This window comes from Capra hircus, chromosome 1 (genome assembly GCF_001704415.2).
Source record: "Capra hircus breed San Clemente chromosome 1, ASM170441v1, whole genome shotgun sequence".
Lineage (NCBI taxonomy): Eukaryota > Metazoa > Chordata > Mammalia > Artiodactyla > Bovidae > Capra > Capra hircus.
The window spans coordinates 45,914,874-45,986,962 of NC_030808.1; the positions used below are offsets into that span (position 1 = coordinate 45,914,874).

The window sequence follows — 72,089 nt, forward strand, 5'->3', positions numbered from 1 at the left end:
GCTTATATATACACAGTGGGTTAAAATACTGATTTATATTTTGGAACAACAGTGTTAACTTCATTTAGTGGGTGTTCTTATATTCTAGAACTCAAATGATTGACTCCATGCTACTTGTGAAAGGGAGGCTCCATAAGCCTTTCTATGCAAATTATCGGAGAAGACAATGGCACCCCACTCCAGTACTCTTGCCTGGAAAATCCCATGGACAGAGGAGCCTGGAAGACTGCAGTCCATGGGGTTGCTGAGGGTCGGACATGTCTGAGCGACTTCACTTTCACTTTTTACTTTCATGCATTGGAGAAGAAAATGGCAACCCACTCCAGTGTTCTTGCCTGGAGAATCCCAGGGACGGGGGAGCCTGGTGGGCTGCTGTCTGTGGGGTCGCACAGAGTCAGACATGACTGAATCGACTTAGCAGCAGCAGCAGCAACATGCAAATTATATCCTATGGAAGTTAAGAGTAACTTTTCACCAAGCAGATATGTTTGATGTTCCAATATGATCCATTTTTTTACCAGTCTGAACAACCATCATTTTATTAAATACCAATTGACTGATACTTCCCAGCTTCAGGTATTAAGTGATACATCAGGGTGCTTGACAAGCATGTAGAAGGTAAGCCTTTATATCTGTGTGTTACATGCCAGAGGTGAGTCTGTTTCCTGGCTATATTAAAGGAAATAGCAGTTACCCAGAAAGTATTTGGAAATAAATACCCAAGGGAAACAACAGAAATAAGACCTGCCCCTTCTGAGCCTGAGGTCCTCCCTGCCCCCTAAAAAGCTGTTCAGCATTAGCATTATCTTCGTAGATCTAGCTTGTTGCTCATGCCATAAATCTACTTTTAAGTGTATTCTTTCTCTTGTGTTAAGCAGTATTCTCTCCAGGGTTTATGCCTACAGTGGAGTGCATTTGTCTGACTGCTCAGTGTGCAATAAATAAATAAATAAGATATGGAAGGTGCTTTTTTTCTTCTTTGAAAGTGAAACTACAGTCCCAGAGTGCAAGGGGTGTGTAGGAACCCTGGGGGAGGTAGGGGGTGGTAGGAAACAAGAGGGTGGTCCAGGGCAGCGGTTTGAGGGATCAGCAGGTACAAGGGAACAAAATACACTTCAATTTCACTTTGTCTCAAAAGTGCACTTACCGTTTAACTTTTTAAAGTGTGAACTTAAAGTGTGTTATATTTTGCTTTTTCTTCCCAGTGGTAAAGAATCCCCCTGCTGATGCAGGAGACAGTTTGATCCTTGAGTGGGAAAGATCGCCTGGAGGAGGAAATGGCAACCCACACCGGTATTCTTGCCTGGGAAATCCCATGGACAGAGGAGCCTGGAGAGCTGAAGTCCATGGGGTTACAAAAGAGTCTGACACGGCTGAGCAACTGACTGCGCTCGTGTCCACACACACACACTCACACATTCTTCCTGAGATGAGAGGAAGTCAGGCTTCTTTCAAGCTCTGCTGTCTTAAAGTTTTGAGGACCTTCTGGAGTTTAGGTCTAGATGCCCATTCCTGTTGGAGAACCAGACATTTCCTGTCTGATTCTAAGGCTGGATTGTAACACTGCAGAGGCGGGGGGGTAGGGGTGGGGCTGGCAATACAGAGATGACAGTAGAAAGTATCCCTAAAGAAAAAAAGGTACAGTGAAACCAAAGGTCCTAGAAGAAATCCTTTCAGAGTTGTCTAATAGTTCATTCTCTGTTTAAATTCATTCCACATGAAAATTTTCGTGTTAGAGGAACTCTGTTTTACTTACATCTCAGATTCCTTGTCCTTTAGTTTGTCAGTGAAGGCACACAATAAGGACACTGCTTTCTGATTCCTGTGTTTGAAGAGCTCGGTTGTAGAAAGCACCCCCGTTCCCCCCACCCCTGGCCCATTTAGGGGGCTGTTCAGAAAAAGCCAAAGAAAAAGAGAAGGTGGATTTAAGGAGGTAACTCTAATGTCTGGCTGTAACTTCACTGAGATGTTTTCAAAAGGCATCCCCAAGAGAAACGTTTTATTCATAGATATGTTTCTGATTCCTCTGCGTAGTTCCAGTCCAGGTCTTGGAGCCTGCCCTTGAGGGGAATGTCCGTGACTTGGGTCAGTACCTTTCTGGCCTGGGAATTTCCAGGGTGCAGAGAAAAAAGTCCACGAACTGAGTCCTTGCTGCTCCCTTCCTGCCTCCTCTGCCCCTCCTCTGTGCCCACGCAGCCCCTTTCGAGTGAGAGTTTGACCGTGTTCTGTATTTTAGAAAACTGCTCCTTAGCTTCCCCCGCCCCCATGCCTTTCTAGAGCAGTGAGTAGCAAGCCAACGCTATAAAGGGGGCCGGTAGAGGGGCTGGCTTCCTCCAGCCAAGAGGTCAGACACCGAGTTCTTAGAGAAAAAGGCTGTTTAACTGCTGCTGCTGCTGCTTATCATGTAACCTCAAAAGGAAACTGATCATCTTTCTCATGCCCTCACGTACTTGGGTTATTATCGCTGATTACAGCTGGAAACAGTTGATTTGCCTTTACGTATTTGTATGACTTGACTCTTCAAACACAAAGGTATATTTTTATTATTTGATATTTAGTATGAAAAAGTCTCTTAAATGATGATTTTTTTTTCTTTTTCTCATATCCAGATTCTTTACTTTGGAGTCACTTTCTGATACTTTTGGGGGGCAAAATATTAGGGGGCAGGTATTTTGGGGAAGGACAATCTGGGATGTCTTTTTAGTTTGGTGATGACTATGAATTGTGTCTGTTCTTCCTGAAGCCAGGAAAGACTAAGATGCTGATGGAGGAGGTGGATAGAATGGGTGATGAAAGTATCATAAAACTAACGTACAAACAGCCAGTGAAGTACAACTATGATACTATGATACTCCTGGGTAGCAGTCTTCCAGGAGGTTTGAGTGTGGGTTTAGTGGTGTATTTCTCACCAAGGGTAGGCATAGAGCTATATCTTTATGGAAAAATTTTTCTGAATAGGTCAAAATGTTGTATAGTGTGTAATTCTTAAGTTACCTTTGTAAAATAAAAGACATGCATTACCCATTTTATGAATGAAGGAAACCTTGAAATTTGATAACTTGGCGGTTCCTTCAGATCTATTACACTCTGGGATTTTGTATGAAAAAAATGAATTTCTAGGTAGGATGCACTGAGAATCTCTCCATGAGGATTAGTGAACTGGCTGGCCATCATGGGATGGGGATGTCTCAGAGGATGACATTTATTACATAAATTTTAAGCACTTGGTAATATATATTCTCTTACTTTAAATCTGGCGTCTAAAAAAATACATTATTGATCAGGCTGGATAAATTTTTGTTTTGGGTGGTTTTTTTTTGCCTCTCTTGTCAGTAAGTTGTTTAGACAGTAGAAGGAGAGAAAAATTGCCGAGGCTTATTTACCACCCTCCACAATCCTTGATAGAGGAGATCAGCCACACAGATCATCTAAACGTTCAGATAACCCTAAAGTCTTTTTATTTGGCTTCAGAGCACAGTGTCTGGTCCACTCCCCCCACCCCATTATAGTATCATTTTGCTTTGGCTAAAGACACAGTTGGTTAGGGTACAGATGCTGTGGAAGAGACAGTCTGGGAAGAGTTAGCACAAGAAGTGGCCCACAGGGGTTCCCTGGTGGCCTAGTGGTTAGGATTCCAGGCTTTTAATGCCAGGGGGTTGGGGGGGGAGCCTCAATTTGATTCCTGGTGGAGGAACTGAGATCCCTTAAGGTGCACAACACAGTGGAAAAAGGGGAAAAAAAAGAAGTGGGCACACAGCAAAACATCATGGTCAGCAATCAGCACTAATCTGTCCTGGCAGGGAGGTGATGACGGTGCTCGGCACAAGTTAGTGGTCCAACTTCCTGACCTTTCCTCATTGAGGCAAACCTCTATCATTCTGTTTTGTCCTGAAAGGAGTCCAGAAACAAAAAAAAGTCTTCTCAGATGTTAAAGACCTGTGGAGAGCCCTGCTGAGAGGGAAGATTTTCGAATGATTCTGGGATCCAGGGTGAACTGCTCCTGAGAAAGCCATTTCCCTTTGGCTCTAAGCTGACACTGATCTGGTGGCCTCTTGATTTTCTCCCCAGGTTAACAGGAGGATCAGGAAGCTGGCTTCACCTTTTGGCTTTCTTGGCCTGATGCTGAACTCCTGATGGTGAGAAAGGTGGATATTCCTCATTCCAGATGCTACCTGGGTCTTGACTGATGTAGTCAAAGTGGGCAGTGGGATGTTTTCTAAAGTTTCTGTGATTCTTGGATTTTTGAACTTGCCTCAAAGTTATTATGAACTTTTTAGGCGTTTTACTGTGATTTCTTGTGAACTAAGATTCTTTTTTTTTTTTTTGGTGGTTCAGCATCTTTTTAACCAATTTGAATTTCCACTATTTTCCATGAAAGGAGGACGCATGCATATATCTAAGAGGGGAATTCAGCTCTCTGATGACTGGCAGTTTCGGGGTTATGTAATCTCACAGACTCAGAGAGTACCATGCTCCATACAGTTTTGGTGAAGCCCGTCATTAGAGCTAGCATACGTGGTTTCTGATTAAAGCATTTCCTGTTCCTTTAATTTGGGACGGACTGTGAGGTAAAACACTTTCCTTCCAAACTAAGTGAATGAAAGTATTTTACCGCTTCTTGGGGTGGTTCGTGGATAGGGAACTAACATTTATTAAACACTCATTTAGGGAGATGACCAACAAGGTCTCATTCAGCTGTCACAATGGCATCTGAGGTAGCATCAGTACCCTTATTTTATAGATGAGGAAAGCGAGGCTCAGAGGGATGGCTCATGGGTTCAGGGTCACCCGGATCCTAAATGGCAGAGCTTGAGCTAAATCTGAGGGGCCTTGTCCCACAGCCAAGGCACCAGGCCACTGGGATATTAGCGGAGGAGCAATGGAAAGACATCAACCTCTTTTCAGAGTCCTGACTTCCAAGGGTCCTTCCTTTTCCTTCATTCATACCTGGCTGCCGTCCACTCCCTGTTCAGATCTAACTGCTCATTAGTTATGGTAGTTGATAACCGCCATGGCCCTTTATGTTTTAAGAAGACCACAGGAAAATCTTTCAGACCTCAAAGAGCAAAGCAATAGGGTAGAACTGATGAAAGTGGTTGGACTACAGTTTGGAGAGAGGCAGCATCTTGCTTATTGAGCCGTTTTTGGACACAGCAGCTGGAACTATAAGGGAAGTGGAATCCAGCTGCTTGTTCACGTTGCTCCTCTCAGGATGTTCCGTGCCCTGCTTGGAAAGCTAAGGCTTGGAGGAGCATTCCTAGTCATACCTCTGGTGAAGGGCCCTCTGCTGCTGTTGCTTCTGAAGACAGAAGCTGCAGGTACCCGGCAAATCGATTCACCTGCTCTCTACCATCCCTGCTATCACAGAGTGAGTTAACTACCTGAACTGACTTTTTTGTATGTGGGGGTAGCCCCCAGGATGGAAAATTCCATGCTTTGTATCTGTTTTTTCTTTTTTAATTTTTTTGCATGATTCTTTTCTAGTTTGCCTTTTCTATAGGCTCCATAGTATAGGATATTTGGTTGCATGCTAAGTTGCTTCAGTTGTGTCCTATTCTTTGCAACCCTTTGGACTGTAGCCCACCAGGCTCCACTGTCCATGAGATTCCCCAGGCAAGAATACTGTTGTGGGTTGCCATGCCCTCCTTCAAGGGATCTTCCCGAACCAGGGATCAAACCTGCATCTCTTATGTCTCCTGCATTGGCAGGCAGGTTCTTTACCACTAGTGCTACCTGGGAAGCTATAAGTATAGGATGAGTGGAGTAAAAAATAAATCTACTTGGGTGGTTAAAAAATAAAATGCTGTGATTAATGGAGGAAGAATTTCAATACCTGTCTTTTAAGGCAGTGTTTCTCAAACTTTAATGGTGTGTAAGAATTACCGTGCGGTCTCACTGAACTATAGATTCTGTTTCAGGAGGTCTGGGGTGGAGCTTGTAATTCTGCATTTTTTAAAAGTGTGGAGTACAGTTGTTTTACAATGTGTGTTAGTTTCTATTGTACAAAAAAGTGAATCAGTCACATGTACATATGTATCGCCTCTTCCTTTATTTCCTTCCCATTTAGGTCATCACAGAGAACTGAGCAGAGTTCCCTGTGCTATACAGTAGGTTCTCATTAGTTATCTATTGTAGACATGGTAGTGTATATAAATTAATCCCAATCTCCCAATCCGCACCCCCTCCCCCCTTGGTATCCATATGTTTGTTCTCCATGTATGTGCCTAATTCTGCATTTTAATAAACTTCCATGTGATGCTGAGGTTGCAGGTTCCACACTCTGAGTTGCAAAATTATAAGACTCCTTAAATTACAGGTAATAGAAAAATTATGGAGTTTTTCTATAAAATCTACATATGTCATTTTACCATGTATAAAAATAAATTATTTCATGGTTATGCTAAACAACAATGGTAATGCGACATTCTCTGTGCATGATACGAAATATCTGAATTAAACTTCCCAAAATCCTGTTAATCAATTAGATGTTATATCATCTATACAATGGCAATTTCCAGATATTCGGAGACATTGAAAATGAATTTCTCACTTTTTGCTTAGACGTTTAGTAGCACTCGTATGTTGCATTCCCAGCCCTCTGACTATTTCAGTCAAATTTGCTGTTTGTTATGGCACCCATTTTTTAGAGTGGCTAACACTGCAATTATGCCTCTTCAAACAGGGTGATGTTGTATACAAGAGGGTAAAATAGATTTTTGTGGGGAATATTTCAGGTATCAAAATGGTTTGTGACCATTGTTCATAAACAGATAGAGAGTTTACTTGTGGTTTTAAACTTTCATCAAGAGACAATTAGGGCAAAAATATCTACAAGGTTCCATAGTGGGTGTGATAAGGAAAGAAAGGTTGAGACACAGAGCTGTTAATGCTCTTACACATACTTATTCAATTGAGGTAAACGAAGATTTTCCCCCTGCCCTCTTGTCTCTTTGTGTCTGCATCAGTGCCACAGAGTTTTAAGGCACCAGCTTCCAGAAAAGAGATGATTCCTTTTTTTTCATATTTATTTATTTCAAGAGCATTTTCTTTTATTATATCATTAAATGTTTTAAATATTTTAAGAAATCATGATAAACTATATGTAACAAAGTTTATAATCTTATCCATTTTTAAGTGTACAATTCAATGGCATTAAGTACACTTACATTGTTATACAATCATCTCTGCTATTCATCTTTAGAAATTTTTCATCTTCTCAAACTGAAACTTCATATGCATCGAACAATGACTCCCCATTTGCCGTCCCTCCCCCAGCCCTTGGCAACCTCTATTCTACTTTCTGTCTCTATAAAATTAACAACTTTAGATACTTAATATAAGTGGGATCATACAATATTTGTCCTTTTGTGACTTGCTAATTTCACTTCCTAATATCCTTAAGGTTCATCCAAATTGCAGCCAGAAATGCCTTTTTTTTTAATTAAAATTTTTATTTTTACTTTATTTTACTTTACAATACTGTATTGATTTTGCCATACATTGACATGAAGCCGCCACGGGTGTACATGAGTTCCCAAACACGACCCCCCCTCTCACCTCCCACCCCATATCCTTGTAAGGCTGAATGATGTTCCATTTTATGTACATAGGCTATTTAGTGTATCCATTCTTCCCTGATGGACACTTGGGTTACTTCCACATTTTGGTTACTGTGAATAATGCTGCAGTGAACATAGGCATATAAATAATCTGTTTTTAGTCTCTGCTTTCAATTATTTTGGGTGCATACCCAGAAGTGGAATTACTGGATCATATGCTAATTCTGTTTAATATGACCATTTTCTATAGCAGCAGGACCAGGATGCTTTTTAACTCATGTTGTGCAATGTTTGGCCAAGTGCAGTGAATATGACAGAAAGGGATATGAAGTTCAGAGTAAATAATCTTCAGAATAATTTGGCATCATGACAAATTACATCAACCTCTCCAACACACTCACCCTTGCATGTTCACATATTACAGTGTGTGTGCTTACAAACAAGTGCATGGCCGGGGATTTAATACACATGGATCAGATCTTTTTGCAAATGTAGACCACTTAAGTGGAATCCTATGTTTAAAAGAAACCTCGGAAGGCTTGTGGGAGATTTAAAAGGATCAGAGCTACAAAGACAATCTACAGATGTGAATGGAGACTAACCCAACTGAGAGCAGGAATTACAGGAATTTGGATTTTCATTCTCCTTTCCTTTCTTCCATCTCCTTCTCTTACCTCTGCAGCATATGTGTGCAGTCACTCCATGAATTTTGGTTGAACAAATAAACCAGAATGGAAAGAAAAATGAAGAAATTATTTGTTTTCTAACCTGTAAAAAACTATTTTGAAGGCTGTAAGAACTTGCTATTTTATACCTCTGTCCAGGGTAAAGGAGGTGGGTTTAATTAGGGGTGGAAGACAAGGGTTGGAGATATGGAAAATGAGCCCTAGGCAAGGCTGCTGAATTTACCCTTGGCATCTCTAGTGGCAGGACAGAGGAACTAGAACTATCTGAAGGATGGCAGATGCTGATGTATCTAATGTCAAAATCTAGGGATGGCTCCAGATTGCAGTGAAAATGTTTGTAGCAGAAGGAGGTAGAATGCGTGATGACAATATTTGCTAAAGAATACACGGTCTTCATCCTGTTCCTCACTTATATGTTTGTCAATTGTCTGGGTTTCATGTCATTCATCTTGTGGGAGAGCTTTCTTAAAATGAAGATAGCCTTTTTAAGAAAGGTTATTGTTTATATCTTAGTGTAGATTAATTTTGAAATCCCTTTTTGAAATTTTACTGGAAGAGGAGGGCCCCGAGACTGCCCTGATCAGATTGCAGATACGGGGTGAGATGCAGCTGCAGGAGAACATTCACTCCGATGTTCTCAGGTGGCATCCTGTCCTCTAGGATAGGGCTCCAAGTTTGACTCCATGAGTCTCCTCCTCCATATTCTCTTCAAGTTGTGCTGGTGGTACAAACAGGCCACCAGCCTATCACTGATTGAATGATAACCAATCAATGGAGCTTTGGAGCTTTGAAAAATGGGTATCAACTACAACTATCACAATTGAATGTATGCTGTGTGCCAAGAGTTGTGCTAGGCATGTCATGTATACTACCTCATTTAACCTACATGCTGACTGAATTCAGTGATGTACCCACTTTATGGATGAGAAAACAGAGTCATAGAGAAGTTAATTAAAGCTTCGTGGCTATTAGGTAAATGAAGCTGGGATTTGAACCCAGGTTTGTTTGACTTGTGCTTTTAAGCAAGGGGTGAAAAATATCACAGGCAAGATTTCTAGCTTGGATAAAAGTCTGGGATGAATTAGTGTGCTGTTTTCCAGCATCATTTGTAAGGACTGCATGTTGAGTAGTAGATATATGAACAGATAGTGCACATTAGTCTGCTTGGGCTGCCGTAACAATACTACATCCTGGGCAGCTTAAATAACAGAAATTTATTTGCTCACAGTTCTGGAGGCTAGAAGTCCAAGATCAACGTGCCAGCGGGTTTCTCCTGAAGCCTCTCTCCTTGGCTGGCAGATGGCTGCCTTCTCATGTGTGTGGGTATGGCCTTTCCTCTGCACACATGTCCCTGGTGTCTCTTTTCTCTTTTAACAAGGACTTCGGTCAAATTTGGATTAAGGCACATCCTAATGGCTTCATTTTAACTTAATTATCCCTTTAAAGGCCCTTATCTCCAAATATAATCACACTCTGAGGTCCTGGGGTGGGAGCTTCAGCATAAGAATTTGGGAAGTACATAATTCAGCCCATAACAGATCTGATACAGCTGGACTGGGAAGGGGATGAAAACCAGGCCTAGGGATTTGGTTTTGATGTGGGAGGTCATGGGGTCCAGTTGTGGTTGAGCAGGGCTTTCCCAGACAAATTTCCAGCTGCTCTTCAATGTGATACTTGTGAGGACGAGGACTATAGGATATGTGGGGAATATTTGGAGAATGAACTATTGGTACTTTTTTTTTTTTTACAGTGGAATGAAGAAGCAGAAAGAGTTGAAATATTAAGTCCTCTAGATGTTTCCAGAAAACTGATGAGAGTCTTGGTGAGGGCTAAAGGAGCTAAGTAGGGAGCTAGGTTGGTTTTAGTTTTGTTGATTTTACTTTTGGCATCATGGATTTAGAACTCAGAGAAGTTGGAGCTGGAGTTAGGAACCCAGAGTTTTTAACACAGGTCAGTGTTGACCTGTGGAGTGGGGAATCTTGCTCCGTGTTCAAGACGGACAGGAGACAAGAGCTCTCAGATCGCAAACTGCTTAGCTGTCACATAGATTTGGAGGGTAATACAGAAGTTTTCCAGGACTTCTTTGGCTGAAATAGCATCTCTAGCTCTCTCCCTTTGCCTTGCTATGTTTTTCTTCATAGCGCATTATCACAGTCTGGCTTATTTTTCAATTTTTTATTTTTTGGTTGTGGCACATGGCTTGTGGGACCTTAGTTCCCTGACCAGGATATAACCCTGGCCCCCAGCAATGGAAGTTTGGAGTCCTAACCACTGGACAGCCAGGGAATTCTCCTTTATATTTATATAGCTGTTTTATTATTGTCTGTCTTTTCCAGTAGAATGTAAGCTCATGAGACCATAGGCTATTTTTGTCCAGGACTGAATTCTTAGTACCTGGAAGAGGGTTCAGAACATTGTAGGTCCCAATAAATATTTGCTGAAAGAAGCTATAACTAAGTTACTTTTCATGTCTAATGTAATTTAAATTGATGACAGATTGCTAAATATTGTCTTTTTATCTTTTCTCAAAATATTTTTCCTTAACAAGTATCTTTAGATAAATGAACACACTGGTACATATATTTGAGAATCTTGAAATATATAGTTTAAAATTTTAGTTTTGTTTCTGTTTATCTTTAAATTCTACTTTCCCCAAATCATGATCACATAGTTCCTTCTCTGCAGTGGCATCCCTTTATGAGAAAGTAGGTGTGACTTTTTAAAAAAAATCCAAGGGTTTCAGCAATCTGGTTACTCTTATCAGATTATCTGTTTGCATCTACTCTCTCTCTGCGGTAATTTTCATAGAAGGTTACTTGTGGAGTCTTTGGCTTCTGTCATCATCTCTTTTCCTTTTACTCATCACACCTGTATGTAAAGAGTCACCTCTCGGTGTACCTATGTAGGTGCCAACAGTCTGTTCGAACTTAAGTCTACTGCCTTTCTCTACAATTTTCTCCAGAAGGGCTGCTGTTTTACAGTATTGTGTCTCATAAAATATAGGTCAGCTAGGCATTTAAACCAAGCTCAGCCTACTTCTCTTTTCTGAGAAATCATAAATCAAAGGTTCCTGAATGTTCTTGTATTTTATACAGATGTGAAGTCGCTCAGTCATGTCCGACCCTTTGTGACCCCATGAACTGTAGCCTACCAGGCTCCTCCATCCATGGGATTTTCCAGGCAAGAGTACTGGAATGGGTTGCCACTTCCTTCTCCAGGGGATCTTCCCAACCCAGGGATTGAACCCAGGTCTCCCGCATTGCGGACAGACGCTTTACCGTCTGATCCACCAGGGAAGTCTTATAAAGTCTAGTTCCTCTTTTTTAGGGAGTCTGAGTGGCATAAATGGCACTAGAATTATTGGGTAAAGTAATTTAGAGTGATAGTTCTCCAACAAATCAGGAATTCTTCCTTAATGGTCTATCAAAATCACTAGGGAGGTGTTTTCAAGGGCCATACAACCCCATTTTGAAGACTAGTTTTCAGAGAACACGTTACTGGTGGGAATATATCCTACCTCTCAGGTGTGCTGGGAAAGGAAGGGGTTGAGAATCAAAGATTCTGAGGGTGAAAACATTCAATAATAGTAGTTACTCTTAATCTTATCAGTATTTAAAAGTATTACTATATTGGGTCTATGATTATTTTTTATTTTGAAGGGTAATGATGTCTTTCCCTGACACAATCTAGGTTAAAGTCTCCTTCTCAGTACTTACACATTTTTATAATTAGTCTTTCTATCTGGTACATGCTATTGTCCTTGTTATAGAAATTCAAAATAAATCCCTATAAACGTATGTGAAAAAAACCAAGCCCCTAACTCTTTTCCCTCCCCAAAGCCCCCAAACTTTAAGTTTTAAATTTTGAATCAAGAGTTCTAAAAGTAAAATTCTTCTTGATAAAATTCTTCCTCATAGAAGACCCTAATCTAATTTGACAGATACGTGTCTCCTGTGTTTAAAAGGGAAGAGAAGATTATGCCATGAAAATTTTAAAAAGATAAGTCAACATATAAATCAATCCAGTCAACGTGTTTATTAAACAGCTATGTACTGAGCACTTAGAAGTATGGTACCCTATTTCTCTATTAACAAGGCATTATTAAGCTCAAATTAACTCACCTTTCAAATTTAACCTTTTCTTCTAGGAAAAGAGAAGGTTTAAATCGTTTCCTAAAAAAAAGTGGAATAATGTTAGGGAGTTTTTTAGCTTCACATCTTTGCAGATTCACATGGGCCAATACCTTATACAAAGGAAGAATGAAGGGTTTTTCTCTCAAAAGTCTTCTTTGCTTAATGACTTCAGATTCCAAAATTCAACTACAAAACATTCAGTTCTTTGGGCTGAATTACCTTCAGATCTTTTTTCCTCTTGATAAAGTAATTATTCCCACAAAAGGAAACAAAGTTATTTATTTATATTACAGTGTGAATCAGTTTATCAGGATATATTTTAAACAATTTTTACTTTATACTGAAGTACCATTGGTGGCTCAGATGGTAAAGAATTGGCTTGCAATGAGGGAGACCTGGGTTCAATCCCTGTGTTGGGAAGATGCCCTGAAGAAGGGAATGGCTACCCACTCCAGTATTATTGCTTGGAGAATTCCATGGACAGAGGAGCTTGGTAGGCTTCATGGGGTCGCAAAGAATCAGACATGACTGAGCGAATTTCACTTTACTTCATCGTTGATGAACAATGTTGTGTTAGTTTCAGGTGTACAGCAAAGTGATTCAGTTATCAGCATTTTCTTTTTTAAAAATATTTATTTTACTTTTGGCTGTCATCAGTGCTTATTGCCTCGTGGGCTTCTCTCTGGCTGCAGAAAGTGGAGGGCCACTCTGTAGCTGCAGTGGGCTTCTCACTGTGGTGGCCTCCCCTGTTGTGCAGCATGGGCTCTAGGGCCTGTGAGCCTCTGTAGCTGCGGCATGTGGGCTCAGTAGCTGCAACCTCCGGAGCACAGGCTCAGCAGTAGTTGCGCAAGGGCTCACTCCTGGGCATGTGGGATCCTCCCAGACCAGGGATGGAAACCACGCATCCTACTCTGGCAGACAGATTCTTCTTGACTGAGCCACCAGGGAAGTCCAGTCTTTTGTTCTTAAAAGCTGAGCTAACTTCCCAGAGGATGGAAGGTTTTGTTTTGTTTTGTTTTTTGTTTTTTTAATAGTAGGAGGATGTATAGGGAAGGATAATTCTGGACTATGTGTTACTGTCTGGAGTCTATAGATTTGTGCAGGAAAAGAGTAGCAAAAAGGAAAATGGAGAGGAAAAAGGGGAGTTTGGTGAAGACTTCTTTCTTCATCATTCTGTTTCAGGCAGTTCAGATTTTAGTAACTTTAAAGCAGGTGAGAATGGACAATAGTCCTATATCCACTGCATATGATGGTGGTTTCTTTCATATATGTGGAAATGAAATATCTGAGTTGTCAACAAGGCAGAGAAAGCAGAAGCAACCGTAGAACTGGTAATTCTCTGTCCTTTTAGACAAGGCATACCTTATGTTTCTGTTTTGGATAAGTTCTATTCTCTGTGTCTATTTTGGATAAAGTTCATTACTATAAACAGAAGCCAGGAAGCACCCTCATGAACTGAGAACAATTTACTCTACAGGTGAATTTTAGGAGAGTGCACTTGTATTATGTGAGTCTAGATCATTACTTATTAGATATTATAGTATACCAGGTGAGCCCTTCGGACCAATACTGAGTGTTACTCCATCGTACACAGCAGATAATTTTGCACGAATCACACACACATTTATAGCATGTGAATATCTCCTCAAATTCAATGGAAAAACATTTCATTTCTTTGGAAATGAAGTGTTAAAGGGGAAGACAAACTTGTTTCATCTTTCAGTTTACATACTGGAATTTCACTCTGTTGCTGGACTGGAAGGCATTTCAGGATATTGTAGCACTGCTGTGATTCAGCCTCTGATACAGGTGTCTAAATTGGCTGAGATGTTTAGCTGTGTGGCCTGGCTTTGCACAAGTAGCCTCTTCTGCCCATCTATCAGAGACCAGGCCTTGGGTACTCACTGGAAAGCAGTAGAGTTACTTTATATCATGGACATCATAAGTGCTCAGAAAATATTTATGAGACAAAGTGGAACACGGCACCTTTTATATATACTTTATGTAAGAGAAAGCCCCAGAGAGATGTCTCCAGGGACACTCCAGCATTAATTTTTCCTTGGCACAATCAGTATAATATGCAAAATTGTGTGTACTGCACATACGGTACTTAGAGGTGTTCCAGATTCATTCCGTCAGCACTGAGGAGTGTTCCAAGATGTGCAAATGTTTCACTAATTCATCCTCATGATAATTAGGTTACTAGGCAGGTAGATTTGCCTGCTTTGAGAAGTTTCCTCAAAGGAAATATAAAGGTGTACTATGCTTTGCTATCAGATGTTAATAATTTGCTGCAAACAGGATCCAGGAAATTATCTTCAGAGCCAATTTTTTCATCTTCCCAGGCCAAAAGACACAAAATAGTGTTACATCATTTGTGAGGAAGCAGCTTGTGGCTCTCCATAACTCTAGCTTTCTGGGCCATAGCCTGATAGGTCAGATGCTGTGAGTGATCTATTGGGAAGTATTATGAGTCTCAGTAGAACTGAGTATATGTATCTCAGTAATAGTATCTGGGTATATGATATTACCAGATAGAATGTTCATGTTTCTGGATATAAGCTCCATCAAGACAGGACTTTTTGTTTGACGCACCCAGTGCCTAGAAAAGTACTTCCCACTTAGAAGGCAGTATCATATTGAAGGATAAATGAAAATATAAAATATATGGTCTAATTTATTCCTCTGCATTAAAAAATCTATTGAATACCCAGAAATTTAGATGTTTCTTGAGATGTTCAAAAGTGTTTTACATTGATACAGACATAATACATTGCTATTTTTTAGAGAAATCATAAAAAATCACCATATTAGATAATATGATATCAGTTTTGAAAACTCCTAAAAACATTTTATATTCTTTACAAAGTTGATATGAACCAAAGAATCCTGGGCTAAGACAGCTGAGTTTTTTTAAATTTGGAAGATACATGAAATAGTTTTATAGTAATCCAGGTGCTGAGAATGAAGGGGCCAAAGCATCTATTTTGATGTCTGTGATATTTTTGGAAGCACTTACATTTGTTTCTACCAATCAATTAATGTATTATGTAACAGGCTGTTGGCTGCTTACAAGGGATACACGTCCTAGGAATTTATAGTGGAACAGAAGGGACAGACTCACCCAAATGGATGATTTCAGCACAGCTTAAGAGCTGTGATGTAGCTCTGTGTGGGGATGCAGAATAGGGGTCTTTATGCCAGGCTGGCAGTGGGAGTGAGAGTGAGGGTGGTAAGGACGGAAGGTCAAGGAAGGCTCCAGGGGTGTTGGATATTGATCTGAGTGTTGGCAAAGGTGAGTATGAGTTGGCCAGGGGAGGAAGAGTAGAGCATTTGTGCAGAAGGGACAGAGGAAGCAAAGTCCCAGACCTGTGAGCGACTGTATTCAGTTTGGGGCTTCCCAGGCTGGCTCAGTGGTCAAGAATCTGCCTGCCAGTGCCAGAGCATTAGACACTCGGTTGTGTCTGACGCTTTGTGACCCCATGGACTGTAGCCCGCCAAGCTCCTCTGTCCATGGGATTCTCCAGGCAAGTATACTGGAGTGGCCAGTGCAGGAGACACAGGTTCAATCCCTGGGTTGAGAAGATCCCCTGGGGTAGGAAATGGCAACCCACTCCAGTATTCTTACCTGGGAAATCCCATGAGGAAATCCCAGACAGAGGAGTCTGGTGGGTTACAGTCCATGGGGGTCACAAAAGAGTTGGACACAACTTTGCAACTAAACAACAACAACAACAACAAATATTCAGTTTGGCAATGCTGCAAGTAAAGAGGAAGAGGAGACTTGTGAGCAAGGCAGGGCTTGGACAGCTGCCATCCTAAGAAGACTCAGCTCAATGCTAAAGATGACTGGGAGCCATCTGAAGCATCCTTAAGTGGAATAAAGAAATTTTTAGATTTGGGTGTTATATGGCATGCTGATGGCAGTCTGGAGGATGGATTTTAGGTGGACAAGGCTCATTTGGCTCAGATGAGAGACAAAGTCCTGTCTTGGCCAGTTTAAATAGAGATGAAGAAGAGAGGAATGTTCCAGAGTCAGGTGTTCAACAATTATTTGTTCAATATGGAACTATTAGTTTGAATGATATATTGCCCACATCCTAACAAAAACCTTTACTTACTAATTTATGTTAAAAACTATAATTTCTATACTAGAAAAAATAGTATTTTAAAAAAGTATTTATTTATTTGACTTTTGGTTGTATTGGGCCTTCACTGCAGTACACGGGCTTCTCATTATGGTGGCTTCTCATTGCAGAGCATGGGCTGCAGTGTGCGTGGGCTCAGTGGCTGTAGCTGGTGGGCTGCAGAGCACCAGCTCACAAGTGGTGGCACAGGGGCTTAGTTGCCCCATGGCATGTGGGATCTTCCTGGACCAGGGATCGAACCCATGTCTCCCGCATTGGCAGGTGGATTCTTAACTACTGGACCACCAGGGAATCCCCAGAAAAGGAGTATTGTTTTCCATTTTTGTAAATCTCTTAAGGTCTGACTTTACAGAAGACAGAGTCTCATAGCTTTCTGCAGTTATAGAAAGGAAATTTGTCCTCATATAGCTATGTAGTTGGAAAAGGAAGAAATGTTTTAATAGTCATTTCAGGTAATTGTAGATATTCTTTTTTAATATTATACCAAAATAAGTGGTAACTCCTTAAAGGATAAATGCAATGTGGAATCTGAAACTGTGTCATGAACCTTTTGTACTCTGATACAATTAATATCCATTGGTCTTTCTTTCACCTTGAATCGATCTTTTACCCATGTGTGATTTTGTAATGACAACTTCCATTGTTCATTTGTAAATATTAGTGTATTGAGTTACACAAATTTTGTAACATTGCCACCTTTCATTATGTAATACAGAAAAAATTTTATTTGTTAATAACATATCACTATTGACCTCATCAAAAATGTCTTCAAATATTGGGAAGTTCTCAAGCTCAGGTTGTTAGAAGTTTCCCAAGTTCTAATTTTCATTTGAAGGCTTGAATTCTATCACTGGGAAAAAATACTGTCAGTTGTTTCTTGACAGTCTTGCTTTGTTCATAAAGAAAAAAATCTGACAAATACTCAAATCTCAATAACCTGTCAGTCAAGAAAAATTGGTGTTCCATGTAAAACAGTGACTAATTAGCTCTCAACTCAAACAGTGTTTGATTAGAATCAATGGCAATGTCATATCGTTTCATTCAACCTAACAGACCAAATGCCTTTCCAGACAACTGTCATAAAGTATTAAGGATACATGTATTTCAAGGGTCAAGTTTTTTTTTTTCCATGATCTTTTAAAATTTAACATACATAGTACATGATGTAAACGACTAGCATAAAATTCATAAAAATCCAGTTACCCTATGCATTATCAGTTTACTCCTGATACATTCTTTCATTTTCTCCTTAGTATCATTGTCCTATTTTAACACTACACTGTTTCTGCTAAGCACTTTAAGAGGCTTATCTTTTTTTAGGGATACTGCCCTAGTCTTTTTTTTTTCTTTCTTAATGTCATAACAATAGCTATTTTTATCACTGTCTTGCCCATCCTAACCTTCCTCACACTAAAGCAAAAATATTTTTAAATGCTAAAAATGCATAAAATATTAAGCTGTAATACTGTTTGTCATGTATATCGAACCTACTACTACTCTGTGTTGCCATAAAAGATATTTATAACCTACTGCACCAGCTGCTACAGATGTGATCAAGGCCAAGTGTGCAGTGTAGCCCAGGGCATCTGTTCTAAACTGACTGGGCTACAACATAATCATAGCTTGCTGGTGGAGCTACATGAATAAACACTGATATGAAAGGAGTCTTCTGAAAACAAAAACAAAAACAAACTAATTTGACTAGTTGTATCTTTTCCCAGCATATAAAACAGTTATAACACTATTTTAATGTTTTTCCTACGTGAAATTTTAAATAATTACATGTAAACTTACTTGGAAGGGAATTATTTAAAGGTAGGAAAAATAGAGGATAAGTTTAAAAGTAAAATTTTAAAAAAGTAGTAACTGCTGGATGTACAAAATACATTTATGGGAGAAACAATGGGAAATAAAGCAGAGCACACACTTTCCCTCTTCTCGCCCAAGGTTTAATAAAGTTAGTATTTATTACTGTTTCATCTATGACTCCTTAAGTGAAACTGGCTTCTCCCCCCTGCCCCTTTTTTTCTTTTTCTCTGCAAATGGGTAGTGGTGAAGAATACAATGATGACTAGTTCATTTTGTTGTAAGGCACCATGAATTTTACCCACCATTGCTTTTGTACCATCAGTCCAAATGTCAACACAAATGTTCCAGGATAAATGATGAAATTAAAAAATTATCATATACTTCAAATGACTCAGCACCTCATGTCTGTTGTCATCACATGTTCATATGAAAGATCTTTGATGATTAACTGGTGCTGATTCCCGAGGAATACATTCAAGATAGCAAGTCCAGACAGCTGGCAGATCTGTCCATTTCTAAGACAAAAATGCAGTTCTGCAGAAAAGGATCAGTCTACAGCCGGATCTTTAATTTGATGTTACTATAACATTGGAAAGTGGCTGTGCCATCGTTTCTTTTGCTAACTTCTCATCTAGAAGGCACTCAGCAAGCTAAACTCCACCAGGCTTTATTGTTCTCTCACTTTTTCAGCCAGTGCAGTTACAATTACTTACTCTGTAAGATACTTCACTGGCTTTTTCTCTTCAGGTTTGAAGAGCTGCACCAAATAATTTTTGGCTTTTCAAAAGTTTATTACATCCACATTTAAAAAGTCAGTGCCTCTTTTTAAAACCCTGAATGTCTGGTCTAAAAATAGTAGTACAACTTAACTGGCACCACATTACTATACAGAATGCTCTATCGTATAAGACACAATAAGGTAAATTATTAACATCTATAAAGTCAAAGAAAAGACAGCACCATCAAGTTTTTTTTTTAACTTACAGGTCCTTCCAATTGCTTTGGAATAGATTTCTCCTTCTGTGAGAAAGGGAACTCTGATCTGTCATTTTCATCTTTTTCTATATCTTCAGATGTAGACAGTGAATCTGAGCCTTGAGGAAATGTCCTCTGATCTCCCTTTCTAAAGCAAAAGATTGGGCTCCAGACTCAGATAAAGATTTTGATCTCTTCTCCACCTATGATGAGTGGTGTAAACTAGGCAAATTCTCAAGGGCTCATTTTTCAAATATTGTTTCTGTGGTCAGGAATCTGGGAGTGGCTTTGAAAGAGGGGTTTCTGACTTGAGGTTACTCATACAACTACCTTCAAGATGTTGGTCAGTGCTGTGGTCATCTGAAGGCCAGACATGAGCTGGAGGATCTTCTTTTAGAATGGCCTACTCACATAGCTAGCAAGTTAGCGCTGGCTCTTGGCCTCAGTGGACTTTCCCAGAAAGTCCTCGTATGTATCATTGATGGCCGTCTTCAGAGTGCATGCTCCACTGTATTTGATCAGAACAGTGGCAGTGTCATATAACTCAACCTGATAGACTAAACTTGAGTTTATATTTCAACATTTAAATAAGCATTTAAAGTTAATTTTTGTAGTGATGTTAACAAATAACCATTCTTGATTGTGTGTTGGAGGTTGTGGTCTTTTAAAAAAATTATTATTTATTATTAATATTGATTTGGCTGCACTGGGACTTTGTTGCTGTGTCTGTGCTCTCTCTAGTTGTGGTGAGTGGGGGCTACTCTTTGTTGCCCTGCGTGGGCTTCTCTTGTTGTGGAACACAGGCTCTAGGGTGCGCGGGCTTCAGTAGTTGCAGCACGTGGCCTCAGCAGTTGTGGCGCAGGGGCTTAGTTGCATGGAAGCATGTGGAATCCTCCTGAACCAGGCATTGAACCTGGATAGTGGTCTCTTTAAGCAGTATGATTGCTTTGATATTTCATAGAAAACTTTGAACATTTATTTTGAAACATTAGTCTACTGACCATATTTATCTGTATTTCCCCAGAGGCCATGATTTTGAAGCTTGAATTTTTATATGCCAAGTGAAATGGGAAATAATTTCAAGGGGAGAAACAATTTTGTAAAAAAATTGCCATGAATTTATTTGGATGGCATTTATGGCCTTTGTCATGCATAAAATTTTAGTTGGAAGGAAAAAAAAACTGAAGCATTTTATTGAGAAAGTCTAATATCTCATTTGGAACATCTTTTAAGTGATTTTGGTCTTTGAGGAACTGCAGTTACTGGAGCCTTGTATTTTCTGCAGCTACATCAAGGGAGTTGTTTCGATTTTTTAAAAAAATTTACCAAAACCCCAAAATTGGCAGGAGAGAAAGGAAGCGAGAAGTTCCTCTCAGCCATTAAAAAGAATACATTTGAATCTGTTCTAATGAGGTGGATGAAATTGGAGCCTATTATATTGAGTGAAGTAAGCCAGAAAGAAAAACACCAACACAGTATACTAACGCATATATATGGAATTTAGAAAGATGGTAACGATGACCCTGTATGCAAGACAGCAAAAGAGACACAGATGTATAGAACAGTCTTTTGGACTCTGTGGGAGAAGGCAAAGGTGGGATGATTTGGGAGAATAGCATTGAAACATGTATATTATCATATGTGAAATGAATCGCCAGTCTAGGTTCGATGCAGGATACAGGATGCTCGGGGGCTGGTGCACTGGGATGACCCAGAGGGATGATATGGGGAGGGAGGTGGGAGGGGGGTTCAGGAGGGGGAACACGTGTGCACCCGTGGTGGATTCATGTTGATGTATGGCAAAACAATACAATATTGTAATTAGCCTCCAATTAAAATAAATAAATTTATATTAAAAAAAGGAATACTGAGAGAATGCCAAACAATATTAATGTACTCCATTATGACTTTGACTATATTTTACAACTTGAAAAATTTTCATTTTTATGGTGCCATCAGCCTGCTACTTAATAGAAAATGTTTTACTGACATTTATGTTCTTTACCTAATGATGTGTATTTAAATGATGGCTGCCATCTTCATTAGCAGTGACTGATGAAAGATGAGTAAGAGAATAGACAAAACTGGTTTCATTCTAGTTGTGCAAACTGAGAATATAACCCTGGGCTGAACAGTTTACCAATTTGGCTACAGAGTTTAATTTAAATACCATCATGCTCCAACACTGTATGATTGTTTTAATTGTGAATTATTATTTTAAAAAATGTCCATATTGTCTATTTGTTCTTAAAAATAAACATACTAATTAATTATTTAAAGAAAAAAAAGTTCCTGGAACAATGCAACATCTGCGAGAAACAAGGAAATGTTTACTTTGGAGCCCCCACCAGGTCTTACAGCAATTCAACAATTGAGTTCAACAACAATTCAAGCTCAATGTCTCCCTCTTCCCCTGCCTCACTCACTTCTTCCTCCTGGGACCCTAACATCCTACTTTCCCTGTGATCTGAAGCTGGCATCCCTTCTCGCCCCAAACCATAGCCCGACTGGGGACCCCGTCATTGCTGCCCATCTCCAAACAGGTCCAACCTGTGCCTTCTGCCCTAGTAATGCTGCCTTGCTCTGTTTTCTTTCCATCTACTTTTCTTCTTTCTCACTGCTTCTGCGCCAGGGTCAGGCTGGTTCTCTCTTGGGCCATTACAGCGGTTTCTAATAGCCTCTGGGCCCCTGAGTCTCACCTCCTCTGACCTGCTTCTGGATTAATTTTGCCCGCCCCAAATTCTTTCACATTCACTCATTGTTTATTAAATAAAGACCAGGTGTGCCAGTCTGTCACTGGAGGGGCACCACCCAAAGGCACCAAGTTACCTTTTACATTTAATGTTATGATCTTCCCTTGACTATCCTAGAAGGGACTCTTTTTTTCATCTGATTTATTTTCTTAATTCTTGCAGGCGGTGTTCCCTCTTCCAAGAAATGCTGAGTTGAAACCTCACTCATTTTTTGGGGTCTATCTCAGATGTCACCTTCTTTGCAAAGATTTTCCTGATGACCTCACTTTTCCCTTCACTAGATATTGTCTTGCTTTTTAGGATACTCACTGAACTGAACTTTGTATCCCTCATGATATTTAATCATAATCGGTTTCTTTTAATATAGTGTGTACTTACCTTATCATTCTTTCAGGATTATAATGTACTTGAAAGGACAGACACAATCATTCATCTTTTGTTCCCACTAAGGCCTAGCCACGGTTTTAGCAAGTAATTGGGACTTCAATTAAAAAAAAAAATTGGGCTTCCCTGGTGGCTCAGTCGGTACAGAATCTGCCTGCAATGCGGGAGACCTGGGTTCAGTTCCTGGGTTGGGTAGATTCCCCTGGAGGAGGAATAGGTTGCCCACTCCAGTATTCTTGGGCTTCCTGCGTGGCTCCGTTGGTAAAGAATCCGCCTGTGATGAGGGAGACCTGGGTTCAATCGCTGGGTTGGGAAGAGCCACTAGAGAAGGGAACGGCTACCCACTCCAGCATTCTTGCCTGGGGAATCCCCATGGACAGAGGAGCATGGTGGGCTGCAGTCCATAGAGTCCCAAAGAGTCAGCCACGACTGAGTGACTAAGCACAGCACACAAAAAAGCTGTGTTAACTCCATTGAAGTATTTTAAGACAGCAAAGAGCAAAGTTCCTGTATTTATCCGACACAGGGAACACTGCAGCATAAACCTAAATACAGACATAAACTTACAAACACATACATGCATGTATATTTCTCACTCTGCTAAGACGTCTTTGTCTCAATATTGAAGGATTCAGGGGTGTAGGCCAATGCTTTTTATTCCCAGTTGGCACCAAAAATGTTGCCCAGATTATAATTTGAGGACTGAAAAATGGCTTCAACATCTCTTTCAGTTTGGGATTTGAGACCTCGCCAAAAGGCATGTTGGCAAACGCTTACTAAGTTGAGCAGAGACTGGCCCGTATGAACCTCCCGGAGACGCCGGGGTTGGGGTTGGCGAGGAGTCGGGCGCTGGGCGGCGGGAGGGCTGCGTGGCGCGGATCTTCCAGCACTTCCTACTCCGCGGAACCGGGCCGACCAGTTCCCACCGCCGCCTCCTGCCTCTTGGCCCCACTTTGCGGGCCATGCCCACGCAGCGCGCCCTCTTCCCCGGCGCCGAGGCCGGGCTGGGGGTGCGCCGAAGCAGAGCCGGTTAGGGCATCTTTCGGCGGGCGGCCGGGGCGGGGGTCCCAGGGCAGGGGACGAGGGCCGAAAGCCGGGAGGCCGCCCTCCGGCTGGGTTTCTAGGTGAAGGGCAGGAAAACAACCGGCGGGTCTGGGCGGGGCGGGGCGGGCGGGGCGAGGGCGGAGGGCACACATTGCTTCATCCTGTACATTTTACTGGAAACTGGGCGCATCCGGAGGAGGGGCCAGGAGGCGGTCCCGACGCCGCCAATGGCCCAGCAGGGCGCGGGGGAGGCTGGCCAGGCGGTGGCCCCTTCTCTCCGCCCCTGGTCGCGAACGCCGGTTAAATAGTCGGGCACTCCGGGTCCGCGCCCGTGCCCGCGCCGTCCTCCCGCCGATACCCTGAGCCCATCGGAGCTAGTGCCATAGCCACAACCGGGAGGCAGCCGCGCGCAGCGAGCCGGGGGCACAGCTGTCTGGAGTCCCCGAGCGCCGAGCCCGGGAGCATGATCGTGGACAAGCTGCTGGACGATAGCCGCGGCGGAGAGGGGCTGCTGGACGCGGCCGGCGACTGCGGCCTCATGACCAGCCCGCTCAACCTGGCCTACTTCTATGGCGCGTCGCCGCCCGCCGCCGCCCCCGGCGCCTGCGACGGGGGCTGCTCGGCGTCTGGGCCCTCGGCGCCAGGCTCGCCCGGCTCTGACTCCTCCGACTTCTCCTCCGCCTCGTCCGTGTCCTCCTGCGGGGCGGTCGAGTCCCGGCCGAGAGGCGGCGCCCGTGCTGAGCGGCTGCAAGGTACCCAGCGGCCCCAGCGGGGCGACCCCGGGACCCCCGGACTCCCGAGGGCCCACGCTCGGGGAGGGGGGTGGTCTGGGCTGCCCAGATGTGAAGTACCTCGGCCGGATTTTAGGGATTCTGCGCCTGCCTTAGCGGCGGTACATAATCACACTGGTCGTCATATTAGGCCACGACTGGATGCCTTGCCCTGTGCTGGGCGTTTAATATCACTCGATGCCCTTTGATCGTCTGTGAAATCCGGGTGCCATCGGCTGGCCTGTTAGCTGGAAACACACGGCTCTGACTGGGGGGGCGGGGCGGGGAGAAATGGACCACGTTGGCTTTTCTCTTCGTTTTCTTCTTTTAAAAAACGCCTTTATTAAGCTATAATCCACACACTATGGCGAGGTTTTGGAGCCGATGTAGGTGTACCTTTTTCTCGTGGCTGTTTTAGTGAAAGGCTGTAGCGGGCGATAAGGGTTTGAGTACAAGGTTGAAGGTCATGATTTATTTCTTCCTAAGTACGTATTTGTGAAAATGTTTACGTAGAAGGACTTTATAAAGAAAAGAAAGGGATATTATCAAGATGTGAGATGAAGCTGGACTGAAAACCAACGTATACCTTGAGTTTGATTTTCCGAAGTCTGCCCCGAATTTCTGCGGTCTTGTTTTTGTTTTCTGTGCTTTAGAGTAGTTGGGCTGTATGTGGCAGAGAAAGGCGTAATATTTCCGGTCTTCCGCTGTGAATTGTTAGTTTTTTTTTCTTAATGAACGGAGTTGCATAATTTGGGGGAAAACAGGATGCCACTGTGGGTAAACCAAAGAACGTCTAGATAATCTCACATTTTGGAAAATGTAATCAGCATGATTTTAAAGAACGTTCTTCCAGGTGTTCCCCACTGCTAGCCATTCCTGTTTTGGTTGCGTTTGATTTGTCATTTTCATTTAAAAAAGTGATTCGAACAGCTCCACTCTATAAACGCTTTCTGTATCTTGAGTGTGCAGTAAATGCCAAAATTGTATGTGTTTATCTAAACCATTCCCCCCCCCCCCTCCTCATTTGGCCTTCATCTGGCTGAAACTATTTTACTAGTTCTTTGGTTAACCATAGGGGATTTCTGAAACTGAATTTTTCTCCTTGTGACGTTGAATTATTAACTGCTGTCATTCCAGAGAAATGCTGTGTTAGATTCCGGCAAGATATTTCTAAATGACTTAAATGTAAAACTAGCTGTTTAATTTGCCCTATCATTGAGTTGTTTCTCTCATATGTTTGATTATACGTACATATATATATATATGTTTAAATTATGCCTTGGTTTTTGTCCTATCTTATTTTTTCCTACTCTCAATGGAATTGCTGAATTATTCATTTCCTGACTGTGTGTGTTTACTCTGTGTTCAACTCATCCCAAGAGGTTGTGACATGGTAGTGGTCAGAGTGGAATGCTGTACTCATGTACTACGTTTTAAAGTGTATTTTAAAGCTTAAATATGAAATGAGATTATTTCCTTTTTACTTAGAAGGCCCATGTGAGCAATTCCGTAAACAGTCGGTGAGGGGAAATCCTGTGTGTGTATGTGGAAATGTGTTTAAGCTTAGTGAATTTAAAGCAGCTTTCTTGGCATAGCTCAACTGAGGGAAATAATAAACTAAGACATTATTAATTATTAGGCTTTGGTACATTGTTTTGTGCCTTCTTCGGTGAGTGGAATTGATAAGACTTTACAATTTCTGTGTGGACAGAAACCCTTTGGTTTGGAAAGCTAAAAATTCATCATTTAGCAATTGCTCTCCCAGGTTTTTAAAGAATCTAGAATAATTACACATTTATGAGAGTCAGGATGGCAAAATCTGCAGTCCTCTCTCATGCCGTATTTAGGGCTGAGAGAGAACTAATTTGGGTTTATCCCTTGTTTCTGGGGCTCCCTGAAATGACTTTTTATGAGCTTTAATTCCTTAGGGTGCTTGTTGGGGAAAGGTATCAGGCAAGGTAGAATCCTTAAGTAGGGCTGGGGACTGACGTGCAAGGTCATCAGCCGGGGTGAGTTGAAGAGGCTTTGTGGTCTGCCAGTTGGGAACTTTATCACGTTAGACAGCTGTGCTTTTGAAGTTACTAATATTCATGTCTTTGAAGACACTCACTTGGGATATGTTTTTGTTTTTTGTTTTTGAACAGTTGAGCCCCATATGGGGGTTGTAAGGCAGCAGAGAGGACCCTTTCAAGGTGTTCGTGTGAAGAACTCGGTGAAGGAACTCCTATTGCACATCCGAAGTCATAAACAGAAGGCTTCCGGACAAGCTGTCGATGATTTTAAGGTGGCACCTAACTTATTTGTTTTGGGTTGGGTGGCTGGGAGGTTAGTCTGTTAGGGTTATTACTTTCATAGACCACAGAGTACAAAGGACAGAGAGCATATTTGTCCTGCTGTCTGCTAGATTCTTTTCGCTGGGCCCAGTGCTGGGCGCTTGGCAGGTGTGCAAGAGAAATTTAATGAATGAGTAAACGAAGGCAAGTTGGGGGCAAGGAAATTAATGTGGTTCAGTTAAATGGAACATTTTGATTAGAAAGGAAAAACTCAAGTTGCCTTATTAATTTTACCTTGACCCAAGTTGAACTAGGTGAAAATGCAGATGGGGGAAGTTGTAAGGTAGGATGGAAATGAACATAGAATATAAATACTGTTAGAATAGTATATCATATGTTCATGGCAAACTACAAAGAATGGTAGAGATATCTGTTTATTGATAAATGTCAATCAGGAAACCATTTATCACACACTAAATTGGAAACTTTTTTTTCCTTATAGACACAAGGTGTGAACAGAGAGCAATTCACAGGTAAGGGTTACCTCTATAATATTATGGGAGCTCTAGGGTAAAATATTGCGCTGTGATTAGGGGCAAAATTTTGTGAAGTAAAATGATCACAGATTCCATTTTCCTTTCTTGGGTATAGAATTGAAGAACACAGTATCATATAGTGGGAAAAGGAAAGGCTCTGATTCACTGTCTGATGGACCAGCTTGCAAAAGATCAGCTTTGTTACATACCCAGTTTTTGGTATGTATCTCACTATTTGCCTCTGAATACCCTTTGGAAATTATTTTTAGAATAATTTTGGAAGAGAATGTGCAACTTCCTTTTTCTTCCTTTCCAGACACCGCCTCAAACGCCCACCCCCGCGGAGAGCATGGAAGATGTCCATCACAGTGAATCCAAACAGGACAGCTGTGCCGATCTGCTTCAGAACATTATCAACATTAAGAATGAATGCAGCCCGGTTTCCCTGAACACTGTCCAAGTTAGCTGGATGAGCCCTGGGGAGGCCCCTCAGGGCTCACCCCATGAGCAGTGTCAGGACCTCCACAGAGGGCAGGTCTTCTCTCCACCTCAGAAATACCAGCCCTTCCAAGTCAGCAGCTCCCCACACATGATGGATCAGGCTTCCATGTACCAGTATTCACCACAGAATCAGAGCGTGCAGCCGCCGCCACAGCACTACACCCACAGTCCAGCCCTGGAGTACAGCCCTTATTCCAGAACTTCCCAGTCCCCCAGCTATGAGCCACATTTGTTTGGTCGAGAACCACAGTTCTGCCCAGACCAGAGTTTTGCATCCCTTTTAAGTGATCCCCGGGAATCTGAGAATATTGCTGTTCCCCCTCAGACTGCTCCCAGCGTTCAGCAGCAAATTGACACCCATCTACAGAACTTCAACCTGATGCCACCAGATGCCTGTGAGGCCCTGGCAAGGCCAGATGCAGGCTCTACCCCTTTAAGCACGCCGCTGCCCTTCCCGAACCTTGGCGGAAATCCAATGAACACCACACAGTTAGGGAAATCATTTTTTCAGTGGCAAGTAGAGCAGGAAGAAAACAAATTGGCGAATATCTCCCAAGACCAGTTTCTTTCAAAGGATGCAGATGGTGACACGTAAGTATAACCTTTTATGTCATTAACCTAATTTGGTAAGCCATGGTTGTTGGCCACGGTGGGCACAGGGTATGCCAACTTAGATCTGAGTAAGTGATTGACTAATCTAGATGACTAGTGGAGGCAGAATGATAGCTCATATTTCAGAGAAGAGTTTTCTTTTTTTTTCTGGGTGAACAAATTCCTGTTCCAAATTAATGAAAATGTATTTGGCCTCTTTGAATAATTGGTTTAGAAAGATTAGCACAGATTATGTCTGTAGAGCAAAATCAGTTAGATCATAGTTGGTTGGTCGTGATCAACCATGAGTTGATTTGTGGATTGATTACAGATCTGTCCTCACATCTTTGTGAACCTGGGCAAATTGTTTAACCTCTCTGTACTTTAGTTTCTGGGCATGTAAAATGGTACTATCTCCCTCATTGGGTTTTTATGAACATTAAAAACATTAGATTTAATGCAGTCAACATGGTACTTGGCGTACTTCTTTCTGGTCACCTACTTGATCTTATAACACAGATGGGTATTGTCAGCATAGCAGAAAAGACAAATTATGCTCTGTACTGTTTCATTTTTCATACTGTTTATGGGGTTCAGGAGATAGTGAAGGATAGACAAGCCTGGCAAGCTGCTGTCCATGGGGTCACAAAGAGTCGGACACAACTTAGCAACTGAACAACAATAGCGGCAGCTGTTTGATTTGAGTATACCAGCACATCAAGAAAAGGTCCAAAGGAAGAATTTTTTTTTTAAAGATGAACTTAGTGAAATCAGAAATAATTTACCTCTTTTCCTTTTCTTTCCCCCAGGTTCCTGCACATTGCTGTTGCCCAAGGGAGAAGGGCACTTTCCTACGTCCTTGCAAGAAAGATGAATGCGCTTCACATGCTAGATATTAAAGAGCACAATGGACAGGTGAGGATTTTTTATTTTCATTAATTTTTTAATTGGAGGAAAATGGCTTTCAATGTACTGAAGTCTTTACAGGAGGCTTCGGTACTTCTTGAGCCTTCCCCCCCTACCCCAGGTGAGGATCTTGACATAGGGAAATGGCAAAGGTGTGGTCAAGACGATAGCTGGTCTCATATTCGAGTGTAAATTATTTCAGAGTTCCAGACCAAAAGAGTTTGGTTAATATTAACTTTGGGATGTTGACTCTGTCACTGCCAACCTTGAAGTTATTAACGTTAACTTTGTAGTCATTTGACCAAAGACTAATGGGGTGTAATAAAGCCTCACCCTAAGCTTATTATAGTTTCCTTGTATTACAGTATCTTACAACTTCTTAATAGGATTCATTTTTTCTATGTGGGTTTTTCCCCCCCTCGGTCTTAGTTTAGGTTCATATTCCTTGTTATGATAGTTTTATAGTTTTCAAAATATGTATATTTTTTCCTCTGCATGTCCACAGAGTGCCTTCCAGGTGGCCGTGGCTGCCAATCAGCACCTCATCGTGCAGGACCTAGTGACCCTCGGGGCCCAGGTGAACACCACTGACTGCTGGGGAAGAACGCCCCTGCATGTGTGTGCAGAGAAGGGCCACTCCCAGGTGCTTCAGGTAAGAGGCAGCAAGCCAGGCTCCCGTTACCACAGGGCCACAGGGATAGGGCTTAGAAATTAGCAGTTGGGTGCAGGTTGCCTTTTGCAATACTCTCTTCTGAGTTGACTTATTCCTTTCTTGGGACACTTGTAGATAAGTATTTGGCAGAACTTGTCTTGTGCTGAGTAAATGTCTACTTTTAAATCCTGCAGGCAATTCAGAAGGGAGCAGCAGGGAGCAACCAGTTTGTGGACCTGGAGGCAACTAACTATGATGGTAAGCAGTGGACATGTTACTGGGTGAAGAAGCATTCAGAGAGAGGGGCCCTTTAGTTCCAAGGGCATTAAGTTCAATACCAAGAAGAAAGGGAGTTAATTAAAGCTAAAATATTCTGTAGATAAAGTTAGTGCTAAGACCCAATGGAGGAAATCTTCAGGTTTCCTTAGTGGTTCTTGTGGAGCCCATACATAGGTCACATAGATGCTACCCCCAAGGTCTGTAATTATAGAACAACTGAAAGAGTTGATGGGAGGCTTGATTTCTGCTTTCTTATACTTTTTTCTAGGCCTGACCCCTCTACACTGTGCAGTTTTGGCCCACAATGCTGTGGTACACGAACTCCAGAGAAATCAACAGCCCCATTCACCTGAAGTTCAGGAGCTTTTACTGAAGAATAAAAGTCTAGTTGATACAATTAAGTGTCTGATTCAAATGGGAGCAACAGTGGAAGCTAAGGTAAATTCACAGAAGAGTTTAGACATGGAATGTGGGAGAGAAGTGGTTATAACAGAAGAGCTTGTTCCCAAGTAGAGATTAAAACTTTCTCCTCTTTTAATTTTATTGCCCCCCCCTTTTAAAAAATTAATGGAGTGAGTAGCAATGTATGGATAGTTAAGGAGCTTAGATTTTAAAAGATCACCTCATTTGCTTTCTTGATTTGTGTTTAATCTATGGCTTATTATTCCGAAGATCATTCAGCTGTGAAATGAATTAGTCTTTATTTGAAAGGAAAAGAATATGCTTGAAACTGATATTTTCATTTTGGTTTCAGTTGTCATACACAGATAATAAAGGCACTGCATTTCATAAGGGTTTCTTCATTGTTGTAGATTCTGGACTTAATCTTCTGTTTTTTTAAACTGGAAAATATTTTATTATCTTTAAATCTGAGGTTTCTTTACTGAATATATGCTGTGTGCCAGGCACTGAGTTAGGGGCTCTATGGGAAAGATGCCTAAATCATAAGCCCCTTGGGTCCTTGGGGAGCTTACAGTCTAGTAGAAATGGTGAGAGAGATAGCTAACTGTCAGTCTACAGGATGGCCACCAAGTCTGGAAACACAGGCGGATACACAATAAATGGTTTCTTGTACTATATTACAGCCCTCAATAAAACAGTGTAGTCTATTTCTACATTTTATGGCCACCTGGTGTATAAGGGTAGATGTGATAAGAGGCATGCAGGCAAATGAAAAGGGAATTTCAAAGGAGAAATGAGATGTCATGGAGCTTGGGATGAAAGAAGGGTTTGTGAAGAAGGGAGCACTTCAAGTGAGTCTCCGCGGGTGAGTCATAGGCGAGGCTGGGTGAGCAGCGTATATATAGGGCGTGGTCTCAGATGTTCACTGTCTTCTCCCTCTTGCCTTTGACAAGGATCGTAAAAGTGGCCGCACAGCCCTGCATCTGGCAGCAGAAGAAGCAAACCTGGAACTCATTCGCCTCTTTTTGGAACTGCCCAGTTGCCTGTCTTTTGTGAATGCAAAGGTACTTTTAGGAATACTCGAGAACTGCACGAGAGTTGGAATGACCCTCTTTGTACCTTCTTCAAGCTTTTGAGCTGCTTTTGTGAAAGTCTCCTATCCTCACGGGTGTCATTTTCTCTTGGTCTTCAGGCGTACAATGGAAACACCGCCCTCCATGTTGCTGCCAGCCTGCAATATCGGGTGACGCAGTTGGATGCAGTCCGCCTGTTGATGAGGAAGGGAGCAGACCCAAGTACTCGGAACTTGGAGAACGAGCAGCCAGTGCATTTGGTTCCTGATGGCCCTGTGGGAGAGCAGGTGAGGGCCACGGAAGGGAAAGACATACTTTTAGGCCTTGTCCTGAAACGTAAGAGTGGTGGGTCAGCTGGCACTCTTCAGGTGGGCTCTGTCAGCTCAGATGGCCTCTGTCAGCATATGTGTCTCAGCAGTTGTCATTGTTGCCCTTTGGAGTCAATTGTTGTGTTTCCAAAGGAGGAGTAAGACATTTAAGGCTGTATCCGTGGACCCCAAATGGTTAGAAGTCAGGCAGTCCTTCCTTTTCTTCCAAGATAACAAACTTAGGTTTGAACTAAGTCAGAATGGTTTGACATTTGGCAGTTGATGAAAGAGGAGGAAGCAAGGTTCCTGTAGACACTAAAGAAACAGAATCTAGTTTTGTGAGTAAGTGATGAACCTTCAAATAGTGTGGGTATTAGATGAGTCAGTATCTGTAGAGTGTTCAGAATACTTCCAGACACCTGAGTGCTCAGTAAACGTTAGCCGTTACCAATGATTTCTGTCTGCTAACTGATCCTAAGTAAAAAGTGGGGAAAGTTATTTATGTAACTTTGAACCTAGAAATAGTTTATACTTTTAATAGAATTATGCTTTTCTTATCATATGTTTCTATATTACGTTTGGAGATTGAACAGTTTGATATGATTAAACTTTTCCTGATAATAAGAGCTGACTCTTTAAGAACTTAAACGATTTTTGATGAAACTTTTTCCCTGGAGGAAATGAGGTGATTGTGGCTATAGGTCATTATATACTGTAATAATCACAAAATAAAATATATGGAATGCAGTTTAGCCTTTTCTTTGATTTACAGCCCTCATTGTGGCCACAATGTTATAGTAACTCATATTTGTAGATTTCTTGATAGCTGAAAACAAATCTCTTGATAACTTGTAGAGTTATCTCTTGATAACTTGTAGTGGTGTATTATACCACTTAATAGTTAGGAAAACTTCTCAGGATGAAGGTTAAACTGGAAAGACTGAGATTCAGAGTGGTTCCAGGCACAGGAACCATCGTTAAATAGTAAATGACAGAGTCATTTCTTCTGCTTCACTGTTTGTGGTGTGCATTCATAGAGTGAGGTTCTCAGGGAGTATTGAGCACAGAGAGTTGCTTAACTCCTTGCTAAAAAAGTGTTCTCAGATTATTCTTCTTTCTGCTTTTGTATTTTTGTTTCTCTCTGTTTGGAAGGAGGATCTTTTCCTTTGCTTTTATTGTCAGACTGTAGTCATTGTGTCTCCTTTTGGTAGCTATCAATTACATCCCTGACTCCAATCTTCTTTCTTTTAACTTGTTGCTTCTAATCTGCTGTGGGCTGAGAGACATGATAAAATTTGTCGGGCTGGGGTATAAAATCAATGACTCAGCTCTCAGTGAGCCTGGGGGCTTTCCTGTGATCCATACAGTCATGCACAATGCTTTCATTCTTGGATATCTTGATAGCTATCTTGACTCGAAGGGCATTATAATTTACTTATATCTATAAGAAAGACTCTGGGTTCTTAGTTGAGGCTGACATCAAGGTAGGTGAGATATGTATAATCATGATTACTGCCTTGTTTTACATGTTCTCACAAATAACAGAAGATTAGGAAAGGAATAAAGGTCTTGGTTAAACAGTTGGAGATGTTCAGCTTCAGATAATTTTTTTCATGGAGATGCTTTACTTTCTTGTACTCAAAGATCACTATAGGAGAGCTGTAGTAAACCTTAAAAGAAGTTGTAGTTTTGGTTTTTTTTTTCAAGTCCCCTTAAAATCTTGACACATACTGTTGTGTATTTCTTCATACGCTTACTTATAAGTAGGCAGGAATTACGTATAGAAGAAAGAAACTCTTAAGAGGTGGTACTTTGACTGTAAAAAAGAAACCTCACAAATCCTGTTGGTTTCCTTTCCAGATCCGACGTATCCTGAAGGGAAAGTCCATTCAGCAGAGAGCTCCACCGTATTAGCTCCATGGGTTTGGAGCCTGGTCGGCAATACTCACTGTCAGTTAGGCAGTCCTATTGTATCTGTACATAGACCATTTGCTTTGTATTGGCAAATGTAAGTTGTTTCTATGAAACAAACATATTTAGTTCACTATTATATAGTGGATTATGTTAAAAGAAAAGGAGAAAAATACCCAATTCCTCTTGGCAGATTTTAATATTTCATGCCCAGGTATCTGGGATCTAGACATCTGAATTTAATCTGAGTGGTAAAATCAGCTTCAATTAACAGTAGCTTTTTGGCTTTGATTTGTGGTATCAGGTACTGCTCATGTAGCTATCGCCAGTTTAAAAGGAGGTGAATCGTTAACTGTTTTTTGAAGAAAAAATGAAAGCATTTGAAAGTTAAAAAATAAATCTGGACATAGCCTTGAGGCTTCATTTGGCCTGATACATACAGTAGCTGATAGTTACCAGTGCTGGAAAGTCTCTGTAGTAACTGGACTGAATGAAAGGTACCATGGTTAAAGTTTGATCTTTGCAAACTGTATATAATTGTTATTTTTGTCTTTTAAAATATTTTTACATATATGGTCATTAACATGACCACATTTGAAATGTATAGATCAATAAAATAGAAAAGAACAAGTGGATTTTCACTGTTATTAAAAATTATATGCCTTCAAAGGAACTGTGTAAGCACCACCTCTGTAGATGAAACAGATGGAGAGCTGTTCCCTTAGTGGCTGGCAGAGCTCTGACTTGTAAATACGCTTTCAGATGAGATATATTATTTGTAGGGAATTGCATACTATTAAAGAGGACACCTCTTTAAGATGCACTTTCTAGAATTTTGATTTCCTGCTCTGTTGGAATTTTTATTTTGACTTTATAAGAACAACAGAAAGTCAGTATTGAAACATGTTTTACTGGTTTTCTGTTGTCAGATAAACATAATGCACCAAGATGTTCTATATTACCATTCAGAAAAAACATGTTTTTTAGTAACTTTAATTATATTATTTTGCTTATCTCTTGCATACTCTGAGGAACATATTTGACTTTGATTGCACATCAATTCTTTGTAATAAATTTGATTTATGAAAAACCTCTATCTTCTTTTCTTTTAAATGAGAAGTGTCATAAGCAATTGACTGACTAATCATCTTTGTAGTTAAGTACTTAAATCTTTTAAAAATAGATAACCTTTGGATCGATCACATTGTTTGACCCAGTATGTCTTGTGGACAAAAGTTAGTTACGGTTATTTGGTATCTAAAAGTATGGCTGTTATGTGAATCTGTCCATTCACAATGGAAAAACTCATGCATTGCTTTAAATAAACATTAATTGAATAATACTGTTCTTAAGGATGTGAAGTTTCTTTTCCTAGACCTTATATATATTTCTCAAGGTTGAAAAGATCTGTTAATCACTAATCTAAAACCTTTAAATTAGCCAATATATATTAATTTGGGTTTTTTTTTTCAGAGGGTGTTTCCTAGTTAGTTATAGGATCTTTAACATGAAAAAGCTCTTTGTTAAGTTCATTAGTAGAGATTTACTAGGTTCTGAAAATATCATGGATGTTTACTAGATACTATTGATCATTTAGACATTTACGTGCTAAAAAATATAAGTCTTTATGACTGTTTTTAATACTTTATTTTGTGGGAACATAGGAAAAACGATTTGGAGATTACCAGGATCATTCTGAGGGATGTAAACATGGGGACAGTAGTAAATGGGGTCCCTCCCTTTTCCAACATGTCATTTTGATAAGTGAGAACAAACGAGTCTGTCAACATCAGTCAATCACTGCACATACATTCTAGATCCAGTAACCTTTGAGAATATGATGTGCATATACACACTAATTAACTGAAACAGCACTTAGCAAGCATGTGATTGTGTATCTGTGCGTACAAAGCTGTCTGATAGATAATAAGAGGTATTCAAAGACATATTTCTTAATTAAGATACGTATGTAGGAGACATGGCATGTACTTGATTAGCAAAAAGAGGAAGAAATATAAAGATTACAAAGAGAAAAACTTTATATCTGAATGGGGAGAACTAGGGAGACTTGAAGGTAGAACATTTGAGCTATATTTTCAGAAGAGCTGAATTTGAATGTTCATGCAAGTGAAAAGGGAGGAGAATGAAATAGAAAACTACATGAACCAAGGCAGTCATGTTTGGGGGAACCACAAGTGAGTGATTCAGTGTAGCTTGGCTAGCCAAGCTATTTGGATGGCCAATAAGTTTCATCTTGTGTTCTACCTCTAACTGGTAATATGAATAGCATATTGAGAAAGATCTCCAGGCAGTCTAGGGGCTTTGGCAGGAGAGGGTGCTGTAGTTGATTATCGAATATCGGCTGTATGGGTGTAGAGGGTGGTTCTTGATGGAATGTTCCTTAAAGAGTGACCCCCATGGAAGCCAAGACTATGGGCTCATGGCTGCAACCTCAGTGCCTAGCAAAGTGCCAGGCATAGAGTAGGAACTTACACTGGTTATATGAGTGAATGAAGGTGTGTCAGTCCTGCTTGGGATCATGGGTTTTGGGAGGAACTGGTGTTTCAAGCCAGACATAAAGTACTAACATAAAATACTAATGAGTTAATGACTATCACAGTTCCAACTTAACTCAGCCATATAATATAACAATGATATAAATAAATTAATGAAAAATGACAGCTGGCACTCTTTAAAAAAAAAAAAAATCAGGCAGTCCTGTGCAAAGAATTAATTCTAATACTCTAGTTTGGTGTTTCACTAAGGAATTCCCTGAAGTATCAAAGACCAAATCTTCCAGCTCTATTTGTTAATCAAATCAGTCACATTTAATATCCTTTCTATATTTTTACTTAATCAGGAGTGGAGAATTTTCTCAAATTCCTCTAACCTTTAGTAAATGTCAACTTCTTGAACTCAGTACCACTGACTCATTTTCTGATAACATCAGCTCTGTATTGAACATGACTCCACGGTGAAACCAACTTCAGTGACTAAGTTCATGTTGGTCTCCCTGAGATACGGCCCAAGTACAAGGTTTTTATACATTAGTTACAACCAGATGCCTGGGTTTTTGGTTTTCCTGCTGGTGCCCAGGATTTGTCCTTGACAGGAGGGGAGTGACCATCTTACTCCTTATCGGAGGCTCCACACCTAGCACAACATCTTACACGTCGGACACATTCAGTAAATACTTAAATCGAATTTAATTTCATGGCTTCCTTTTTAGTTTACATTTTCTCTATATACCTCAGTGTATAGGCATTGTTTCATATGGAATTTATGATTTAATTCTGAAAGATGTTTTTCTTCAGCTGTGCACCAAGTCTGGTTTAGCTTTATCTTCTCAGTCCCCTCATTCCACTTTTGGGGTCTGTGTAGACTCAGAAACATCGCCTGGATGGCACATTTCCAGGTGGACTAAGCGGAGATCGTTCTCAAAGTGTGCCTAGCTTTCTTATATGTGTCCTTTGTCCTCCAGTCCCTTGTCCCCTGGTCCCTCCATCACACTATTCTCCTTGTCTATAAGCCCAAGAAGATTTGGGGATAAGCGTACCAGACAGCTAATCCAGCTGCTCAGTACCCTAGGTTCAGGGTTTCAGTCTTTTTTTGTTTTTAAACTTTTAGTTTTGTATTGGGGTATAGCTGGTTAACAAACAACACTGTGATAGTTTCAGGGGAACAGCAAAGGGACTGAGCCGTACATGTATATATGTATCCATTCTCCCTCAAACTCCCCTCCCATCCAGGCTGCCACATAACACTGAGCAGAATTCCCTGTGCTTTGTAGTAAGTCCTTGTTGGTTATCCATTTAAAATATAGCAGTGTTTACATGTCCATCCCAAACTCCCTATCCTGTACCCGCATCCTTCCCCCTAGCAACCATAAGTTTGTTTCTGTGAGTCTCTGTTTTGCAAGTAATTTCATTTGTATCATTTCTTTTTAGATTCCATAAGTAAGGGATGCATACAATATTTCTCCTCTGACTTACTTCACTCAGTATGACTACCTCTAGGTCCATCCAAGTTGCTGCAAATGGCATTATTTCATTCTTTTTAATGGATGAGTGATAATCCATTGTGTGTGCCAATGCAGGACATGCAAGAAACGTGGGTTTGATCCCTGCATCAGTAAGATCCCCTGGAGAAGGAAATGGCAACTCGCTCCAGTATTCTTGCCTGGAAAATTCCAGATGATCCTGGCAAGTTACAGTCCATGGGTTTGCAGAGTCAGACATGACTGAGTACACACACAGTATTCCATCGTATATATGTACTGCATTTTCTTTATCCATTTCTCTGTCGATGGGCATTTAGGTTGTCAAGCTTTCAGTCTTTGCCACCAAAGACATCGGCATCTTTTATGAAGCTTGTAAATCATGCAAATACCTTAGCCCCACTCCAGACACACTTGAACAGAATCTCCAGGGCTTTTAAGGCTTCCAGCAGGTACAAGTGGAGATGATTCTAGTGCGCAGTTTAGTCTAAATTACTTAGGAACTGCAGATTTTGGAGAGCAGCTGTGACTGGGCGGTGGCTCTATGGTGGTAACAGAATGGGTTGCTGAAATGCCTATGGGGATGAGGTGGCAAACATGAATGCTTGCTGTGTGCCAGACATGTTGAATCCTGTGCTATAGAAACTAGCTTTGAAGGAGAGATCGGGAGTCAGCTAAACTGTTTTTTTTTTATTTTGCTCTCAGAAAACACTTTTCTAAGGTCATCTAGCTTTTAATTCTTAGGTATATTAGTTTCCTAGGACTGTGTAACAAATTACCAACTTGGTGACTTAAGCCACCAGAACAGAGAAATTTATTCTCTTACAATTCTGGAGGCCAGGCATCTGATATCAAGGTTTCTCAGAACCATGCTCTTTCCAAAGGCTACAGGAAGAGTCCTTCTTCACCTCTTTCAGTTCTGGCAGCCCCGTATGTTCCTTGGCGTGTGGCAGTATAACTCCAATCCCTGCCTCCGACTTCACATGGACTTCTCCCCTCCCTGTGTTCTCCACTGGGTGTCTCTTATAAGGACACTTGTCATTGGATTTAAGGCCCAGATAGATAATCCAAGATGACCTCATTTTGAGATTCTTTAATTACATGTGCTGAGACTTTTTCCAGTTGAGATCATAGTCATAGGTTCTGAGGTTTATGATGTTTATATCTTTTTTGGGGGTGGAGCACTACATTTAACCTATTGAAAGAAGCTTTATATTCTTTTCTGTTACTATTATTTCTCTCAAAGTGATTAAGATGAATACCTCTTTTTGAGCAATCCTGTAGTTTGTCTTCAGAATCTATGAGGATCTCTTCCACATAATTATTGATTTAATGGATGATACATCATCTCCATTTTATTTATTACCTATAATGCCTGGCATTGACCAGGAACCTCATTAACCATTGATAAACTTTAATAGAAACCATAAAATAATTATTGAGATAAAATTCTAAAAATTATTGCAATGATTTAAAGAACTTTCATTGTTTGAAACTTACAACAATTCTCTGACAATCATTAGTCATTCTACCCTCTGGCACATGTATGAATAAACCTGCTACTCTCCACCTTGGATAACACTACCTAGAGTTGCCCATGTGAGAAGCAACATGATCACAAATTAAATGCCTGTATTTTAGACCAACTGACCTCATAATGATAATACCAGAGTAGGCACTCATTGGAAACTGAAGTGAAGACTCAACTCAAGGAGAAGCAACATGATCACAAATTAAATGCCTGTATTTTAGACCAACTGACCTCATAATGATAATACCAGAGTAGGCACTCATTGGAAACTGAAAGTGAAGACTCAACTCAAGGAAAGTTTCAGAAAATAAATGTCCATCTATTTTGCCAAGTTCCACTAAAATGTACTTTTTTAGGCCTAAATATAATTTTTTTTAAGTGGAAAGTATTCTGCCTATTAATCTGAATAAAGATTTCAGTAGTTCTATGGACTTGGTAATTAGATCCAGCATGCATTTCTTGTTGGAACAGCTTAGTATCTTTGGACTTGACAATAGGGACAAATTTCAGATTGTGAAATAGCTTAATTGATTTGGGGCTAAGTTTGAAATTGCTGTTTATTTTCTTAATTCATGGTATCTTAATTCACATGGCCTTCTCTCTGTGTGTGCAGCCAGTATCTCTTCTCAGGCAGGATTTTAGTTTTAAGTACTTGCAAGAAAGTGTGGAATCCCTCTCGACTGGCTCTCCTGAAAGCCTCAGGTACCTCACTGCCCTGAAAGTCAACTGCTCCTCTCTCTGCACTTAAGTTTCTTCAGTTTAGGCCATTATCTCAGTGGGAGCCTGCCCACTGAGATCCGTCTTTTTGGATTGGCTCCAAATGTTTTTTACATTGGATATCACTGTCATTCGTTTTTTAAAAAGTCTGTCTCTCCTCCACTATTCTCAAGAAGTGTTCCTTCCAGAGTTACTTTAAAATTATCAAAAAATTATCCTTTTTAAAAGGCTCTTACATGTATGGAAGTGAGAATTATTAATCTTAAGGATGGCAATTTTGTCTGGTGTAACTTCTTATGTCTATCTGAAGAAAATTTTAAATATATCACTTGGGAAAACAAGCAAGCATTTGAACCTTTTGGGTTCTATGCAAATCTTTCCAGACTCCTGGAAAACTTTTTAAAAAGGTAAATTTCTGGACTCAACTTGTAGAGAGTTGAAAAATAGTATACTATATTACTTTAAGAATAAAAATGAATGAATGAGACTCATCTAGGGTCTCACAAAATGATTTTTTTATAGAGCCAATAGGGCTACATTAGAGAGGTAGATTTTTCCAAGCAGGCCCTCTAAATTTGGTGAAAATATGTCCAGTTTTTTCATGTGGTGCAGAAGACAGAGAAAGAGATCTATAGACAGAAATTTAACTTACATTGTTTATTCATTTCCATACATACTCCAATCATACAGGCCAGTGAAGTACATTGTTTAAAGCTCAGGAATTTATAGACAGTTAACAGGTTCTCTATTATGCCATTATTCTATTTCCAAAGCTATAGAATGAGTCAGTTTTGTTTCTTCCCGCAATTATTATATCAAATCTGTTATCAAGGTCAAATATATATTGAATTAGTCAATTTTTTTCTATCTTTCCTGCCACCACCCATGTTTAGGTTTTCCCGGATTACTACAATAGACTTAAAAAAATTTTTACTATGAAAAATTCAAATATACTCAAAAGTAGAGAGAATATTATATTGAACACTCATATCTGGCATAAAGCTTTATCAATTGTAAATATTTTGCCATTCTTCCCCCTTATTTTTTTCTGGAGTATGTTAAAGCCTACTATACTCGTCATAGAAAGTCAGTGTGTATCTCTAATAGATCAGCAATTTTTGTCCCTGATAGCTTTGTAATTATTCTTTCTCTGATCTCATTTTTCTCACCAATCCCCAAATTTCCAACCATTTAGCATACTCTTACAGAAACTTAAAAAGTTTTCAAAGGCTCAGTGTTGCTCACTAAATTAAGTACAAACTCTTGTCCTGGTTCACAAAGCCATCTTACTTTAACTTCCCTCAACCGTTTAACCTTATCTTCTGTTATTCTCCAAAAGCTGTCAGGTGGGTCTCCTTGCTGCTTATCAGAGGCTTTGTTTATTCCTGTCCGTAGTCATGCTCTTGCCTACCCAAATTCTGTGGATCCTTGAAAGCTCTGCTTGACTGCCACTTCCTTTATGAAACTTTCCCCAGGTCATACTGACTTGTCTCATTGTCTGAACTCTGGAATTCAAACTGAGTTCCTATAACCTTAAATCTGATATTTTTAATGTTATCCCAGTCTTAATAATTGTAACCTGGAAAGTGGATTCTGAATCACTGACTAGCAGCATTTGTTTTTAAAAACATCTTTAAAATGTTTGAGTGAACGCTATCATTATAGGGATTATCATTATATCATTATCATTATATAGGGATACAGTGAAGATAAGCAATGCTGGACAAATGGAGTGTCAGTATGGCAGACAGAATTCTAGATGCCCGTGACCTCGACCCCCGGTGTTACTCCTGTGATTATATTATGTCAGATGGCAAGAGTAACTTTTCAGTTGTAATTAAGGTTGACCTTAAACTAGGGAGACTGTTCAGGTACACCTGAACACTTTAAAAGCATAGAGTTTTCTTTGGCTGGTTGCAGAAGAGGGAGTCAGAGAGAGTCTAAGTCTAAGAAGGGTTCAACCCACAGTTATTGACTTTGAAGACAGAGGAAGGTGCCCACAAGCTAAGAAATTCAGGTAGTTTCTAGATATCCAGAAAGAAAACGGGATCTCAGTTCACATGCCCAAGGACATGGATTTTGCCAACAACCTGAATAAGCTTGGAAGCAGATTCTTTCTCAGAGCCTTCAGATAAGAACTCATCCCAGTTGACTATTTTGTCCTTGTGAAGCTCCTTACAGAAAATACAGCCAAGCCCACCCAGACTTTTGACCTGTGGAACTGTGAGCTTGTAGTGAACTTTTACACATTTCCTGCTGTTCTTCCTTTTTTTTGTTTGTTTCAGTTTTATTGGGGGTATAATTGGCATACAGAACTATATAAGTTTAAAGTATACAGAATAATGACTAGACATATGTAAATTGTGAAATGACTGTCACAGTAGGTTTATTTATCATCCATCACCTCATATGGTTATAAAGTTTTTGGTTTCCCTTGAGATAAGAACTTTAGGGATGTATGCTCTTAGCAGCTTTCAAGTATACAGTACTGTGAACTACAGCCATCATGTTGTACATTATATCCTTGCTACTTAATTATATTTTAGCTGAAAGTTTGTAACTTTGACCACATTCACCCAATTCTCCTACCTCCCACTTCTTGCCTCTGGTAACCACATATCTGTTCTCTTTTTATATGAGTTTTTTTTTTTTATATTCCACATGTAAATACATAGAACACTACATGAATTTGTGTCATCCTTGTGCAAGGGCCGTGAAAATCTTTTTTGTATGGTTCCAGTTTTTGTGTATGTACTGCTGAAGTGAGCATCCTGCTATTCTTATCAAGGCTCCAAATCAGTAAGGAGGTGTTCCTGTAAGTTGAAGCACTCGTTTTAACACACATGGTCACTGCACAGGCTTAGCAGTGCCCTTTTGTCCATCAATTTCCCACTGCCGGTAGGAAAATTTTAAGGAAAAGAAAGTCCATCTTGCCTGTTGCCTATATTTTCAAAATAGTCTATAAGAGGGTCCTTGAGCAAAAAAAGTCTATAAGAGGGTCCTATAAGAGGCTGCTTGAGGAGGGTGATTAGGATAGTCTCTCTGACCATTAGTAGCCTTGGTTCACTGCTCTATGTTTGCTGCAAGACTGGTGTTTTTTAGGAGCATTCTCCTAAACTCTGCAGCAGCCAAGATATTAGATGGTAGGAGAACTTGTTTATAAAATAAATCCAGACACTCATTTTTGGAACTGGTCAACAAATAGTTACTGAGGATGCTTAGAAATTTGAGAACTGAAGTTACAGTTTCTTTTGCAGCTTAGAATCAGAGGTGATGGGCAGGAGTTTTATTATTATTAGTTTAACAAGCTTAAGTTACTCCAGCCATGCATATATAACAAAAACGAACGGTTACATATTCATTTGGGGTGCTTGTGAATGATTCAAAAAGAACTTGTTCCTTACAAAATTTATTGCTGAATGACTCATTACAGGATAACGATGAAAACAAGCCTTCTAATTTAAAGAGTTATGCAAGTATTATTTTAAAAGTCAACTTTGTGGGGTATAATTTCCATACAATAAAATGCATATATTTTAAGTGTATAGTTAAGTAAATGTATACACTCATATCATCATCATAGTCAAGATATAGCTCATTTTCTCACAGATCCCTCATACACAACCTCTGCAATCAGTCTCTTCTTTCAGCTATTGTTCCAGGCAACCATTGATTTCATTTTTGTCAGTATAGATAAGTTTTGCCTCTCTAGTATTCATACAAATGGAATCAGACAGTACACATATCCTTTGTATTGAGTTCCGTTCACTCAGCATGATGTTTTTGAGACTCATTCACAAGGTTGTATTTATTAGTAATCCATATTTTGTATTGCTGAGTAGTATTTAATTATATTAATAACACAATTTGTTAGCCTATTAGTGGGTATTTGAATTGTCTCAGTTTGGGGCTATTATGAATAAAATTGCTATGGGCACTCTTTGGGTGGAAGTGGGTTATTTCATTTTGGTAAATACTTAGGGGTGGTATAGCTGGTTGATGTGATAAGTATGTTTACCTTTAAAAGAAACTGTCAAGCTGTTTTTCCAAGGTGATTGCACCATTTTCCATTCTCAATAGCGAGAAGATACTATTCTCAGTCTGCCTCAATACTTGGTATTGTCAGCCTTTTGAAAGGGTGTGTGGTAGTATCTTTCCAATGGATAGGTAGTGGTATCTGACCATAGCTTTAATTTGCAATTTCCTGATAACTAATGATGTTTACATCTCTTCTTGTGCTCATCACCACACAGGTATCTTTGGTGAAGTGCCTGTTCAAGTTCTTCTGCTCATCAAAGATAATTAGATTGTATCATTATTATCAAGTTATAAAAATTTTGAACTGTATTTTGAATATAAGCCTATTGTCATATATGTACTATAGAAACGTCTCTCAACTAGTAACTTGCCTTTTTGTCATTTCTTTAGGAAGTCTATTTTGCCTCATTTTTCACCTTCTTCTTCTTCAGGGCCTCTAATTACACATATTTAGGCCATTTTCTGCTGTCCTACGGGTCTCTAAGGATCTGCTTATTTTTCTTCAAAATATTTTCTCTTTATTCATCAGCTTGGATAATTGCTATAGATTTGCCTTCCTATGTTCAAGTTCATCAGTGACTGTTTCTCTCTCCTTTCTGACCTACTGTGATTTTTTTGTCATTATAATTTTTAAGTTCTAAAATTTCCATTTAGTTTTAAAATTTCCATTATCTCTTCTTTATAGTTTACATTTCTCAGCAGAGTCCTTACCTTTTAACTTGTGATGTCCCTATCAGCTTAATTTTTTGAACATATTTAAGCAGTTGCTTAAAAAACCTTTATTTTCTAAAAACATCATCTCAGTAATTTTGGGACTGGAGTTTTCCCCTTAACTATGGGTCACTTTGCTGTTTTTTGCATGTCTAGTAATGTTTAAAATTATGTACTGCACGTTGTTGGTGGTGCATTGTATAGGTTCTGGACTTCTGTTATCTTCCTTTGAGAAGTGTTACTGTCTCTTCTATTATGCAGCTTATTTACTGATTGATTACCTGGCACCCTGTAGGCTTGTTTTTATTCTTTGCTAGAGGACACCTGTTGAAAAACTCAATATGTTTCTCAAGCCCTTCAATTATTGTGGGTTTCAACCTCTAAATTCAGTTTTCACTGCAGATCTTTTAAAGGCTTGGTTTTAGACTTTGTTATTCACTGCAGATCTTTTAAAGGCTTGGTTTTAGACTTTGTTAGGGTGGTTATTGGGTGGACCTTACCAGAACTTCCATGTCTTCTAGCACTGTTTGGTATCTAGCATGTCTATTCTGTCCTTGTCTCTATGGTGACTGTTCTCTATAGTTACTACAAGCCTCAGGTACTCTTGCCATGGGCATGTGCATCTTAGCTTTAAGCCAAGGGCTCGTAGAGAAACTTCTGCACAAGTTCTGGCTCTCTTCCTTCTCTCTACCCCTAACATACCTCCTTTACTTTCTGGTGCCCTGCCCTACAGATTCTGACTGCTTCAGCTTTCCTCAGCTCTGACCTCTGCCTCTTCCACTCAGCAGGACTGTTGTGCTCTGTTGGAGTCTGGTTTGCTATGTCATGGTTGGGCAATTGTGCCCAGGTAAAGATCCAGGGAAATCACAGCGCTCACTTTATGAAGTTCTCCTTTCTCAAGGCTCATAGCATTGTGTTTCCTATTGTCTAAATACAGTGTTTAAAAAAATGTCCATTGTTTAAAAACAATGGCTTTATGTGCTAGCTCCAACTTTATTGTTTATAACAGAAGGGCTATTCCAACATCAATTGCTCCATATCTGGAAGTGAAAGTTTATAAGATGTGCTCTTAAGGATTAAATAAGGTAAAGATGAATGGATTTAACCCCCCAAAGACCCCAAAGCTTCTTTTTGCACTGAAAAAGCATTTTTAATAGTCATGAATCCCATCCGATGGTTCAAGGCACAGGCCCTATACATAGGAAGTTAGTGTGGTGGGTCGGGTGTAGTTCTTCTACACTGGTTCCAGAAATGGAGTCCAAGAGCCATCTCTTTAAGAAAGAAAAACAGGGTCTCTAAAAATAATTGTATAGTAGTAGTGAAAGCAATAACAAATTACTACTATTGAGTACTTAATGCTCTAGGTGTTCTTATTAAGGCTTTATTTTTATGAACCAATTTATTCTTTATAATAACCCAATCATTATTAACCTGAATATTAGAATGACTAATTAACAATCCTGTTTAGAGATGAGAAAATTGTGGTACTAATAGGTTAAAAAAACTTTCTTGAGATGACACATCTGGTAAGTGGGAGATAAAAAGCCTTTTCCAGTTTCTATCATAGAAATGTTACACAGCACAAAGGATCTTAGAAGCACAGAGTATATCCACGTGTAAATGAGCAGGTGAGCTTGTGATGGTATTGGTGAGCACATGTGAGCATGTGAGAGTGTGTGTGGGTATGGGGCTCCTACCTCAGGGGCTTCCCAAATGGTGTTTTTTCTCTTGATAGCCCATCCCTCTTCATCTTAAATCAACTCAATCTTATCTTTCAGGATTTAACATCAATATCACTATTTTAAAGATACCTCTCAGGTGTTTTCATAATGTGTTCTTATTTATTTCTTGCTATCACAATCATAATTGAATTTACAGAAATATTTAGTGAATGTCTTTTCCACTAGACTATAGGCTCCATGGGGCCTGTTTCCCACCATGTCTCCAACATGTAGCACAGTTTCTGGCTATGTGCTCAATGTGTATTTGTTAAATGAATAAACGAATGTCCAAGAGCAAGTGACTCTTCTCATGTTGCTATAAACTGATTTACTTTTGAGAATTGCAAAAGTTTTTTTTGCCTTTTCCTCCAATTAAAAAAATTACATGTAGTAAAATTTATTCTTTTTGATATACTTTTTGCAAAAGTAAAAGAGTTACGTGCAACTGACAAAGGCAATTTCCAAAATATACAAACAGCTCATACATCTCAATAACAACAAAAAACCTGACCAAAAAGTGGGCAGAAGACCTAAATAGACAGTTACCCAAAAAAGACGTACAGATGGCCTACAGGCACATGAAAAGATGTTCAACATAGCTGATTATCAGAGAAATGCAAGTCAAAACTACAATGGTCAAAATGGCATCACCAAGAAAAGTCTACAAATAACAAAGGCTAGGTAGGGTGTAGAGGAAAGGGAACCCTCTTACACTTTTGGTGGGGATGTAAATTGGTACAGCTTCTATGGAAAACAGTATGGAGGTTCCTTAAAAAGCTGAAAATGGCACTACCAGACGATTCAGCAATTCTATTCCTCTTGATAACCTTTTGTAGTCAAACTCTACCCACAACCCTTACTCTCTGGCAACCACTGAGCATTGCTTATTTTATATTAACCTGGCTCTTTCCTTTCGCTTCCTTCTTGTCTAATTTCAGTTTTATTACTGCTCCCTAACACTCCTGAATACTTTATCAGAGAAATAAAATTACTTCTAGACTGTTGCCGCACCCATTATGTCCCATATGGAGTTATTTAAACCAATAACTTGACTACTTGGAAGAGAAAGAAGAGAGACACTAGGCCAGTTGGCATTTTTGTCGGGGCATGTTATTTCTGCTCTCTTAGCAGCTCCGGCATCTGTATGCATCTCTGCTTCACTGAAAGTGAAAGTGTTGGTTGTTCAGTTGTCTCTGACTCTTTGTGACCCATGGGCTATTGCCTACCAAGGTCCTCTGTCCATGGAATCCTCCAGGCAAGAATACTAAAGTGGGTAGCCATTCTCTTCTCCAGGATTCTTCCTGATGCAGTGATCAAACCTGGATCTCTCTCATTGCAGGCAGATTCTTTACTGTCTGAGCCACCAGGGAAGCCCATTAGTCAATGAAAACCTACCCCTGCCTTCCTGATTAGTCCAGATCAGTGCAATGGCCTCCATACTAGCTTCCATGCCTCCGGTGCTCCTTTCAGCGTCACACCTTTTTGCCTTTTCATACTGTGCGTGGGGTTCTCAAGGCAAGAATGCTGAAGTGGTTTGCCATTCCCTTCTCCGATGGACCACGTTTTGTTGGAGAAGATTCTTGAGAGTCCCATGGACTGCAAGGAGATCAAACCAGTCAATCCTAAAGGAAATCAACCCTGAATATTCATTGGAAGGACTGATGCTGAAGCTGAAACTCCAATACTTTGGCTACCTGATGGGAAGTGCTGAGTCATTAGAAAAGACCCTGATGCTGGGAAAGTTTGAGGGCAGGGGAAAGAAGGGGATGACAGAGGATGAGATGGTTGGATGGCATCACTGACTCAATGGACATGAGTTTGAGCAAGCTCTGGGAGTTGGTGATGGACAGGGAAGCCTGGCATGCTGCAGACCATGGGGTCACAAAGAGTTGGACACAACTGAGTGACTGAACAGCAACAAAATACTCCTTTGCTTATGTTTAATCTCTACCTTTTCTCCCGAGCAAACTTTCTGAGCCTCTAAGACCTAAAACTCTTCATTGGCACCTTACTGAGCCTCAGCAAAACATTCACAGCTCTTCGTGGGGTCCCCTGCTTACTTCTGCAGAATTATCCCTACTGGATCTTGTACTTTGTATTCTGTGATGTTCCATTGGTCCCAAACTATTTGGCATTTTCCAAATGTGAAATAGGTTTTATGTCCTTACGCGTTTGTTCACACTTCCCAGAAAGACTTTCCTCACTGTATCTACTCACTGTCAAAGACTCAATACAGGTTGGCTCTTGAATTCTTCTCAAAGACCAATAACTGTTCTTTATTCTTTTTGTCCCCACAGTCACTTATCCACCCACTTACCATAACACCCATAATTCCTTATTGCAAACCCATGCTCACATATTTACCTCCCGTTTCCTAGAAACAAAGCTTTTTGAGGTCAAGTCTGTCTCTTGATTCCCTTTGAGTCCTCAGTGCTTGGCATAGAGCCTCCCATATAGCAGGTGCTCAATGCACATTTATTGAATACAACAATGAATCAGGTTTTTACTGTATTATTATATTTGCACTTTAATAACTTACTTTAAACCTGTTTTAAATTTATCTAGTTTTTGATGTTTTTGCAAAATTTTTGACCAAGTACTCTCCCATTTCACGAGACACTGCTGATCCTACGTGTGTGGCCACGTGAAGTTCTCTCTGGCTTTCGTTCAGTCACTATATATCTTTCTCTGTGTGACCTGGTCAGTTGGCATTATTTCAGCTGGGCTTACCCGTGGCTGTCTGCTTGCGTGTAGAAACTCAACTTGCAATTGTAGCAGTAAAAAAAGGGAAAAACAAGGGATGTCGAAAGTGAACATGAATTTCCCATTAGTGGCTAACTGTCTTTGAACTTCCTCTCCACTGAGGCTTAGAGTAAAGTCAGAGCTGTCACTGAGCTCAGGTCTGGACTGGCTACAGGTCACACTGTTACTCGGCTCTTGATCTGTTGTGTTCATATTAACTTTATGAATTGCTACCCTAGGAATCCTAGTCCTCAGGTGTTTGGGTTCAACATACTTGCCATTGAAGTAGAGTGAGGACATTAAATTCTTTAAAAAATTCTGTACAACCAATGCTGTCATTTAATTAAAAAAAAAAAAACACTGACACAGGATATAATTCTTATCAATAAAGTACCCACATCTGTAACTAGCCAGCTGTTGGTCAGGAGTGAGGGCAGGTGAGAGAAGGGAGGAATATTCTGTATTTTTATCTCATCAAACCAGGTTTATGGTCTAGGTGGGTATTTGCCTCATCCCAGTTGCATGCCCACAAGTATAAACTTGGAACCTTCTGGAAAGGCAGCTGTCACCTGTTAGGACAATTGCATAGTTTAGGACAAATTCAAGTTGTAAAGAAATGATTAGCACCATGGTTTCAAATTTTCATATGACCAATTTAGGCCCTACCAATGTTTCTCAAATCTGCATTTTACAGTAGGATCAGCTGAGCAACTTTCTAGAAAGATATCCCTGGTTTCTACCCCTGGGGACTGCAGTTCAGTAAACTTGGAGTGGACCCTTGGAAGCTATACTTTAAATAATCTCTCTGGATGATTCTGATGCACAAAGATGAAAAACTCTTTTTCTTGGATGGTTGAAGCCAAACTGGATGTTATCCTTCTGAAAGGCATCCTCGGCATTCTGAGTTTGTTGACAGACTAATGTACCTTTATTGAAACAGGTTCCAAAACACTAGCACTTTTTGCCCCAAACCGCATCTGTTTTCAATGTCTGGAAGTACATTTGATTTTGTGGAAAACACCCATGAGCAGAAAGCAAAGATGGAAACCAAGAAGGACTCAGGCTGAAGAGAAGCATCAGGAATGACCCAGAAGTCCTGAGCTTAAATTCTGCTGGGATAAGCATCCTCTGAACAGAGTTTGTAGAGCACCTCTGGAGTACCGTGCATCGCCACTGCACAGCGGATTCACTGTGCCGTGAACTGAGTGCATTATCGCACTCTCCTGCTTTGACTTAACTCTTCGTTAACAGCCTAGTGCCAACATAAAGTCTGGACATGTTTGACATGGTGGTTGCACAAATGGAATTGGAGCAGAGTAGTGATAAAAGATACACAACTGCCTGCAGAGATGAACAGATATGTGGATGTCTTATCACTTAACCTTTTTTTTTAAATGAGTTGAATTTCAAAAGGTTGGTCGAGTTTTCCAAATTTGGTTCAGGTCTCCAAAAGTTAGGCTTGGTCTCCATGTGTGTGGCACTTTTCTATGTAAGTTCTGGACTTAGGAGTGTGTGGTGGGGAAGTAGAAGAGTGGTGGCAGCTGAGGATTTTCAGTTGACTTAAGTTGAATAATAAATAACAAGTACTATGCTTGAGACGGAGGAGGCAATGGCAACACACTCCAGTACTCTTGCCTGGAAAATCCCATGGGTAAAGGAGCCTGGTAGGCTGCAGTCCATGGGGTTGCTAAGTCGGACACGACTGAGCAACTTTACTTTCACTTTTCACTTTCATGCTTTGGAGAAGGAAATGGCAACCCACTCCAGTGTTCTTAACTGGAGGATCCCAGGGACGGGGGAGCCTGGTGGGCTGCCGTCTATGGGGTCACACAGAGTTGGAAATGACTGAAGTGACTTAGCATGCTTGAGAAGCATGAAATTTTAACAGAGACTTTAAAGAAAGAATTTTATTTATTTATTTATTTGGCTGTACCGGGTCTTAGTTTTGGCATGTAGGGTCCTTAGTTGCGGCATTTGGGATCTAGTTCCCTAGTCAGGGAACTAGACCAGGCCCCCTGCACTGGGAGCACAGAGTCTTAGCCAAAGGACCACAGGGAAGTTCCTCACAGAGGCTTTTTAAGCAACCACTTTCCAGTGCTATTTTGATCTCGGGAGATCAGGAAATGGGGATAGCACACCTGAACCTTGTAGCAGAAGGTGGAAACCCTTCAGCACATCTCAGGAAACTGACTGTTAGCTATCTCGAAGACAGAGGATCGCTGTGGTTTCTTTTTGAAATGATTTCATGAAACAAATGAGCAATTTTTAGTCTTCTACATTCTCATTTCTGGTAGAAGGAATTAGTAGAAATTTTATTGTTCTTAAAATAATGGGACATAATTATCTTTAAGTTTGGAAAACTAGAAAATGATGCTAAAATCAGGGACTTCTTACAAGAAGGAAGGAACCTTAGAGATACCAGGTTTAGCCCCTGGAATCACCTTTATCCTTCTCTCTCACGTGGTTGTCTGGCTTCATATTGATAGACAAGGGTAATCCAGTGCCATTTTCCTTAATAAGTCACTGAAGTTCAAATGTAAAGATGGGTGAGCACCTCTGACTTGCTTCTACCTCTCTTGGGTGCAATACATCAACAGCAGCTATTACCAAGTCCAGACAGTTTACTCAAGTTTTTGGCCAAGGTATTACTTGGGTAGAACAGAAAGTCCTGCATAGCCTCTCTTGTCTGCCAAACAGTGTTGGCATTGGAGCCATTCACTGTAGAGTGAGAGTGAGAATTTCCTGGCTGTTTGACTTTGAATATGTCATTCAATCTTTCAAAACTTTGTGTTCTCCCCATAAAATGTAACTTGCATGGCCTGAATGATAATACATGTGGAACATAGATGATATATAATAGAGACAATAAATTATATACCTTTGCTTGGGCAAGTAGCAATTTCTATGATGGCATTAAAATTACTTTGTGTTACTGATTGTGCTCTTCCAAAGTAGGACAGACATGTGACTGGTTTAACACTGAGAAGGAAAAACAAATCTAATTTGGAGGAGTACGTAAAGGTGAGTCTGTTAAAAGCAAACAACCTGAGGCATCTCTCTTCGTAGATGCATCCTATCTGTCTCTACTTTGGCAAAAGCATGTGTGGGCAAATAACTACATTATTTGATATTGTCTTAAAAAGGCCAAGCTCCAATGACAATGTTTGCATTTATGGCAAACATTCTTAAAAGGACAAGTTCATTTAAAACATGCAGACAGAAATCTTTATGTTTTGTGCAAATTCATTTTTAGTAACTACATTTTACTTGCTTTTTCTCTTTCACACCAACTTTTGGTGGTCAACATTATTGTCTCCCCAGCATTTCTTTCCGAAGTCTAACTTTCACCTTCCCTTTCTGATCCCAGTCATTTCCACAGCATGACCACTGCTTTCCTTGCTCTCTCCAGCTCCCAGTCTCCTGCCCTATGAATATTTCATGGGAACGGTACCTAGGCTTGGTAACTTCTTATAATCATGACAATAGCACAGATAAATTTCTTTACTAGATAATTTTGTAGGCATGGTTTGGTTTACCTAATAACTCCGTCTAGCAGGTTATTTCCGGAGAAAACAATGGCACCCCACTCCTGTACTCTTGCCTGGAAAATCCCATGGACGGTAGGCTGCAGTCCATGGGGTCGTGAAGAGTCGGACACTTACTGAGCGACTTCCCTTTCACTTCTCACTTTCATGCATTGGAGAAGGAAATGGCAACCCACTCCAGTGTTCTTGCCTGGAGAATCCCAGGGATGGGGGAGCCTGGTGGGCTGCCGTCTGTGGGGTCACACAGAGTCGGACACGACTGAAGCGACTTAGCAGCAGCAGCAGCAGCAGGTTATCTCAGTTCTAAGAATGAAGGAATGAGGTTATCAGAAATGGTAGAGTAAATAATACCAGATGTTGACATGGTTCATTTTATCTTTTATTAATGCTCTGCTTTATCTGTCACACAATATTGCCTCCTTTTCAGAGAAAGGTCTTGTATTGACTGGTAATCTGCATTCTAAAAGTCTTGATATTAGGCATTGTTTTAATGAGGGCAGTGCGTTATGGAGTCTCTCACATGGTTATATGTATGCCTGTGTTATGTTGATTTGCTGCTGCTGCTAAGTCGCTTCAGTCGTGTCCGACTCTGTGCGACCCCAGAGATGGCAGCCCACCAGGCTCTGCTGTCCCTGGGATTCTCCAGGCAAGAACACTGGAGTGGGTTGCCATTTCCTTCTCCAGTGCATGAAAGTGAAAAGTGAAAGGGAAGTTGCTCAGTCGTGTCCGACTCTTCACGACCCCATGGATTGTAGCCCACCAGGCTCCTCCATCCATGGGATTTTCCAGGCAAGAGTACTGGAGTGTGTTGCCATTGCCTTCTCCGGTTACGTTGGTCAGAAAAGGGAAATTGTCTTAGTAGTAAAGAAACTGCTGAGTATCCAAAAAAAAAAAAAAAAAAAAGAGAGAAGGAAATATACTATACAATACAAAAAAAGAGAACATTGGAGCTACTAAAACAAAAGATGATTTGAATAACTACAAGTTTGCAATCCACATGAGTCTATAATCTTGTTAGTGAGATTCCCTGAAGGCTATTTTATAATCTTGCTGACCAACTTGTGGAAAAAAAAAATTGTTGACAAAACAAAGACTATTCTGTCAGTTCCTTGTTGTGGTTGTGAGATGAATTTATGTAATAAAGTGCTATTTAAAGCATGTGCTATGGTTTTATGCAGCTGACTTTACTTAATTCTAAAAAAAAAAAAAGCTCATTGAACAGTGTGGCTCAACCTGATGGAGCTGTAGCTTTAGCTACATAAATTACTGAAATTCCACAACATTCCTGAGAGATTGGTAAATATTTTTCTCTTTTTGTCACAGAAGAGGCTAAGATAATAATAATAATAACAATAATACTAATAAAAACTATGGTACTCTATAAAATTTGAAAATCATTCTTTATATTAATAGGATTGGGAAGTATTGAGGGAAAAGGCAGGTCCTGTTGTGCTTCAGGATTATTTTGCAAGTTAAATCATGACTCTGGTTTTGGTTGGTGGCTGAATGACAGATACTCTTTTAAGTAAGGGTAAGAGACTGTGGGTGTCAATTGAGAGCTATATAAAAACTCACAGTCAATGTATTGTTTTTCCATCCTGTCATTCTCTTTTGTCACAGATTCAAACACACTTTATATATACCCATCATTGACCTACAGTGTATGACTTTTTTAATTTTCAAAGTTTTGGGGGTAAATTTGAACATATGTGTACAATATCATTTCAACATAGAATTATTGAGATACTGTAACTTTTTTACTAAGGCTTCAAAATTCAATGTGCATTTTACTAACAAGTCAACTTGCACTAGCCATATTTTAGGTAGATGATAGCCACATGTGGCTCGTAACCATACTCTTGGCCTCCTGGGTCTGATGAAGAACATAAACAACACAGGCATGACCATTATCTGTAATATTACTTTCTTTTTTGGCACACATGCCTGAATTTATATATCCAAACGCAGCCAATTTCCTTCAAAATGAAAGCATGTTTCTACACTACTGACAGCTTTAAGATTTTGGAATTTCACTTTTTCAGAACCTTTTAAATACTGTCAAGGGTGTCAAGTTTTGCTACTTAGAATGGAGTTGATTTATGGTAAGGCTGAAAGTTATTTGAAGCCAAGTGAAGTAGATGACCGGGCTGAGTAACATCATTGTGCTAAAACATGAATCAAGAATATGAGCAACTCTCCCATCTTGTGTTTCTTGTTTTATAAAGAGTATTTAGTAACAAAAAGTGATTTGCTGATCCCAGTGCTGCCTTTGGCAGAGTCAAAAGTTCAAGGCCCTGATTGACTGAGCTCCATCTAACTTTGCAGATGTACTTGCCATGATACTGCAAGAACTCTGGTGACAAGAACTACGTGACCTTCCCTCCATCCTTACTAGCTCTATGCTTTTCCTTATATTGTTCCTTATTCTCATTGACTTGTACTTATTACCCTTCATTCCAGAAAAGTTTTAATGTGGCCCTCTTTATTTGTGTTGAATTCTATTCATCTTTAAGGATCTATATAATTATAGTTCCAGTAGCTTCCCAACTGGAAACAAATCTTTGAGTATACCTATTTCCCCATGTTGCCTTCTATTTTGTGGTATAGCTATTAGATTCTAAGCTTTCTGCTTAAGTGCCTTCAGTTTTGTAGGACTAGCATCTAACCTAGCTTCTTCTCCTATTAAATGGGAATAATAAATCTAAATAAATCTAAATAATAAATAATAAGACCTATATTATTTCTTTTTCCTTACCCTTGCATTTCATTTGCTTATTCACTTGTTTAAGAATGATTTATAGATCACCCACGTTCAGTTTCTGGGTTGCGAAGATCTCCTGGAGAAGGGAATGGCTACCCAGTACAGTTTTCTTGCTTGAAGAACTCTGTGGACAGGGGAGCCTGGCAGGCTACAGTCCATTGAGTTGCAAAGAGATGGACATGACTGAGCGACTAACACAACACTTATAAATCCACACCACTGCACTGTGCAAGCAATGAGTGTGTAAAGATCAATATGATTACTTTCTTCTTATGGAATTCATAGCTTACTACGGGAGCCAGGGACATAATGTAGTTATTGCAAAACAATGCAATAAATGTTATTAGAGAAATAAATGTAGGGTTAAGATGTGACCCAGAAGACAGTAGTCAATTCTGTCTTTGAGTGGTGGGGGCTGACTCCATAGAACAGGAGACGCTAGGTCTGTTTCTCAAAGGAAAAATAAGCGTCATCAAGTAGACAAAGAACAAAAGGGCATCCCAGAGAGAGGAAAATATATGAAGGCACAATATATAAGAAAAGATTATATCTTCAGTCAGAGATGAGATTAGAGAGGGGCAGATTTTGGAGAGTCTTAGTGTAATTTGCAAAGGAGTTTGGACTCTGTATAGCTGAAAGGGAACCTCCAAAGTAAATCACAGAGATAAAAGGATTGGGTTGTTATTTAGAAAGGTCTGGAGCAGCAGAGAGTAAACTTAGAGTTCAAAGGGGAGTGGTGAGAGGGAGGAAAAAGAAAATAGGATGCAGGCTATTTGCCTGGTTAGGATGCTAATATAAGGTGATGAGATAATAAGTTCATAAGATAATAAGTTCAGGTGAGGATTAATAAAGGCCAGAACTAAGGCAGAGGCAGAGGAGAAAGGGAGGGACTGGTCAAGTTTGAGTGATATTTAGGGGACAGAATAGAGGGGATTTGTGGCTATACTACATTTGGGCTGATGCCAGGATCAGATGTAATAATATGTGCTCAAGAATCAAATATGATAGACTCTAGAAAGATAAAGAATTATCAAGTAACTGGTAATGGTATTGGTAATATAAAACACCTTGTTTTGTTTAGTCACTAAATTGTGCCCAACTCTTTGTGACACCACGGACTATAGCCTGCTAGGATCCTCTGTCCATGGGATTCTCCAGGCAAGAATACTGGAGTGGGTTGCCATTTACTTCTCCAGGGGATCTTCCCAACTTAGGGGTCAAACCCATGTCTCCTGCATAGGCAGGCGGGTTCTTTATTGAGCCACCAGGGAAGCCCTCACCCAAACACCTTACATATTAGCAAAGAAAATGTATTAGGAATGTCTGCCGGATAAAGCCATGTATTGTCTCCAGTGTCTTAAAAATATTTGTGATCTAAAAGGAAATACTTGAAGAAATGAAAGTTCAAACTAACTTGATTATTTTCTGCTAAATCTTTAGCTCAGATTCAGTGACCATGAAATGCTAAACTTGGTAGAAATGGTGGGAGTGAGATGAAGAGAAGAGGGGAGGAGAAGGACTGAGAGGAAGGGGGTGGTCTTGGTGTAGGACTCTCACAGCTCTAAGCCATGTATTCTGCAAGTGTCTTCAATAGAGCGTAGGCCTTTGCTTCCTAGAACTTTCTGGAAAGACTGTGGTCTTTTCTCTCCCCTCAGGAGCACTAAGGAAAAACACTGCCTTAAGTCTCCCTTCATCATTTTCATTGGGAGCAAAAGAGGGCCAACCACAATGGCCTAGAGAGAGGTGTTGCTTTGCTAATTCCCCACAAAAAGTGAGCTCCGTGCTGTTTGCATATGACAACATCAAAATGGGCAAGAACCTCCCAGTTCCTGCTGGCTTCATTCACATACTGCCCCAGGGAATTGGCAATGCTCTATCTTAGGAAAAACCCAGGATTGACCACGCTTTAGACAGTATGGCTCTGCTGCTGCTGCTGCTGCTAAGTCGCTTCAGTCGTGCCCGACTCTGTGCGACCCCAGAGACGGCAGCCCACCAGGCTCCCCTGTCCCTGGAATTCTCCAAGCAAGAACACTGGAGTGGGTTGCCATTTCCTTCTCCAACAGTATGGGTTTATCATGTGGTAAAACATAGGAAAGAGAGAAAGATAACATAAAAGGTAGAGATATGCCACAGAATTTCATGTTGACCTATTTGCAAGAGTCTGAGGTGTGGAATGGGGAGGAATGAGACTGGAGAATGAGGCAAGGGCTGGATCTTAGAGGGCCTTGGATTCTGTTAAAGGAGTTGGTGCAGGAGGGAGGGATCCCCAGAAAAAACTTGGTCAGGGAACAACCAGGATCAGGTTGTAATATAGAAAGACCTGAAGGCTGTGGTCAGGATGGACTGTGGCACACAGCAACTCTGGGGAGGGTGAGATTTGAAGTTCCTGTTTGCCCAGCAAGAACACATGGGATCTAAAAAGGTTGTTTGCATTTTGCTGCTCTTCAAGTCCAGGGGAACTTAACTTAGGGATCCCACTGAAGCCAGGTATCAGGTCTTTATTACCCTGTCATCTTTCATCACATATAAACCTTCTTCATACTGGCCTCTCAGCTCTAGCCTGAGAATCATTGGTTCTTGTCCCAGGTGGGAGGCGGGGCAGAAAACAGGAGGTTTCAGTGGAGCTCCTGTAATCACCAAGGAGAGGCAGATGGCTACAAAACCCAAACAGAATGTGAGCTGGCTGTCTAAAAGCGTGGCTGAAACCTAACAAACACCTCACTCTAATTTTCCCCTCCCTACCCTTGGGTGAAAATGAGTCAAGCAAGGGAGTACCCAGGGAGAATGCTGGGACAGTCTGGTTCTTGACAAAGAACAAGGCCCCATGATCATTATTGGGTAGAAAGGAAGATTACAGAGGTGCTAGAATTTTTCCTGATGTTTCCATTTTTTTGTATTTATTTTTTTCCAATTTTTATCCCTGCTTAGAGGATACCATTTTTTTTTTTTGCTATCTCTCTAATCTAGTTCTTCAGCATAATAAAATTTCTCTCTTCAGAAAACCTACTTCATTCTGAGTACTTAATAGGTTCTTAGAATTTGCCAATGAGCTTACTTTGTTTTAAAAGGTTTAATTGAAGTGGGGGCAACATTTAGATGTAATAGATTTGTTGATTACTGGGGGTGGAAAGACAATTTCAATAATCTGTTTAGCTGCTATCATTGAGTCTCTGTTCCAAAAAGGCATCTTCAAGACTTAATGGCTCTAACTTGATCCACTGGCAACTCTGAGTGGCGGTTACCCTGCCTGTGAAGATGAAGGTCTAGTCCAGGAGGCACTAGCGGTAGAAAACCCGCCTGCCAACGCACAGGACTGAGATCTGGGTTCGATCCCTGGGTTGGAAAGATCCCCTGGAGAAGGGCATGGCAACCCACTCCAGTATTTTTGCCTGGAGAATCCCAAGACAGAGGAGCCTGGTGGGCTATGGTCCATGGGCTCACAAAGAGTCAGACATGACTTAGCACTCACATGAAGATGAGGAGTGTGGGGATCTCATCACCTTCTCAGGCAGTCCTTCTGACAGAACTGAATCTTCTTCCCATAACGGTCACCCGCTCCTTGCAGTTCCACTTTCCCATGCAGTATAACTTTTACCCTTTTCTCATAGTAGAGAGGGGGGACAAAAATCATAAGCACAGCAACTTTTGCCTCCAGCAAACACCAAGACTAGCGCCATGCATTTTGCAATGATCACTCCTTGATTCAGTTTGCTTCCCTTTGCAAATAGTTATGTCCTCCCCTCTGCCCCTCGTTTCCTTTCCTTTAGTTGACTCTTTCAATATATAGAATAGGAATCTTACCAACAGTAGCATAAATTCTTTAAAAATTTTTTAATATTTTAATTTATTTTCTTGTAAAAGTTTATATATTTTCAAGTTTTATTTGCCTGGTTTTAAAATCTTTCACTTATTTATTAATCTTTGTCTTAACCATTGCATTTTTTAAAAAATTTCTAATTGAAGGATAATTGTTTTACGGTATCATGTTGATTTCTGCTATACAACAACTATGAGTCAGCTATAAGTTTACATATGTTCCTAAACCTCCCTCCTAGCATAAATTCTCGGTCCTTAAGCCATTCACAATATAGAGCACCCAAACAATCCTATCTTGAGTTTTAGATCAAGGCCTGAGTGTCCATGAATTGAACTTTGGTGGATTTTTTCTTTCTTTCTTTTTTTTTTTTTTTTAAACTGGTGAGACCCTGTAGCTTTGCTGAGAAAAATCTGGCCTCCTGAGCAAAGTGGCAAATGAAATTCCCAGAATCTCCTACAATCACGGGGACAGACCTTTTGAACTTAGTTCTTTTGCTACTAAGGTGACTGCTGAAATTATCTTAAAATAACAGGTTAGTCACAATTCAAGATGCAGTGTTGAAATCTTACCTCTCTTTGTGACCTCTCTAGAATAAGTGGGTGGGCGGGTAGATGCGTGTGCAGCAAAATACGAGAGGAAGAAGTGGGCCGAGTGGATGGAATGGTTTCTTAGTGTGGTTGGGTCTCACAGCTTTTTATGGTTGTTTTGTTCCTACCCTTTTAACCCTCTTTTGACCACCTCCTTCCCCATCTCTTCACCCTAAACCCCAAAGCCCACAACTGCAGGCAAGTAATTAAACACACAAAAAGACAACTGCCTCTGTGTGAATATGCCTCTCTGGTCACGCCATCCCTGAGAGATGCCTCCGTTGTCAACAGTCACAGGCAGAATTTCTCAAGTGAGCCAGGCACGCAGCAGGCTCTGCACCCTTAAGGCAGAAGGGAGAGCGAAGGCTGGAGCTTTTGGAAGGGTTTGGACCTGTTGGTTCCTGGAAACCAAGGGGAGGGTGGGGCCCAAGAATCCTGGCAGACTCAGAAGGGAGAGGAAGAAAAAAAAAATCTCCCATGTTCATAGTCACTTGTTCATTTGACAAAATCTGGGATTTGCTTGGTCCCCTGGGCTTCTGGCTGAGCATGGGTGAGAGACATCTCCTGGGTTTGCAGATCTGGCATGATTGTGGATGAGCTGATTTCAAACAACTTTCTAATGTAAACTTAAAGTTCACTCCCTCAGAATTCTAAATTAAATGAAAAGTGCTAGTTACTCAGTTGTGTCCGTCTCTTTGCGACCCATGGAATGTAGCCCGCCAGTCTCCTTTGTCCGTGGGAATTCCCAGGCAGGAATACTGAAGTATTCTCCAGGGGATCCTCCTGACCCAGGGATCGATCCCAAGTCTCCTGCATTTTAGGCAGATTCTTTACCGTTTTCTAAAGCTGCACCTCAAATCTAAATAAATGGTTAAGTTCTAAAATGTTAGTTAGGCATTTTGCAAATTTTCTGTCCTTAGAGTCCTAGCATGGGATGATAAATTTGCTACTGATCACTAAACTCCACCTGGGACACTTTTAGAAAATGTTGTCGCCTGGAGCTCACCCAGGACTGATTAAATCAGAAAAATGATCATTTGGGTTATTAATATCCCTATAAAAGTTTCCAGTAGATTGAATGAGCACAGGGTTGAGAGCCACTACAATATTTGAACCAGTCTTTCAACCAGTATTTCTAGAGGTTTACTCAGTATTCACGTTGTGCTGCATTTTGAGACTAGAGATAAAGAGGTGATGAGGGCCTTAAGTGAGAGGAAATGGCAATAGCTATTGGAGTGTGAGGAGGGCTCAGTCTGAGAAAGGAGAAAAACCAGGAGGGAAGAGAGTCCAGGAGGGTAAAGGAGGATAATATTTCAAGGAGTTCAGGCTGATCAGCAGAGTCTGTGTTGCTGAGTAGTCCCTAATGTGACCATTTGAAATGTCTTTTAATATTGGATAATAGGAAGATTGTTGGTGGCTTTGATGTGATCAGTTACAGTGCAATTTCAGTTGGCTGAGGAGATAAGGAGATGAAGATAAATACGGAGAGAAGTGCTAAGAATTCTGATTATGAAGTGACAGAGTCTTAAATGGGCATACAGGGTCTAGGAATTTTTTCTTCCAGTTTTCTTGAGATATACTGACATACAACAATTAGTTTAGGGTATACAATGTAATGATTTGTTATTTGTATTGACTAGGAAATGATCACCACAGTAAGTTTAACATCCAGCACCTCACATAGTTAGAATTCTTTTCTTGTAAAGGGTCCTTTTAAGATCTACTCTCTTGGCAACTTTCAAATATGCAATGTTAACTATAGCCACCATGTTATATGTTACATCACTAGAACTGATTTATCTTGAGGCTAGAAGTCTGTACATTTTGACTACCTTTACTCATTTCTCCCAGTTCCCACCCTTCACTTCTGGCAGCCACCAATCTGTTCTCTGTTTCTATGAGTTTGGTTTTTTTAAAAATATTCCACATATAAGTGAGATCGTACAGTTTTTGTCTTTGTCTGACTTATTTCACTTAGCGTAATGTCCTCAAGGTCCATCAATGTGACAGCAAATGGAGAGATTTCCTTCTTTTTTAGGGCTAATATTTTATTATATATCTATATATAAACTTATGATCATTTCACAGTTAATGCATATATGAAATAATTATATCATATGCTATAAACTAATATAATGTTATATTTAAATTATATCTCAATAAAACTGAAAGTGCAAAAAATTCTTAGACTCTATATGTCCATTTAAGACTGTCACTTCACAATCAGAATTCTTAGCACTTCTGTCCATATTTATCATTTCCAAATATATATATATTCACACCATATTTTGAATTTTAAAAAGTTTAGCAAAGAATAGGTTAGATCATTTGTACATGCTAAAGGGAGAGGAGTGGATGATAATATAGGAGAGGGAATAACAGATGAAACATGATTCCTGAGAGCGCAGAAGGGATGGGATCCAGAGCATGGGTCAAAGGTCCAGACTTAGACTGAAAGTGAATAGAGACTCTGTTGCCATTGTTATGGTGGGGAGGATGGAACTGCTGGCATGCATGGAGATGAAGTTTCAGGCATGGCCATGGGTGGCAATGTGGGATGTTTATATGCCAGCCTCTTAATTCACTGTGATGTGGAGGTGAGGTTGGGGGCAAGGTTTCTTAGTAAGCCATTCCCCTTGGAGATTTCTGGATCTATTGAGGTTGAGCGACAGCCACAGTTGGGCACATCTCATTTCTTACTCCCCTCACCTTCTCCCTGACACATGGATATGTGTGTGTGTGTGTGTGTGTGTGTGTGTGCGTGTGCACACACGCATGTGCATGTACTGTGTCTGAACGGTGCTGAGTTAGGGCAGTATGTAGGATACTTTGTCCTGTCTCTGTGGCCCTCTCTGTGTCTCAACACCCTTGCCTCCACTTCTCTCCTTCCCCCTGCCTCCTGCAAAACCATTCTTTTCACTGTTCTTTATTCCACTGTCCTTCCATAAGGCTAGCTGGTTGATACAGTGGGTTGGAAGGTGCTATATACTCTTGGTCTTCACTCACAGCTCAGCTGGTAAAGAATTTGCCTGCAATGCAGGAGACCCTGGTCTGATTCCTGCATTGGGAAGATCCACTAGAGAAGGGATAGGCTACCCACTCCAGTATTCTTGGCCTTTCCTTGTGGCTCAGCTGGTAAAGAATCTGTCTGCAATGCGGGAGACCTGGGTTCAATCCCTGGGTTGGGAAGATCCCCTGGAGAAGGGAAAGGCTACCCACTCCACTATTCTGGCCTGGAGAATTCCATGAACTGTATAGTCCATGGGGTCTCAAAGAGTCAGACATGACAGAACTTTCACTGTGCACTGTGCTCTATACTCTTAGGAACGTTTCTAGCCTTCTGTAAAACAGAGGTCCAAATTACATGGCAAGAAGAATCAAAGCCATTATGAGAAGCCAGGTTTCTGGGTCAGTGATCTTTCATCTCCACCTTCTTGTTTCGGTCTTTACTCTCAAAGTTTAAGCCTTGGAAAGAGGTGGCGAAGGCCCTGAAAGGAGGGCTCAAAATATAACATGCAACATCTCCCAAGGGGGCTTCCCTGGAGGCTCAGCAGTAAAGAATCCGCCTCCCAATGCAGGAGACGTGGGTTTGATCCCTGGGTCAGGAAGATCTCCTAGAGAAGGAAATGACAAGCCACTCCAGTATTCTTGCCTGGGAAATCCCATGGATAGAGGAACCTGGTTTGATACAGTCCATGGAGTTGGAAAGAATCAGACTTATCTTAGTAACTAAGCAACAATAACAACAGCTTCCAAAGGACAACTTGATAATAGTTTTCTTAATGAAACCACAAGTCTGGTTCAGTTGATTTAAACCCTGCTTGAATCATACAACCTTTGGATTCAGCTCTATGATTGGTTGCTGGCATGATGATTCACTTAATGGAGAAATTAAGAACATCAGATGAATTTTTAAATTGTGATAAAATACATGTGACATAAAATTTTAGCCATTTAAGTGGTTATTTTAACCATTTTAAGTGTATTGTTCAGTAGTGTTATTCTCAGTTGCTTACTTGTGTCCAACTCTTTTGGGATCCTATCTATTGTAACCTGCTAGGCTTCTCTGTCCATGAGATTCTCCAGGCAAGAATGCTGGAGTGTTTCCTCCTCCAGGGGATCTTCCTGACCCAGGGCTCAAACTCCTGAGCCTCCTGCTTTGCAGGCGATTCTTCACCTGCTGAGCCTTCAGGGAAGCCCTCAGTAGTGTTAAATGTATTCAAATTGTTGTGCAACCAATCTGCAGAACTTTTTCATCTTGCAGAGGTTAAACTATATAACCATTAAAAACAACTCCTTGTTCTCCCCTGTCCCCAGATCCAGGCAACCACCATTCTACTTTCTGTTTCTACAAAGATGACTGCTCTAAGTACCTCTTACTAGTGGAATCATATTTGTCTTTTGTGAGTGGCTTATTCCAATTAGCATAATGTCCTCAAGGTTCATCCATGTTGTAGCATTTGTCAGAATTCCCTTCCTTTTTAAGGCTGAATAATACTATATGTATATATTACATTTTGTCTATCCAATTGTCTATTCATGGGCAGTTGCCTGCTTCTACCTTTTGGCTAATTGTGAATAATGCTGCTATATACATGTGTGTACAAGTATCTATTTGAGTCCCTAGTTTCAATTCTTTTGGGTACATACCCATAAGTTGAATTGCTGGATCATAATCTTATTTTTAATTTTTCGAGGACCTGTCATACTGCCTTCCAAAGAGACTGTACCATTTTACTGATACATTCCCACCAATAGTGCACAAAGATTTCAGTTTTTTCACCTCCATATAAGCACTTGCTATTTTGGATTTTTTGATAGTGTCTACCTAATGGATGTGAGGTAGTAGCTCATCATGGTTTTGACTTGCATTTCTCTAATGATTGGTCCTTTGTATATCTTCTTTGGAGAAATGTCTAGTCAAGTCCTCTGGCTGTTATTTAATCTGGTTGTTTTTTGTTGTTGAGATCAAGAACATTTAAAGATTTTTTTGCAGTGTGTATCTAGAGTGACATTGTGGGTTTATTTAAGTCCAGGTTCTTTGACTTTTTTCCAGTGACTCTGTCACAGTCCCTGTTGTGAAATACAATGAGCTCCTCAAGGTAAATTCCAAGTTTAGGTAGCATTTGATGTGGCTGTATCCAGTTTAAAATTTTAATTTATGATAATAGGATCAGGATTTTAGATAAACCAGGTACCATGTCTTTTGACATAGCAAAGAGGAAAGTATCCATTATTTTCTGTGCTGATGGCATTGTCCTATGCTGTTCACTAGGAGAAACAACTCAGTGTCAAGTATGCCATGTTTAAAATGTGTTCCTGTGAAGGGCTAAGTCTGGTAATATTCCAGGGGTCCTGGGGTGGTGGTATGTATTTTGGGACCAACACAACCCACTGGAACATAGGAGATTTAATTCTGCTCCACAGTAATGATGCCGCAGGAGCCACACTGAAGTTCATAAGTGGCAGATAGGATTGGTTGCTAGCTTCTCTCTTAAAAATATTTCAGGCTAATCTTAAGAGCTATAGGGATAGAAAGTTAGGACTTTGCTGTACTCTTTAGTGTCTTAAGGTCAGATCCAGAGGTGTGTTTTTGAGAAAAGTCTGATTTACCTGTAGGCATTCTCAGCCCACTCTGTGTTAAGGCCTTATTAACAGACACGAGCGTGAAGCAGAGCTTCTTCTTTCCTCACTGTCTACACATCTGGGGTCTAAGCACAAGAGTCCTCTCAGTCAACTCATCAGTAAACTCCATTTTGGATTGTCTTCTATAGAAACCTTGTGAAAGCCCTGATGAGAAAAATGGGTATGTGAGATGTATAGCCAAAGAGAGATACTAAACATTCATCCCTGCAGCTTCTCTGAGCGACTTTTTGGTATTAAGCTGCAGTACCCCAAACCTGGCTCTGTGGTATATTGTTCTGCCTTCACACAGAAAATTCAGAGTCCAAATTAAGACACAACAACATTCCTTCAACTTTTATTGAGCCCCCCTATAACATATAGCATATACAGAACATCTAAGATTCTATCTTTTCCTTTTTTAAATTAAAACCACAGCAAGCACTATCCTGTTATTATATATATAAAACGTTATTCATAGTAAATTATTTTCAGAGCCAGAAAAGGAAAAAAAGACTTTTCCAAAAGCAGTTTTTCTTTTTTTTTAAATTAAACTTTTTATTTTCTATTGGAGTATAACCGATGTTGTGATAGTTTCAGGCGGACAGCAAAGGGACTCCGCCGTACATATAGGTGTATCCATTCTCCTCCAAACTCCCCTTCTTCCAGGCTGCCACATAACATTGAACAGAGTTCCCTGAGCTACACAACAGAAATAAAATTATGCAATTCTGTGAATTGCTTTGCTTTTGGCTTGACTGTCAGGAAGATTCATTTTAGACTCAAGTATTTTTTAATCTAATATTTTTTGATCTCAGTATTTGCTGACCTTGCTTTGTTTTGCGTATTTTCTCTCTCTTTTGAAGGTGCTTTCAGGGTTGATTTCTTCTGAGGCTTCTCTCCTTGGCTTGTAATGGCCAGCTTTTCTCTGTGTGCTCACGTGGCTTTTCTTATGTGTCATTTATTCTTTTTAAACAGATTCACTTAGGTATACTTTACCATAAAAACAAGCCATTTAAACTGTACATTTTCATGATTTTTAGTAAGTTTATAGAGTTGTGCAACTATCGTCACAACCTAATTTTAGAATATTTTCATCATCTCCCAAAGATCCCTTCCCTCAACCCTAGGCAACCACTAACCTACTTTCTGCCTCTATAGACCTGTCTGCTCTGGATATTTCATGTAAATGGAGTCATACAATACATGGTTTTTGTGACTGGCTTCTTTCATTGAGCATAATGTTTTCCAAGTTCATTCACATTGTAGTATAAATTGGTACTTCACTCCTTTTTATTGCTGAATAATATTACATTGTATGGATATACACCACTTTTTGTTTATTTGTAGTTGATGGGCACTTGTTTCCAGGTTTTGGTTATTATGAATAATGTTACTATGAACATTCACTTACTAGTCTTTGTATAGATGTATATTTTTATTTCTCTTTGGTAGATACATAGGAGTAGAATAGATGAGTCTTATGAGTAATTTATGTTTAGAAACTACCCAACTTTTCTCCAAAGTAATGGTACCATTTAGCAAGTCCACCCACAACATATGAGGGTTTTAGTTTTTCCATGTTCTCACCAACACTTGATATTGTATGCTTTTTGGATTACAGTCATTTCAGTGGATGTGACTGTGAAGTGGTGTCTCATTGTAACTTTAATTTGGATTTAGTGGATTTCCCTAGTGACACATGATGTTAAGTATTTTTTCATATACTTATTGGCTTTCATGTACCTTTTTTTTGGTGAAATGTTTATTCCAATCTTTTGTTTATGTTTTAATTCAGTTATTTAATTCAATTATTATCATTGAATTGTAGCAGTTCTTTATACATTCTGGATGTGAGTTTTTTTATCAGATATGTGACTTGCAAATATTTTCTCCCAGTTTGTGGTTTGCCTATTTTCTTAACAGTGTCTTTTTGAAGTGCAAAACTTTAAAATTTTGCAGAAGTCCAATTTATCAATTTTTTTCTTTATAATGCTTTTGATATCATATCTAAAAATATTTGCAAACCTAAGGTCATGGAGATTTTCTACTATATTTTCTTCTTAAGAGTTGTATAGTTTTAGTTCTTACATATAGTAAGAGATGTTAGGTTTGTGATTCATTTTGAGTTAATTTTTGTTGTTTGGTATGAAGTAAGGGTCCACATGCATCCTTTTCCTTGTGGATGTCTAATTTTCCCAGCACCATTTGTTGAAAAGATGGTTTTTGTTAATTGTTGACTCTGTTTTTATTACATTTATGCCTTTCAAGAAAAGGTGAAGTAGGTAGGGCAAAAAGAAATAATGTCTGAACAAAGATGAACAGAGTCTTCTGTGTTGGAGTTTTAAGTACTTACATGAGAGAATGAGCATCTGGCTGATGTTTTAAAGAATAAATTGAATCAAGATTTTGTTTTGTTTCCTTCATCCCCCCGTTTCCCCCCTACCCCCCACACTGGACATCTGCTTCCCTCCTGTGAGAGGAAGTGAAAGAGGCATAAACACAAACTATCTTTACTGTGTTGTTCCCTTTTAAGAAAAAAAAAAAAACCCCGCTACTCTGCAGGGTCAGTTTAGTACTGAATTACCCTATGCTAAGAGCTCTATTGCAGTTTTTGGAAGCTGACTTTCCCCAGGAAGCAGAACTGCTATTCCTGGTTCTCAGTGTTATGTAATAAATATAGCTGGTCACTTTTAAGGATGCTGACAGGAGTCAAGAGAGACCACTGAAATCTTCTTTATATATTTGACTTACTGATGAATTTCTCACAAGAAATATCTTAGAAGATATCACCAAGGTTGGGAACCCTCCACATCCAGATCCTACATGTATCTTCAGTAATGGGTAGAGGTAACAGCAAATAGGAATACGTTCAGTTGCTTTCTGGGGCTGACCAATTCAAGTAGCAAAACCAGCATCCTTGGGGAAGTCTGTCCCTAGAAAAATACCATCCACCTGCTTTCTTTAGTTCTTAAGAATAAGATATCTTCCTTTCTGGAAATTTACTGAGTTCCTCTGTTTCATGGTGCTGACCTAGCAGCTATAACTTGGGCACTTTTCTACTCTAGCTTTGCTTAAGATCCCTCACAATCAGGCCTGTGGCAGCATCATCAACATAACAATGTAATATGAATATTATCTACAAGATAAGTCTTTGCCTGCCTTTTAAAACTAGTATCGTTGAAGGCAGTATGTAGATACCACTGAGGTGACATTTGAAGTATGGCAAACTCCCTCTCATTAAATAGCTCTGACCAGAGAAAAGTCTTGAAATGATGCCTGAGGGATAAAGTTGAATAGCAGGATCCTGTTTTCAGTCCCGTATTTTTCTTTTTTCAGACCTAGAACTCAGCTGAGGGGTTCATCACCTGCTTAGGTTAGACTTATTCTTCCGACATCCTTCTAAAAGGAGTTCCAGAATCTCCATCCTCCTCCATCTCTAGGCACCTTCTTTAGTAGCCTGGCATTCAAGAGCTGCATGAGTCTGGTCATTGGCAGGCTGGGTCCCTGTTGGTGACTTTTTGCTCTGTGTTACAGTGTGGCAGCCACTTCAGCATCCAGGGGAAGTTCCCCTAAAATTCTGACCCACTGTTGGTCAGAACAAGGAACTCCACTTAGTTTAAAATTTATTTAGCATGCACACCTTCTGGCTTTCTTGAAGCTTTTTGCTAGGTTTTGTTGTTGTTTTGCATTTTAGAATGATATTCAGGAGCAAGTGCTTTATTGGGGGAAGAAAAGGAGAGGAGAGATTCTGAGGGCACAGGGTATCTGAAAGAGCAATGCGGGCCAGGGAAGAGAGGAAAGGTTGGAGAGCCTTTGTCTACTTCAAAATTTTGCTGAACACCTTGCCCTGACAGCAGGGGTGATAGATATGCAGGTAGGTCCTTCATTGCTGCTCGCAAATCATACCAGCATTGCAATAGTGACCCTCTACAGTCTGTGCACCCACCTTTGTTGTCTGACACAGGGGAATGACACAAATGGTAGGAATGTCCAGCCAAATAAGACAGTTTATTACACATGGGAGTTAAGAACGAGTTTTGGACAGGTGGTAACTGGTGGCACCAGGGAAAAAGGTGGCTTCCCTTTCACTCATGCATTCAGAACAAATTTACTATACTGGGAACATGACCAAAATGTCCTTAACATTGCCCTCAGCTTGACTAAACTTCAGACAGATTTCTTTCTTCCTGACTATAAGGTCACCATCACCTTATAAAGCATTTGCTTTAGAAAACTTGCAGTCATAAATTCTTTGCCCTTTTGAGATATAAATGTCTTCCTAGACTCTTGACTGTTTTACAATCCAGGACCAGCTTTGTCAAGGACCTGTGAGCCACCCTTTGAAATACTGATGTAATCAATATCATTTTTTGTAGGCCTACAGATCTTCTAATTTCTTTGGGAACCTGGGAATCACCTAAACTTGATAAACAGAAGTGTCAATTAGCAAACACAGCTTAATCACAATGACCAACCTCCCTCCTAACATCCTTTAGTACTTTTCCAGTAGCACACCCCAGCACTTAAAAACCCTCTTGCTTTTTGTTTCTAAGGAAGTTAAGTTGTCTCCTCTAGTGCAAGAGACTTGACCCCTATTGCAATAGTGAATAAAATATTCTTCCTTGCCAGTAAACTCTATTCTCTGCAATTTTTCTCTGATATGTAGAAACTTGAACAGTATTTTATCTGAACTGACTGAGTCTGGAAAGCCATTGACTAAGAGGACAGGATAACTTTATCACAGTACACTGTTATTTGGGCTCATTACTAGGGGTTTGACACATAAAACATTTCATGTGCTATTAATCACCTACAATAAATTCTGAATCAAAGCCAGAATGCTTCTCATTTTTCTTTGCCATATACAGATGTTTGGGCTATCTTATACACATATATGTATGCATGCGTGAGTGCATGCTCAGTTGCTTCAGTCACATCTGACTCTTTGTGACCCTACGGATTGTAGCCCTCCAGTCTCCTCAGTCCATGGGACTCTCCAGGCAAGAATACTGTACTGGTTGCCATGCCCACCTCCAAGGGATCGTCCTGACCCAGACGTCAAACCTGCATCTTCTGCATTGCAGGTGGATTCTTTGCCCAGTGAGCCACTTGGAAAGCCCATATATATGTGTATACACACACACATTTGTATATGTACACAAACACACACAATTAGTAATAGCTATCATTTTTTGTAGGCCTACATTGTGCCAGGCACTCTGTACTTTGTATATGCAGTACTTTATAAGCATTTCCTTATTTAATCCGTACAGCATTTCTATGAGTTAGGTACCATTATTTATTTCACAGTAGAGAAGCTGAGGATGAGAGAGTTAAGTAACAACCTCAAATTGCTCTTAGTGGGATTTGAACACAGTCCATCAATCTACAAATCATGGCATCACGGTTTTAATGGTTGCCCTTCAAGGGGTCACTTAGTTATCTCATTAGGATTCTGGCCCAGAGGAAAACTTGTATTTCCAAAGGGGATTAAGGAAGAGCTTTTAAAAAATTGTACCTCCATCTCACCCCCCAGAAGCACAGTAGAAGATTTTGTTATTTTTTCAGTTCAGTTCAGTTGCTCAGTAGTGTCCAACTCTTTGTGACCCCATGGACTGCAGCACGCCAGGTTTCCCTGTCCATCACCAATTCCCAGAGCTTACTCAAACTCATGTCCATTGAGTCAGTCATGCCATCCAACCATCTCATCCTCCTTCTCCTCCTGCCTTCAGTCTTTCCCAGCATCATGGTCTTTTCCAGTGAGTCAGTTCTTCGCGTCAGGTGGCCAAAGTATCAGCTTCAACATCAGTCCTTCCAGTGAATATTCAGGACTGATTTCCTTTAGGATGGACTAGTTTGATCTCTTTGCAGTCCAGGGGACTCTCAAGAGTCTTCTCCAACACCACAGTTCAAAAGCATCAATTCTTTGGCACTCAGCTTTCTTTATAGCCCAACTCTCACATCCACACATGACTACTGGAAAAACCAAAGCTTTGACTAGATGGACCTTTGTTGGCAAAATGATGTCTCTGCTTTTTAATATGCTGTCTAGGTTGGTCATAACTTTTCTGCCAAGGGCTAGTGTCTTTTAATTTCATGGCTGCAGTCACCATCTGCAGTAATTTTGGAGCCCCCCAAAATAAAGTTTATGTCACTGTTTCCATTGTTTCCCCATCTATTTGCCATAAAGTAATGGGACCAGATGCCATGATCTTAGTTTTCTGAATGTTGAGCTTTAAGCCAGCTTTTTCACTCTCCTCTTTCACTTTCAGCAAGAGGCTCTTTAGTTCTTCACGTCCTGCCAAAAGTGTGGTGTCATCTGCATATCTGAGGTTATTGATATTTCTCCTGGTAATCTTGATTCCAGCTTGTGCTTCATCCAGCCCAGCGTTTCTCATGATGTACTTTACATATAAGTTAAATAAGCAGGGTGGCAACATACAGCCTTAACATACTCCTTTCCTGACTTGGAATCAATCTGTTGATCTGTGTCCAGTTCTAACTGTTGCTTCCTGACCTGCATACAGATTTCTCAGGAGGTATTCCCATCTCTTGAAGAATTTTCTACAGTTTGTTGTGATCCACACCGTCAAAAGCCTTGGCA

General features: G+C 40.3%; 1 protein-coding gene across 1 annotated transcript; it reads left to right on the forward strand.

The window, feature by feature from the left end:
* Nucleotides 23,797-35,035, forward strand: NFKBIZ (NFKB inhibitor zeta). The gene is made up of 12 exons (XM_018061706.1): nt 23,797-24,243; nt 26,406-26,545; nt 27,037-27,067; nt 27,186-27,289; nt 27,387-28,162; nt 28,972-29,077; nt 29,574-29,720; nt 29,915-29,978; nt 30,268-30,437; nt 31,355-31,465; nt 31,594-31,761; nt 33,643-35,035. Exons 1-12 carry the CDS (start codon nt 23,955-23,957, stop codon nt 33,694-33,696), a joined length of 2,160 nt encoding a protein of 719 aa, XP_017917195.1. The 5' UTR covers nt 23,797-23,954; the 3' UTR covers nt 33,697-35,035.

Excerpts from the sequence above, each read along its gene's own strand:
- NFKBIZ (XM_018061706.1), top strand. The coding sequence starts at position 23,955 with ATGATCGTGGACAAGCTGCTGGACGATAGCCGCGGCGGAGAGGGGCTG. Across the intron at positions 24,244-26,405 it reads CCGTGCTGAGCGGCTGCAAG|TTGAGCCCCATATGGGGGTT; the intron begins GTACCCAGCGGC and ends GTTTTTGAACAG. Across the intron at positions 31,762-33,642 it reads ATGGCCCTGTGGGAGAGCAG|ATCCGACGTATCCTGAAGGG; the intron begins GTGAGGGCCACG and ends TTTCCTTTCCAG.